Genomic DNA, 72,089 nt, shown 5'->3' with positions numbered 1-72,089 from the left:
GTCTGGGATGGATCGGGGCCCCCCAACCCTGCCAGGCCAAATGGTATCTTAACACAAAAGGCAGACCCTCTTGGCTGGGACATTGTTGTGATGGCAGGAGATGAATCTCAATAGATGAAGAGACTCTTGCATTACAATAGGCAGGAGACTTACATCTGCTTTGGTGCTATTACCAAAGTATGTTTAAGGAACCCTAGGCTCTTATAATTGGAAGCTACTTTAAAGATTATCTAGTCCCATTCAATAATAATGATAGACATTTATTGAGTTTTCATTGTATCCCAGGCACAGTGATAAATTCTTACCTGCTTCATTTCATTTAATCCTTGCAACAACCCTTAGAAGGATTTTATTGTTATCTGCATTTTTATAAATGAGGAAACAGATTCAGAGAGGTTAATTTGCCTAGGTTTACATAGCTAAGAATCAACAGATCCAGGTTTCAAACCCAAGTCTGCTTTTAGAATTGCATTCCTCAATACACTATATAGTGACTCTCCTGTACTGCAAGTGTCCCTTCTAGAGTATTCCTGAAAGATTGTTCTATATTCTGCTGGAATATCTTCAAGGATGGCCAGTTTCCTCTTCTCTTGAGGCAGTTCTTTCCATTCCATTCCGTTATTTGAGAAATTTAGTGGCTAGTGGGGAAGATGTTGAGCTAAAATCTGATTGATTGCAACAACAAAATCATGGACTGTTAGAGTAGGAGGTACTGGAAGATTGTCTCATTCATTCCCTTCATTTTATAGATGAGAAATTTCAACCTAATGAAGGCAAGTGAACAAGATCTCATAGGAGTTTCAGAAATTTTGTCTTCTGAAGCCTGACATAATAACTCTGTTCTGTATTCTTCAGATCAGTACTTTTAATATTTAAGGTAGCTTTTATGATTCTTCTTAATATTACCTTTGTGCCAGACGTCGCCAGTTTTTTCACTCCTTCCTTATATGAATGATTTGCAAGATTTTCATCATTCTGGAAACCCTACTTGGAACCTACTCTCAGTTATTTATTTCCTCTTTTAAAATGGAGCACACAGAATTGGACCTCATACTTCAGAGATTATTTGTCCAGCCCAGAGAACGGTGGAATTATGCCTCCCTTTAATCTAGTCATTAGACTTCTGTTAGTATAGACTAAGATTACTGTAGACTTTTCTTTTCCGCAGCTATGTCATGAACTTGTGGCCAGATCAAAGGAATCATCTTTGAGACAAGAGGCATTTATAATATCATAGTTCTGAACCACTGATTCAAGAATTATTCCCTTCAACTCTGAATCTCTGCATGCTGGTTTAATCAGCAATCTATTTGCTTAGAGACTGATTTACTGGAAAAATGAAATGGCATTTGTAATTGTGTAATAGACATTTTATTTTTATAACTGTATTTGATTGGTTAATTTATAAGCACCAACATTTTCCACATTTGCTGTTCAAATCTTATTTAGATGGACTAGCTTATAGTCAGACCATTGACTTTGAATGGAATTGTGAAGCTAATCCTTGTCTGAAGCCTAGGTGATGAAAGACTTTCTTTCCCAAGCAAAACTAATGATGCCCCTGAGTTAAATGTAAATGGCCTAACTGGAAACCAAGAACACATTGCCTCCTCAGTGCTGTTCTCTTTCTCTGGCTTCAAGGAGAAAGGGAGAGGGTAGCATAGCCTGTGAGAGAAATGGCTGCAGGAGTCAGAGCAGCCCACCCACAGCTAGCCTGAATGATATTGTTAAAGGAAAAAGAAATTGCAGGATGAAAAGAGGATCAGTTTTGATTGGAATTCAGATACTTTACTAGCCCTTAGATGATTCAGGACAGACTTTTAAAGGAGAAATCTTGAAGAATAGGAGGGAAGCACTAAGGATTGAAACTCTTTTTACCACACTTTAGATATGAGAATTATTTTGTTACATTAATGTTTTAAGATGTAAGTGCTTACTCATTGTAATAAATAGAAGGACTGTCATTTGCAAATATTTAAGGTTGCGTCTTTGAAAAGCCTATAGACTACACTCTTTTTATCACACTTTAGATGATACCAGAATTATTTTGTTAGATTAATGTTTTAAGATGTAAATGCTTACTCATTGTAATATATGGAAGGACTATCATTTGCAAATATTTAAGGTTTTTTTGTCTTTGAAAAACCCCTAAACTACACTCTCTGTACCTTGATTTCCTTATCTATAAAATGAGGCTAAGAGTACTTAGAATGCTCCCTAGCTTGCCCACCACCCCATACAGAAAGTCCTCTGTTTCTCCACTTGACTTTTCTAGTGCTTTAAACTACTTTTAGGACCTTTCATGTAAATTGTATAAGTTGTGGTTACATGTTTATGTGTTTTATGTCTCCTACTAAATTATAGTCTTCTTGAGGTCAAGGGCTAATTGAGTTTTGATCTTTTTTGAACTTCATAGTTCCTGGTCTAGTGCTTATGTATTTAATACACTTAAATATTTATTGTAATAATTTTAGTGGCCTTTAAATCATGATTTTGTCTCATCTTTTTCTGATAGTACGGTAGAAATTTATTTAGGTATATGGAGTAGCATGAACAAGAAGTAAGTAGAAAAAAGGAAAGAAGAGAACAAAATTAATGTACTTGATATAAGAGAAGAGCCAAGTTAGGAAGCACACAAGGAATGAAAAATTATGTGGATAGTTTAAAATCTAAGCAGAAAAGTATCAATGACTGAGTTGAGGAGGTAGGAGAATTCTCCCTGCGTCCGCCCCCACTTCCCTTAAGGTTCTTTTGGCTGGTCAGATAAAAAAGGCAGGTTAGCAGGAGAAAATCAAACAAAGTTTAATAGCATGTATACATGGTAGAAATTCAGGAAAGAATAAGTAACTCAGCCATCTGGCCAAGGCTGCCTCTTTAAATATCTTCAGCTATAGACAAGGAGGATGTCTGGGGTAGTGATTTGGGATTTCAGAGGGGAAGAAGACAATTTATATGGAGATGGAAATGCAAATGTTGTTTAAACAGGTTTTGCTGGGCCAAAAAATGGGTTTGTTTGTGTCTTTCTATCACACCTATTATATTTTACTTTACTTTATTTTAAAGATTGGCACCTGAGCTAACATCTGTTGCCAATCCTTTTTTTCTTCTTTTTCTCCCCAAAGCCCCCCAGTACATGGTTGCATATTTTAGTTGTGGGTCTTTCTACTTGTGGCATGTGGGATGCCGCCTCAGCATGGCTTGATGAGCGGTGCCGTGTCAACGCCCAGGATCCGAACCAGTGAAACCCCGGGCCGCCAAAGCTGAGCGCGCAAACCTAACCATTCAGCCACTGGGCAGCCCCCTGGTTTTGTCTTCATTTAGTTTATTTACAGTAGGAAAGTGAAAAGATGTGATGAAGTAGGAGGATATTACCAGAGATACTATGTTGGAGAGCTGGGTGACATGGAAGAGAATGAAATTTTGGAGGAATTAGGTGGAATTATTGTTATTATTAATACTATTATTATTGATAACATATTTTTAGTATTTAATTTATAAACTGTTTTCCAATACAGTATGTCATTTGGACCACATTTCTCTTCACCTCACCTAAACCATCTTCTGGAGATCTGATTGAGTTTTGGCATGTGTGTGGAAGAGCTGTTGTTTAGTCAGGATGGTTAAGCAGCCAGATAAAACAGAGTAGTGATTGTCAAACCTGTCACCTTCTCCCCCTCCCCTACTTCCCCCATCTCCATTTCCCTAATCTCTGGTTGGATGGAAGGGGGTTGACTTCAGTTAATCTGCTTACCAGAGGATGTGACAAACACATTCACCTTTTCTCTTGCTCGCATCTCTGTCACCCACACACAACCTTTACTCTTTTGAGCAACACCTAAATGGAGCAATGTTTCAGAGTTTATGTGTCAAGTATAGTCTTTGAGGTTTGGATTAAAAACTTCAATGCAACCACAAGAAAGTAATGGGGAGCATAATTGGGCAGGTGGAACAAATTTGTTCAATCTGTTTTGGAAGAACAATAACCAGTTTTAAAGTAATAAATCAGCCTCAGGTTCACTGTTCCACAATCAGGGTGAGAACAAGGAAGGAGAGAACGTGTAGGTTTTCTGAAGATATCTGAGAATACAACTGCTGCCTCTAATATGGCTGATTCCAGTGGGGATTGGAGGAACCTTTTTCTAGTCACGTCCAGAAAAATTGAGAAGCTTATCGTTAGCTCTACTGTGATGCAAATGTTGACTTCAAAGAACCCGTCACTTCATTTTGTATATGTTGTGGTAGATAGCAATATTTCAAACTATCATAAAACAAGGAATTTGGGGGATGAGATTAAAGTCTAACATGTACTATATAGAGAGATATGATATAATTTATATTAAGTATTAATCTTTTACTTAAGACAGAGCTGGACAGATATATTTAGTATAAGATTCTTGTTTGAAAAGATTGATTTTTTTTCCCCTCTTTCCATCTAAAGCAGAGACCAAAAGTATCAGAATCTCTGCGTTAGAATGGTCATAAAGGTCATCCAGCTCAAGTCCTCATCTCCTCTATGAACTACCTGTATAATATCTCTACCAAGTGGTCATCATCCTAAGCTTGAAATGTGTCAGTAACAGAGAATTTGTGCTCACTGGAGACAGCCCATGCCATTTGCAGGCCAATCTTGTTATAAAAGTCTTCCGTATTTAATACTGCAGTCAGCTACTCTGTGCCTCCCCTCTACGAAATCATAAGCTCTCTTCCACTTGACAACCATTCAGATGGAAGACAGATTACCTTGTCCCCTTGAATTGTCTCCCCTCTGCTATAGGCTGAACATCTTCTTTAAACTGTTCCTTTGTTACTTTGTTGCACTTTCCACACTGTGTATTATGGTCATAATTTCACATATACTCTTGAGTTGTGAGCTTCTTGAGGGCATGGACCATATCTTTCTTATATTGAATGTGTGTGATTTATAACAAGCGTTTGGATGAGACAAACATGGTATTAAATCTCTTCACTATCTAGGCTACTCTTGTTTGGATGTTCTCTGGTTTTATCTTATGTTAAACAAATATTTACGGAATGCCTTCTGTGTTAGACACTGTGCCAACATTTAGGAATGTAACAGTAAAAGAGACAGACATAGTCCCTAACTTCATGGAACTTAAAATCTACTGTGAGATACAGACAAGGGAATGGGCAGTACAAAGCAAGGTGATAAGGCTGCAATACAGGGAGGACATAGCACATGGTTTCCAAACAAGGTTTTTGAGGTCAGAGAAGGCTTTTGTTTCTTATTCTTAAAATAGGAAAAATATTCTGGATATGCTCTGACCAGCCCTCATGATAACATTCTTCATCTGGACATATGTCTGTTTTTGTAGCTTCAGGTGATATTCGCCTTTTTCATGTTACTACGTTATTGTTCATTCATTCATTCAATAATTTTTTGTTGAATACCTACCATGCATGAGGAGCTGTGCTATGAACTGGGGCTACAATAGTGACTAGAGGTAGATTTACTATGAAACTAACAAAGCTTAAGTTCCGAGGTCCCTTACTTACAGAGGCCCCTTCCAAGGCCCTATAGCTAATTTTGTATTTGTAATTTTATATTCTTTTTCTTAAGTAGGATCTTGCAATTTGTATATACTTCCAGTCCAAAAAAACCTGTATCTACCTCTGACTAGTATTCTTTTTTTTTTTTTTTGAGGAAGATTAGCCCTGAGCTAACTGCTGCCAATCCTCCTCTTTTCGCTGAGGAAGACTGGCCCTGAGCTAACATCCGTGCCCATCTTCCTCTACTTTATATGTGGGATGCCTACCACAGCATTGCGTGCCAAGTGGTGCCATGTCTGCACCTGGGATCTGAACCGGCGAACCCTGGGCCACCGAAGTAGAACGTGCACACTTAACCGCTGTGCCACTGGGCTGGCCCCTGACTAGTTTTCTATGGTATGGATGTACCATAGTTTGTTTAACCATTCACCTGTTGAAGGACAACAAGGCTGATTCCAGTGTTTGGCAATTACAAATAAAGCTGCTATGAACATTCCTGTACAGGTTTTTATATGAACGTAAGTTTTCATTTTTTCTGGGATAATTGGCCAGGAGTACAGTTGTTGGGTGATATGGTAGTTGTATGTTTAGTTTTTAAGAAACTGCCAAACTGTTTTCCAGAGTGGCTGTACCATTTTACATTCCCACCAGCAACATATGAGTGATCTTGTTTATCCATATCCTTGCCAGCATTTGGTGTTGTCATTATTTTTGTTTATTTTAGCTATTTGAATGGATGTGTAGTGACATCTTATTGTGGTTGCAATTTTCATTCCCCTAACAGCTAATGATATTGAACATCTTTTCATCTATTTATTTGTCATCTCTATGTCCTCTTTGATTAAATTTCCCTTCATGTCTTTGTCCATTATCTAATAGGATTATTTGGTTTTTTATTTGCTGTTGAGTTTTGAGAATTTTTATATATTTTAAATATAAGTCCTTTTTCAAATATGTGGTTTGCACATATATTCTCCCAGTCCATAAGCTTGTCTTTTTATCTATTTCTATAGGCTTTCACAGTGGAAAAGTTTTTAATTTTGGCGAGGTTCAATTTATTAATTTTTCCTTTTATGGATCATTCTTTTGGTGTCATGTCTAAGAACTCTTTGCCTAGCCCTAGGTCCCAAAGATTTTTCTCCTATGTTTTTTTCTAAAATTTTTAGAGTTTTGGGGCCAGCCCTGTGGCCGAGTGGTTAAGTTTGCACGCTCCGCTTCAATGGCCCAGGGCTTCATTAGTTCGAATCCTGGGCACAGACATGCTGAGGCGCTCATCAGAACATGCTGAGGTGGCATCCCACATGCCACAACTAGAAGGACCCACAACTAAAAAAAATACTCAACTATGTACTGGGGGGCTTTGGGGGAAAAAGGAAAAATAAAATCTTTAAAAAAACTTTTTAGAGTTTTCTGTTTACATTTAAGCTCATGATCCATTTTGAGTTAACTTTTATATAAAGAGTGAAGATTAGATCTAGGTTACTTCTCTTGCCTTTGGATATTCATTGCTCTAGCACCACTTGTTGAAAAGACTATGCTTCCTCCATTGAACTGATTTTGAACCTTTGTCAAAAATCAATTGAGCATATTTATGTGTTCCTGTTTCTGGGTTCTCTATTCTGTTACATGGATCTATATGTTTACTCTTCTGCCAATGCAATCAAAACAGTAAACATATTTTGTATTTTCCACAGAAGGAAAAATTAATAAATTGAACCTCACCAAAATTAAAAGCTTTTTATCTGTGAAAGCCTATGGAAGTAGATAAAACCAGTTTTTTGTTTCATTGATTTTCCATTTTCAATTTTATTGATTTCTGCTCTTATCTTTATTTCCTTCTTTCTGCTTCCCCTGGGTTTATTTTGCCCTTTTTTCCTAGTTTCTTGAGTTAAGAACTTAGGTTATTGATTTGAGACCTTTTCTTATTTCTAATGACAGCATTTAGTGCTGTAAATTTACCTCTCAGCACTGCTTTAGCTGCATCCCAGATATTTTGCTGTGTTGTATCTTCATTTTCACTCAGTTCTGTGTATTTTTTATTTCCTTTGATATTTCCTCTTTCACTCATGGATTATTTAGAAGTGTGTTTTAAAATTTCCATGTGTTTAGAGATTTCCTGTTTTCTTTCTATTATTAATTTCTAGTTTTAATCCATTATGATCAGATAACATACTGTATGATTTTAATTCGTTCACCTTTTTTGAGGCTTGTCTTATGGGTCAGGATATAGTCTGTTCAATGAGTGCTTGAAAAAAATGCATATTCTGCTATTAAGTGGAGAGTTCTATATATGGAAACTAGATCCTATTGGTTGCATTTTTCTGCATCTTATATATCCTTGTTAATTTTCTCTCTTGTAGTTCTTCTATCAGTTGCTGAGAGCAAAGTGTTTAAGTTCCTTACTATAATCCTGGATTTTTCTATTTTTATGTTTAGTCTATCAGTTTTTGTTTCATGTTTCTTGAAGTTTTGTTGTTTGTTGTACACACATTTAGAATCACTATGTCTTCCTGGTGGATTGATCCTTTATCATTAGGCAATATCCCTGTTTGTCTTTTAGTAATTTTTTTTGCTCTGAAGTCTGCTTTATCTGATATTAATATAGTCACTGTCGCTTTTATTTTTTAAAAAGTAGTGTTTATATGGTATATCTTTTTCAATCATCTTTCAGCTTGCCTAAATTGTTGAATCTGAAATGAATTTCTTGTAAAGAATATATAGTTGGATCATGTGTTTTTATCCACTCTGTAAATCTTTGTCTTTTGATTGGTATATTTAGACCATTTACATTTGAGGTAATATATATATTGATGACACTTAAGCCCACCATTTTATTATTTATTTTATCTGTTTGTTTTCTCTGGTTCTCATTCTTCTGTTTCTCTTTTCTTATCTTCCCATGGGTTACTTGAACATTTTCAGCTTGATTTATTTATATTATCTTTAAGTGTATCTCTTTGTATAATTTTTGTAGTGATTGCTCTGGGTATTACAATATATATATGTGACTTATAACAGTCTATTGGTAACATTTTACCACTTTGAGTGAAATTTGGAAACCTCACTTAGACTTAAGTCTACCTTGCCCACATTTATCATCTTGAGTATCAGATGATGTTACAAATTTTGTTTCAGTCATCAAATAAGATTTATGCAACTTATGAGAAAAAGGATAGTCTATTGTGTTACCTGTATTTTTTTTTAAAGATTTTATTTTTTCCTTTTTCTCCCCAAAGCCCCCCTGGTACATAGTTGTATATTCTTCGTTGTGGGTCCTTCTAGTTGTGGCATGTGGGACGCTGCCTCAGCGTGGTTTGATGAGCAGTGCCATGTCCGCGCCCAGAATTCGAACCAACGAAACACTGGGCCGCCTGCAGCAGAGCGCGCGAACTTAACCACTCAGCCACGGGGCCAGCCCCGTGTTACCTGTATTTTTGAACTTTCCATTGTTCCTTTTTTCTTCCTGATGTTCCAAGCTTCCTTCTTTTCTCATTTCCTTTGTGTTTGAAGAACTTCTTTTGGCCAGTCTTTGAGGGTAGGTCTGCTAGCAATAAATTCTTTTAGTTTTTCTTCATCTGAGAATGTGTTTATTTCCCTTTCACTCCTGAAGGATAGTTTTGCCAGATATAGAATCCATAGTTGACGGTTGTTTTCTTTTAGAACTAGGAAAATATTGTGACACTTTCTACTGGCCTCCATGGTTTCAGAATAGAACTCCTTGGCCTTTTGAATTGGTATTCTCCTGTAAGTATTGTGTCACTTCTTTCTGTCTGCTTTCAAGATATTTTTTTTTTGGTCTTTAGTTTTAAAAATTGTATTTATGATGTGTTTTGGCATGGATTTCTTTTGAGTTTATCATGTTTGGAGTTTACTCAGCTTCCTGGATTTGTGTCTTTTACCAGATTTTGGAAGTTTCAACCATTATTTCCTCAAATATTCTTTCAGCCCCACATCCTTACACCTCTCTTTCTGGGACTCCCATGATATGAGTATTGAATCTTTTGTTATTGTTCCACAGGTACCTGAGGAGCTGTTCATGTTTTTTCAGTCTGTTCTCTCTGTTGTTCAAATTGGGTGAATTCTACTGTTCTGTCCTCAAGTTCACTAATTCTATCCTTTGTCATCTCCATAATACTATTGAGCTCTCCAGCAATCTTTTTTTTCCTATCATTGTCTTTTTTAGTTCTATAATTTCCATTTGGTTATTTTTTTATAATTTCTATTTCTATGCTGAGTTTTTCTCTTTTTTCATTTGACTCAAGAAATTTGTAATTGATTTTTGAAGCATTTTTATGTTGGCTGCTTTAAAATCTTGTCAAATTCCAACTTCTGATTCATCCCAGTGTTGGTCCCAATTGATTGTTTTTCTCCTATAAGTTGTTATTTTCTTGTTTCTTGGGATGATGGGTGATTTTTGACTATATCATGGATGTATACCTATCATGTTGGGAGACTCTGGGTCCTATTTAAATCTTTTATTTTGTCAGACAGCTACATTGTTTAGGTTTAGCATGTGAGTCTTGGCCTACTTTTGTGGGTTGTGGTTCCAATGACAGTTTGATTTTTGTTGACTTTGTGGTATTATTTTGGTTTGCTTGGTTTATCTGGTGCTGCTGGGGTTCTCACTGGTCCCTGCTGGTGATGCCTGATGGGGCAGAAAGGGTTTCCTCAGGCCTGCCACTGGATGTCACTGAGTGAAGGAGGGACACAGTGGGATCCTCCACCAGTATCCCCCAGCCCCAGACTGGCCTAACGTCTCTTGGCAGGGGAGGAAAGTGTTGGGTCTGTGAGGTAAAGAAACTTCCAGGAATCAGGATGTTTCTTGTGACTTGAGTCCCATTTCTGGTTCCACCTTCCCTCCCAGTATCTTTGGGTGGGGTGGAGAGTTTTGGGCCCATAGAGACAAAGAAGCTTCCTAGACCAGGTTGCTGCCTACTGTAGCTGGGTCCCTCTTGTGTGTATTCCTGAAAACCTCAGTATTTCTGGGTACGCAAGGAGAATCTCAGGCCTGGTGGGGAAAGAGAGTACCTCCTCTGGCTATTTATTTCTGGCTAGGCTCTTGTAATATTGTGATTTATGAGAAATTTTGTTATTCAGATGACTAAAATATATTTCTCATATATATTGGTCTTCATCCATGGTTCCTGACTCACAGCTCCCAAAACCCTTGGAATTTCCTGAGTGATAGAGCAATGGGAGCATCTTTTGTTATAGTATTTGGTCTTTTTCTCTTGTTCTCAGTTCCTGAAATCACTTCAGAGCCATAAAGGTGAAATTGATTGTCGTCTTATTCATAACAAGCACCTGTCCATCACAACTGGGCTTATGTTAATGAGGTAACTTGTGGAAATCACCTAAGGATGGGGGTTGGTTGGCAGGGGAACCAACCATAATTAGAGGGTTGTAACTTTCAGTACTACCCCTTGATTGCCGGGGAGGAGAGAAGGGCTGGAGGTTGAATCAGTCACCAATGGCCAATGATTTAATCAATCATGCCTACGTAATGAAGCCTCTATAAAACCCAAAAGGAGAGGGTTCGGAGAACTTCCGTATTTGTTGAACACATGGACATTCAGGGAAAGTAGTACATTCAGAGGATTTGGAAGCTTGGCACCCTTTCCTCATACCTTGTTCTATGCAGCTCTTCCATCTGGCTGTTCCTAAGTTATATCCTTTTATAATAAATCAGTAATCTAGAATGTAAAATATTTCTCTGAGTTCTTTGAGCCACTTGAGCAGATTAATCAAAACCAAGAAGACAGTCATTGTAATCTCCGATCTATAGCCAGTTGGGCAGAAGCACAGGTGACGACCTGGACTTGTGATTGGTGTCTGAGTGGGGTTTGGGGGGACGCCTTGTGAGACTGAACCCTTAACCCATGGGATCTGATGTTATCTCCAGGTAGTTAGTGTCAGAAATGAGTTTAATTCTTGGACATACTGCTGGTGTTGGAGAATTGTTGGTGTGGAAACAACCCCACTCCCCACATGTTGGAATTGGCTCTGCAACCCCTTTAGCTCCCAATTGATCCTCTGTACTGATGATGTTGGGCTCGTCTAAAGTTAGAGGGACTCCTGTTTGATTCTGGAGGGGAATGAGCCTACCTGGGCTGACCTCCCTTGCTAGAGTGAAATGTCTGGAAACACTGTGGCTTTTCTTTGTTGGATTGGGGAATGCAAGACATCCTGTTGTTTTGCTTTTCCTCCAGTTCTGGGGTCCCACAACAGCTCAGCTTCTTACCACTCTTCAGAGTTCTCCTCTGGTTGTCTCTTGTGCCCTTTCCAGTTTTTATAGTTGTGCTTAGTTGGGAGGAACAGGGAAAAACACCATTCAGTCCAGGCCATAAGCTTCCTTTCTCTCTAATAATGTGTTCTATACAGCTTGCTTAGAATCGAGATTAAATTCACCAGCTTGCAAATATGAATTTCTTCTTTTTGAAAATCAAGATTACATTTGCCTCTCTTCAGACAGCTGCCCTTCTCTCATTCATAATTCTGTCTAGACATCAGTTTGGAAATCTTAGCCCAAGGTCTTACCAGTATCCTGGAATGTGATTATTCTAGGACAAGTGCTTCTTAATCTTTTCTTATGTTTGTGTTTTCAGTTTCCTTCTCCTAATGTCTGTTGTCCTCTTTTTTTTATCCCTCTAATTTTACTTGATAGAAGATACATGGAAATAAAGTAGGAATTGGGTTGTTTTTCTTTCTCTTCATCACCTAATATTACATTTCTTGTTATTGCTGATGGTGCTTTGAAATCTCCTTTTGTTATCCTCAGAATGTATCTCTTTCTAAAGCTCAGGTCCTTCTGAACCTTGGTCTTTTTAGTATTTTGCAGGTACATGTCACTCTTTTGTAATTATCATTGGAAGTGATGTTTGCCAGTTTGAGAGTCAGACAGACTTGTGTTTGAATCTCACCTCTACCTCTTTCTAGCTGTGTGATTTGGGATTAGTTATTTAACCTCTGAGCTTCTATTTCCTCATCTATAGCATAGAAACAATCATAATACTAAAGATAGGACCAACTTGTTGTGATGATTAAATGAGATAATATACACTAAGCATGTAGAACAGTTCCTGACACAGAGTAAGTGCTCAGTAAATGCTATTAGAGCCGGCCCTGTGGTGTAGTGTTTAAGTTTGATGTGCTCTGCTTTGGTAGCCCAGGTTCGCAGGTTCCAATCCCAGGTGCAGACCTACACCACTCATCAGCCATGCTGTGGCGGCAACCTACATATATATTGGAGGAAGATTGGCACAGATGTTAGCTCAGGGCTGATCTTTCTCAAGCAAAAAAAGAGGAAGATTGGCAACAGATGTTAGCTCAGGGCTAATCTTCCTCTGCAAAAAAAAAAAATGCTATTACTGTTGTTGTACATTTTTAAAATCTGAGATTATAGAAAACTTTTTACAGCTGCCTCTTTTGATACCTATCTTTTTCTCCTTTGTAATTTTATAGTCAGAATTTCATTTTTGAGAGTCTTCCAGTCAGCTTATGTAAATTAAAGTTCTCACGGAAGGAGATTGCGTATCTTGTAAATTGTGAAATTTCATCTAATTTAATTGCCACTGGCATTTTTATGCCAGTGCTGGTGATAGTCCTCTTACTGAGTAGTAAATGCAAATATTTCACAGCTCTGTCTCCATGCAATTGATGTGTAGGTGTTAAATTAGCCTTTCTGGTTAACCATCCATAAATAGTTCAAAATACATACCTCGTGTGGGTACCCAGCTTGCTTCTACATGCTACAAAAATTCTTGCTTGTTAGACATTTCACATTATCATATGTCCTACCTGTATTTCTTGCTGTATTTAAAATAAGTTCATGATTGTAGTATATCATCATACTTCTCTGGTGAAAAGTGAAGCTTATCAGACACTTGATTTGAACTCTCTGCACAAGAATCATATCTAATTTTATATTTTGTACAGTGCCCAACCCATTGTCATTCAAGTGTTTATCACTAATGACTGTACCTAAAATGACATACCAATTGTATGAAGTTCAGCAAGTTGTCATTATTACGAGTGTGTCCTAACTAACGTGTTTCTTCCAGTGTGTTTTTTGTCTGAGTTAAAGTTAGTAATCTTTTTAATCTTGGTAAATTCTTTAGGTTTCATGTTTGATAGCTATAATTCTGGAAGCTCCCAAAACTATCTTAATTAGAGGCATGTTGGAATGTGTTTGAAATTTTTCTGCTATAGTTCAGTTACTTCTCGGCAGTATTAAGTAATCATAAGGATGTGAGTTTTCTTCAGGGATTCAACCTTTCCTGCTGTCCTCCACCTATTTTTTTAGCTCTCCATTTCTTCCCCTGGGAAGAATAGAAATCCAAATTGTTTTTAGCCTTTTGGAGATGTTTGGAACTAGCGTCTTGCTAACTCTAATCTTTGAGTGTTCTAGATTGTTTCTGAGAGCTAGCACTGACATTATGGCCAAATTTTAACGTAGGTAATTTAGATTCTGGTATCAGAAATCTAATTGAAATGGTACAAGGTGCAGTGTTTTCCTTCTTGGTGTCATGAAATGGTGGTGTGCAGTGGCTAGGTACTATGCTTTCTCAATCATGTTTCATTGGTGAATTAATTCCTAGATGTGATTTGTTTATATGCTTGTAGAGTATTGTTGAGTCTGTTGGGGGAATAAATGATTGATTTGTGGTGGTTGGGGTTGCTTTATGTTCAATTACAGAATTGTAACTTTCCAGCAGAAATATAGATGGAAAGGGCTGAGCTCTTGGGCCTGAACTGTAGATGACCCCTTTCCATCTCCAGGCTTTCATGGCCCACTGCTCTTTCCTTGTCTCTTCTCTTAGCCCAATCCATGACATTGCTTTTCTCAGAGAAACATTTTCTGGCTTCTTCTTTGTGCAGGATCCTCTTGCTTAGACTGCTTCCACATTGTACCATGTGTCTGGAATAATGTCCTGTCCTTTGTCTGCCAAACCCTTTCTCTGCTGTCAGCCTGAGTGAGCTAGAAATCTCATCTCCTTCATTAAACTCTGCTGACCTGGGTGTCACAGAAGTGACAGCTCCCTGAGGCATAGATCATGTAAACACTTCTTCTTGTTAGTTTATGTAGATGTTCAGTGTTTTTATACTGCTGTATTGGTATCTTTGTGGGATACTTATCTGTGTTGTCTGGAATCTTAGATTTTTAAATTCACAAAAGGGAGAAATCCTATCAGACTTACTGGATATTCAGTCTCACAAGTAACTAAGTGTTTAATAGATTGTTCTTTGATGGCAACGTCATTGAGGGCAAAAGTGAACAAATAGCCTCTGAAAAATTAGAACTCTTGTTTCTGTTTGTTGAACTTTCTAATAGATAACTGAGCTTATAGGCTTAGGAAATGAGACTTGAAACATTTCAATTCTTGGCCACACAATATCTATTATGGTGTTTTAGAAGTTTTATTTCTTTTCTCTATAAAGTAGTCAGGTGACTCAAAGACTTGACTTCATTGTTTAATATTACTACTACATTGCTTAGTAAGCATGGTAGTGCTGCCTTTGAATTTATAAGCTGTTGACTGGAGAAGTCTTAATTTCTGTTGTTAAATTCTCCATGAATCTGACTGAAGATGTAGTGGACTTCTACCTCTGGGAATACCATTATCCATTATCCATTAACCACCTGAAGAATTACTTTTAGGACAGAGACAGAGCCCTCCACAATCAGAACTCTGCCTGCATTTCCTCCTTTATGTCCTATCACACCCTATCACTCATCTAGCACCAGCAGTACCAAAGCAATTATAATTTCCCATGCTTACTGCCATACCTTACTCATATAATGTTATCTCCTCCTGAAGTTCTTTTCTTCTCTCTCTCCAACTCCTTATTTATCTGGCATATTCTTGCCTTGCCTCAAAAGTCTTCTCTTCTGTGATCATTTTTGACCCTTGCACCAAAGATAGTTACTTCCATTTCTCCCATATAGCATCTTCTACACACCTCTAGTTTTAAACACTTCAGCATTGTATTTTTACCATTTGTGTTTGTGGTCTTACCCCCGCTGATTCCATTGTGATTTTCTTTTTTTTTCTTTTTTTTAAAGATTGGCACCTGAGCTATCAACTGTTGCCAATCTTCTTCTTTTTTTTTTCTGCTTTATCTCCCCAACACTGCTGCCCCCCCGCCCCGTACATAGTTGTATATCTTAGTTGCAGGTCATTCTAGTTGTGGCATGTGGGACGCCACCTCAATGTGGCCTGACGAGCGGTGCCAAGGATCCGAACTGGTGAAACCCTGGGCTGCCGCAGCAGAGCGTGCCAACTTAACCACCCGGCCACGAGGCGAGCCCCTGTGATTTTCTCAAAGATAAGAACTTTTGCTTTTCCCACAGTTTTGCAGAGTTATTAACACATGCCACGTGCTCAATACATGCTGGAATGAAAGAATGAATGAACCAAGGACAGGCATGCCAATGAAATTAGAAACCATGCCTTTGAGAGACTAACTTATATCGACCAACTATCCTGCAAGAAGAACTAGAAAAGCTGGATAAAATTATAAAATATTTGTTTGAAAGCATCAGAGAGCTACCAAAGCTACTAGGTATCAAAGTCTCAGAGAGAAGAGATGTATTGAGGTGAGTGCAACATTCTGTGCTACATTTCCCTTCAGGGCATTTACCAATGTAAGTGGTATTGGTAGAGAGACTGAGAAGCCAAAGTGAAAGTAGTAACTAAGAGACAGACAAGCTGAGCAGAGGTTTCAGCAGTATCACAGAGCTATAGAGATGAAAATTAGAGTTCAGGACTACCATGATAGTCAGGACTTGAGGGTCCAAGATGCCAGAGGGGAAAAGAAGTACAATGAATACAGTCCAATATTTTATGCTAATTTTTCCAGTGTGTCATTTACTGATTTGTAAGTGGTAGAGGGCAAAGAAGTTGAGAAGTTAAGCAGAAAGTGGCAGATACTAATCTGAGTAGCTAAGCAGAGCTTTCAGCAATTTCACAATGCTGCAGAGACAGAAATTGGAGTTTAGAGCCTGCCAAAGAGGAGGGAACCTGGTAATTACCCTAGGTTTTCAGTTGGGATCCCCAAGGGGCTAAACTCTAGGAGTAAAGATGAACTAGAAAAATACCATTCCTCACAAAGACAGAAGCACAGCTTTGAATCAGCTCAATCTCACGCAAGATTAAGGTGATCTGTCCTTCATCACCTGGCAGAAGCAAAAGTAAATCTTCTCTGAAGGAAGATAATATCATCCAGAGCTCCTCTAACTTTTAATAAACAATGTCTGGCATTTAATCAGAAATCACTAGGCTTATCAGTATGAATTTGCTAGGGCTACCATAACAAAGTAGCACAGACCGGGTGGCTTAAAAAACCGTAATTTATTGTCTCATGGTTTTGGACGCTAGAAGTCAAAAATCAAGGTATTGGCAGGGTTGGTTCCTTCTGAAGCCTGTGAGAGAAGGATCTGTTTCAGGTCTTGCTCCTTGGCTTGTAGATGGTCATCTTTTCCCTCTGTCTCTTCACAGTGTCTTCCCTCTATGTATATCTCTTTGTTCAAATTTCCATCTTTTTATAAGGTATTGGATTAGGACCCACCTAATGACCTCAATTTAACTTGATTACTTCTGTACAGGCCCTATCTCCAAATAAGGTCATAGTCTGAGATAATAGGGATTAGGAATTCAATATATGAATTTTGGGGAATACAGTTCAACCTGTAACAACAGGTTATAGAACTGTGAGAAAAAACAGACAATAGAAAAGCCTTGATATGTGGTTGAGACATTAGAGTTAGGTGACTCAGACTTTAACTGTGATTGATATGTTCATAATGCTTAACAAGATGGAGAATTTCACCAGAGAACTAGATTCTGTATGAAAGAAAGTAAATTCTAGAACTGAACATTATAACAACTAAAATTAAGAACTTGATAGATGAGCTTAACATCAGATTAGATACAGCTCAAGAGAAGATTGGTCAACTGGAAGATAAGTCAGTTGAAAATATTCACATTGAAAATACCAAGACAAGAAAAATATGGAAAATACAAAAAACATGTTAACAATTTATTGGCTTCACTTCAGTGTACTTGTTGGGAAGCCATGAAAACATCAGCTCAGGCTGTATAGCGAAGAATAGATTTACAGACAGACCTGGTTTAGAACCCCAGCTCTGCCTCTTACTCTCTTAGTGACTATATAACTTTGGATTAGTGATTCTCTGAGCCATGGTTTCCTCATCTGTAAAGGGAGGACAATAATACCTACTTTACAGGGTTATTGTGGGAATTAAATGAGATAATACATGTGAAAGAGCTTTGCAAACTACAGAGCCACACACATGACAGCATTTGTTCTTTTTTTTTTTTTGAGGAAGATTAGCCCTGAGCTAATATCTGCTGCCAATCCTCCTCTTTTTGCTGAGGAAGACTGGCCCTGAGCTCACATCCATGCCCATCTTCCTTTACTTTATATATGGGATGCCTACCGCAGCATGGCTTGCCAAGCCATGCCATGTCTGCACCCAGGATCCAAACCGGTGAACCCCAGGCTGCCAAAGCAGAACGTGTGCACTTAACTTCTGTGCCACTGGGCCAGCTCCCTGCATTTGTTCTTTATTGTGTTTAATATATAGTAACTTGGTACAGTTCTACTATTCTGAGCAGAAATCTACAGACATTTGTTTTCTAGAGTCAACATCTGCCTTAAAAACACTTAAGAGTAAAAGCCTATTCCATCTGTTGCTGTGTATACTTGGTGAAAAGAGAAGGGTGTTTGCTGTGCTGTGCATTGTCTTGTCAGGTTTCATTTTACCATCTTTGTCAAAAGTTAAATCTGCTTCTTTAAGATTGCTGAGATTTTCTGTTTCTTTTTTCCTATTCCTAAAACATTTCATAGAAATATCTCTTGTTTTTGCACGTTAAAGAATTTTTATTTGTTTTACCTGTCAACTTGTATTTTTGTTTTATTGCTGTTTCTAATCAACGAATTTAATAAACATTTGTTGATATACTATGTCCAGGCACTGTGCTAAATGTTTGTGATGAAAGATTAGTAATAGAACTAGTGGGAAAGTTAGATACCTAAATACTTTTGATACAGTTAAGATGAGTGCTATAGGGGAGGCATGTGAGCACAGAAGAGAGGTTACCTCTGCCTGTGGTGCCACTGAGAAGGTGACATTTGAGCTAAGTCTCTAATGATTAGTAAAAATATATTGTGGAGAAAGGGCAGATGTGCATTTTAGGTAGGGGAAGCAGTATGTACAAGAGCACAGGGGAATCGAAGGATTTGATGTATTCAGGGATCAAATGTAATTTGGCATGGCTAGAGTGTAGGATGCGAGGCAAGAGAAGGGGACAGATTCACTTGGAAAAGTTGGCAGGTCTTTAACTTGAAAAGAAAGGGAATAGGGATAATAATGAAGGATTTTAAGCAGAGGAGTTGCATAAACTCTATATGTTGGCAGTGGTATGGAGAATAGACTGGAGAGAGGTGAGAGGAAAGATAGAGATGAGTTAGGAAGCTGGTGCAGTATCCCGAGTGAGAAATGATGAAGACTTGAACTAGGGCAGTGGAAGTGGGGATGGAGAGAAGAGCCTAGGTTTTAGAGGTGTGGCAGAAATAGAAGATAGAACACATCCATACCCCTTGGTGTAGAGGTTTCTCTCCATAAATAAATGGATAGTTTGCATCTATTATTTTCTTCCTAGTAAAGTATATGCATAGAGTACCCCCAGTGAGTGAGGGTTTAATGAAGGAGACAGAGCAAATACAGAACATAGATGAACATATACCAAGTAATTAAAATGAGTCCAGCTGGGTGGAATTGATGCGGAGGTGTTTAGGGTTTGGGGGAAGTGAGTAACTGGATCTGAATGAGTTTGGTCAGAGTGGATATTCTTAGGTGACTATTCCCTGGCCTCACTTCTCTCCTTAAATCTCCATCATATATCTCTCTTCTTTCTCAGCTCCATGTTTCTTCCTTCACTGAGAAAAGAGAAAGCCATCAGTTTTGAACCTCCAAAAGTTGCTACTCTCACGCCTACTCATCTACTTGTGTTTGTGCCTATTTTCTCTATCTTCTTTCCTGTTACTATAGATGAACTGTCTGCTTTTGTCTAAAGCCAGCCCCTCCATCTGTGCACTAGAGTCCATCTCCTTTTGCCTGCAAAAGGACATACTGCAGCTATTATACCTTAGTTCTCCTCTTTCTCTCACACCCCACAGCCAATCACTTAGCAATTCTATCACCTCGACATTCCAAATATATCCAAACTATTTCTCACCGTCTCCACTGCTACCACCCTGATATAACCCACTATCATCTCTGAACTAGATTATTTCAATAGCCTCCTAACTGGTCTCTCTGCTTCCACCCTTGCCCCCTATTTTATTCTAATCTCCACACAGCAGCCATAATGGTCTTTTTAAAACATAAGTCAAATCATATCGCTCTTCTGCTCCCATTGGCTTCTTATCTCAACAGTCCTTAGCATGGCCTACACAAAGCTGCCTCTTTGAACACATTTTCTGCCACTCTACCTCTTACTCTTAGTATCAGTCAAACATGCCAAGCATACCTTGGGACCTTTACACTTTCTGACCCCTCTGTCTAGAATGTCTCCCTCCACCCTCCACAGATATGCACTATATGATTTGCTTCCTCAATTCATTTGGGTCTTTCCTCAAATTACAAATATCTTTCCAGATTACCCTTTATAGCACACAACACTCTCCTGCCTACCATCTTTGTTTGACATCTTCTCCTGCTTTATTTTTCTCCATATCATCTATCTACTACTTTATATAGTTTTCTTTTATTTATGTATTTATTGCATGTTCTCCGCTTAAAACGACAGAGTTCTCTGAGGATGGGGTTTTGTTTTGTTCGCTGCTGTATCCATGGTATCTAGATGTATTAGGTGCTTGATAAATATTTCTGAATGAGCAAATGAATTAATCAATCAGTGAATTCATCCTGGAGGAGATGAGTCTTGAGGAGGGTTTTCAAAGCTTGAAGGGATATGACTTGGTGGAAAAGAGGGGTAAGGGCATTCCAGACAGTGGCAGTGTCATTTAGCAAGACAAGGCTGTAAGAATGAGCTCCTGAGGTTTGGGGGACAACAAGCATATTGTCTTACTACTATGAAACGGCTGCTAAGATGTGAATGCAAGTGGTAGCATTATCTTCCTGCTTTTTAAATCCTATCTAGTCTTCAAACCCTCAAACTGTATCTCTCTGAGGCCTCATTTAACATTACAAGTTTCAGTTTCACAGCTAAACTGTTAGTTCTTTGGGGACAAGGGCCTTAGTTCAGTCTTCTGTATCCAATAGATGCTCAAAAAGGGTGTGTGTAATGTTGGAAAGGAAAATTGCCCAGTGTTGTGAGTGCTTTAGTAAATAAAAGGGTCTACATTTTGTGCCTTTTGATCAGTGGACCATAATGAAAAATATTTATGACACTTAGCCTACCCCTTCATTGCTTTAGGTAAGATAGTGCTACTGAATATGTATTAACTCTCAGACATCGATTTTGTGCTGTTATCCTGGGAAATTAGTCATATATGTCAAACTTCATCAAATTGTTCACTTAAAATTGGTGAGTTTTATTATACTTTAATTCCTCTTTAAATGTTTGGTAGAATTTTCCAGTGAAACCATGTCAACCTGTAGTTTTCTTTGTTGGAAGGTTTATAACTATAAATTCAATTTATTTAATAGATATAGAACTGTTCAGGTTATCTATTTCTTCTTGAATGAGTGTTGCTATTTTGTCTCTTTCAAAGAGTTGGTCTCTTTCAACTAAGTCTCAAATTTATGGGCATAGAGTTGTTCATAGTATCCCCTTTCTGTCTTTTTAAAGTCTGCAGGGTGTATTGTGTTAGGTCCACTTTCATTCCTGGTATTGGTAATTTGTGTCATCTTTCCTTTTTTTTCTTGGTTCGTATAGCTAAAGGTTTACCGTTATATTCATTTTCTCAAACAGCCAGCTTTTGATTTCATTGACTTTTCTCAATTAAAAACATCATTGATTTCTGTTCTTATAATTATTTCTTTCATTTTGCTTTCTTTGAGCTTAATTTGTTATGTTTTCTAGTTTTATTAAGTTGGATGCTTAGATTATTGAATTGAGGCCTTTCTTCTTTTCTAATATAGGCATTTAATGCTATAAATTTCCCCTAAGCACTGCTGTAGCTGTTGAATAGGAGTGGTGAGAATGGATATCCTTGTTTTGTTCTTTATCTTTGTTCTTTATCTTTTCCCCAAATATTAAATCTTTCACCATTGTCTTGTTAGCTCTAGATTTTTTTTTGTAGTTTTTTTTTAAGATTTTATTTTTTCTTTTTCTCCCCAAAGTCCCCTGGTAACTAGTTGTATATCCTGGTTGTAGGTCCTGCTGGTTGTGGCATGTGGGATGCTGCCTCAGCATGGCCTGATGATGAGCGGTGCCTTGTCTGCACCCAGGATCCGAACGGCGAAACCCTGGGCCACCGAAGCGGAGTGTGTGAACTTAACCATTCGGCCACAGGGCCAGCCCCAGCTCTAGATTTTTTACAGATGTTCTTTATCAGACTGAAGAAGTTTTCTATTCCTAATTTGCTTAAAGTTTTTATCAAGAATAAATGTTTAATTTTGTCAAATGCTTTTTTTTTCTACCTATTGAGATGATCATTTGCTTTTCTTTCTTTATTCTATTGATATGGTGAATTACATTGATTAATTTTTGAATATTTTATTCAAGATTTTTGCATCTATGTTCATGAGAGGTATTGGTCTATAATTCCTTTCTTGTAATGTTTTTGTTTGGCTTTGGTATCAGGGTAACACTAGCCTCATAAAATTAGTTGGGAAGTTCTCCCTTCTCTTGGAAGTTTCTATGAAATTGGTATTATTTCTTCCTTAAATATTTGGTAGAATTCACCAGTGAAGCCATCTAAGCTTGGCGTTTTTCTTGTTGGAAGGTTTTTAATAACAAATCAATTTTTAAAATAAATGTGCAACTCTTTGGGTTATCTATTTCTTCTTCAGTGAGCTTTAATAGTTTATGTCTTTCCATGAATTGGTCCATTTTGTCTAAGTTGTCAAATTTATGGGCATAGAGTTATTTGTACTATTCCCTTATTATCTTTTTAATGTTTGTGGGGTCATAGTGATGCCTCATTTTTATTTCTAATATTGGTAATTTGTGTCTTCTCTTCTGTTTTCTTGGTCAATCTGGCTATAGCTTTATCAATTTTATTAGTCTTTTCAAAGGACCAGCTTTTGGTTTGATTAAAAACAAAAAAGTAACAGACAATTTCTTTGATCTCTGCTCTTATATATAACTTTTCTTCTTGCTTTGGATTTAATTTTGCTTTCTTTCTATAGTTTTTTAAATTGGGACCTTAGATTACTAATTTAAGTCCTTTCTTCTCTTCTAATACAAGCATTTAATGGTGTGATTTTCCCTGTCCATACAACTCTAACTACATCCCAGAAATTTTGATATGTTAAATTTTCTTTTTCATTAAGCTCAATATTTTAGACTTCTCTTGATAATTCTCCTTTGACTCATGGGTTATTTATATGTGTGTTATTTACAGATATTTTGGGGATTTTTTTGCATATCTTTATGTTATTAATTTCTAGTTTAATTTCATTGTAGTTAGCATACTTTATATGATTTCAATTCCTTAAAAACTTTTTATTATACCTATTAGGATGGCTCTTATCAAAACCCAGAAAATAGTTAAGTATTGATGAGGCTGTGGAAAAATAGGATCTCTTGTGCACTATTGGTGGTATTGTAAAACATTGCCACCACTGTGGAAAACAGTATGGAGTTTCCTCAAAAAACTACAAATAGAACTACCATATGATCCAGCAATCCCACTTCTGCATATATAGCCAAAAGAATTGAAAGCAGAGTCTCGCAGAGATGTTTGCACACCCATGTTCATAGCAGCACTATTCACAATAGTCAAGAAGTAGAAGCAGCCCAAATGTCCATCGACGAATGAATGGATAAACAAAATGTGGTATGTGCATACAATAGGCTATTGTTCAGCCTTAAAAAGTAAGGAAAACCCCATGACTCTTAACATTATATTGGTTTTGTAGCCCCCTTGCTTATATTAAGATGGTGGTAAACTCAAAGTCTCAGAGCTGTAATTACTTGAGAATTTCACTATGCTATATTTGAGAAAACCAGCTGATTTTCTGAGAAGCATTAGCATGCAAAGACGGCTTGGAAGCCGACGAGCTAGATTTGAATCTCAGCACAGAAATTTACCATCTATATGACATTGAAGATATTACTCTCTAAGTTTTGGTTTCCATATTTATGAAATAGTTCCTAATAATCAAGTATTTGTTTTATAGAAGTGTTGAGGGAATTGAGCAAAATGAAGCATATAAAACTATTAGCATATAACCTGGTACACAGTAAGTATTCAATAAAGGTAGCTCTTGTTATAATTGTTGGTAGTGGTGTCAGTGGTATATTGTTGAAATGCAAATGGTGGGAATTTACATTCATTGTTACATTTCGTTTCACTAATTTGTACCCATGGCTCAAATATGTTTTGAATCTGGAGCATGTAATCTAGCTACAAATCCATTTAGTTCAGCCATCATCTTAAAAAAACAAGGCAAAGAAATCCTACTGTCACATGGTACAGCATCAGGTGGACTTTAAGGACATTATGCTAAGTGGAATAAGCCAAATGTAAAAGGACAAATACTGTATGATTCCTCTTATATAAGGTATATAAGGTAGTCAAATTTATAGAAACAGAAAGTAGAATAGTGATTACCAGGGGCTGGAGGGAGGAGGAGAAGGGGCGTTGTGTTTTAATGGGTATAAGGGGTGTAGAGTTGCAAATTTGCAAGATGAAAACGTTCTGGAGATCCATTACACAACAATGTGAATATACTTAACACTGAACTATAGACTTAAAAATGGTTAAGATGGTAAGTTTTGTGTTATGTGTTTTTTACTCCAATTAAAAACATTTTGAGGTTTGTTTTATGGTCCAGAATATGGTCTAACTTGGTGAATACTCCTTGTGCACTTGTAAAGACTATGTATTCTGCTCTTGCTGGGAAGTGTGTTCTATAAATGTCAATTAGGTAAAGTTGGTTAATAGAGTTGTGCAGTTCTATATCTTTACTGATTTTCTGTCTACTTGTTTTATTGATTGCTGAGAAAAGTGTTAAAATCTCCAACTATAATTGTTGATTTCCCTATTTAACCTTTTTAGTTTTATCACTTTTTGCTTCATGTACTCTGAAGCTCTGTTGTTAGCTGCTTACATATTCAGGATTGTTATAACTTCTTGGTGAACTGGTCCTTTTATCACTATGTAATGTTCCTATTTATCTGTGGTAATATTCCTTGTTCTGAAGTCTGCTTTGTCTTATTTTAATATAGCCACTTCAGGTTTATTTGAATTAGAGTTTACACTGTATATAATTTTCCTTCCTTTTATTTTTGGCTCCTATATGTCTTTATATTTAAAGTAGATTTCTTATAGACAGCATGTAGTTTTTTTTTAAAAAAAAAAACTAGTTTGACAATCTCTGTCTTTTATTAGATATGTTTAGACAATTCACATTAAATGTAATTATTGGTATGGCTAGATTTTATTCTACCATTTTATTATTTGTTTTCTGATTGTCCCCTTTATTTTTTGTTCCTTTCTTTCCAATTTCTTGCTTTCTTTTGGAATATTAGAGTGTTTTGAATAGTCCATTTTAATTTATCTATTGGTGTTTTTGCTATATCTCATATTTGTATGTTGGTGCTTGCTCTATGGATGACAATCCATACCTAATGTTACATTGTATACTTTGAGGTAATATTGTACCACTCAAGTAAAATGTAGATGCCTTACAACGATATGGATCCGTTTACCCTGCTCCACTTACCTTTGTCATTGTTATATGTTACATATACATATATGTTACATATGTTATATATTATATCTACATACATTGAAAATTCCACATACCATATTATGTTTTGCTTCTAATAGTCATACAGATGTTAAAGAACTTGAGTATAATTTTTAATATTTACTAGATATTTACTATTTCTTTTGCTCTTCCATCATTCTTGAAGATCTAAGTTACCCTCTGATATCATTTCCCTTCACATAAAATAATTTCCTTTGGAGCAGATCAGTTAGTAATGAATTCTTTTAGTTTTCTTTCATCTGAAAATGTCTTCATTTCACATTTATTTCTGAAGTATTTCACTCTATGTAGAAGTCTTTGTTCACAATTCTATTTTTAGCACTTTAAATATGCTTTTCTATTATCTTCTGACTCCCATGATTTCTTATGAGAAATCCATGGTTCTTTGAATCTTTATTCCCCTATGTGTAATGTGTAACTCAGAAAAACTGATTTCAAAATTTAAAAAAATCTTTTGGTTTTCAGCACTTTGGCTATGATGTGCCTGGGCATAATTTTCTTTGAGTTTATCATGTTTGGGGTTAGCTAATCTTGAAGCTTGTAAACTTGTTTTTCATCAAATTTGAGAAGTTTTCAATCATTATTTCTTCGAATATATTTTCTATACCCATTTCTTTCACCTCTTCTTCTGGGATTCCAATGACATGAATATTAGAACTATGATGTTATTCCACAGGTCTCTGAACATTTGTTAATTTTTTTCCAATATTTTTTCCTCTTTTACTCTTGCCTGATAATTTCTGTTGATCTATCTTTGTTTTTTTTTAAGATTTTACTATTTTCCTTTTTCTCCCCAAAGCCCCCTGATACATAGTTGTATATTCTTAGTTGTGGGTCCTTCTAGTTGTGGCATGTGGGATGCTACCTCAGCATGGCTTGATGAGCGGTGTCATGTCCATGCCCAGGATTTGAACTGGAGAAACCCTGGGCCACCAAAGCAGAGCACGCGAACTTAACCACTCGGCCATGGGGCCGGCCCTTCTGTTGATCTATCTTAAAGTTCACTGACTCTATGTTCTGTCATTGCATTGTACTATTGAGCCCATCCAGTTATTTTTTTAAAAATAAAATTGAGGGAGCTGACCCCGTGGCCAAGTGGTTAGGTTCATGCACTCTGCTTCGGTGGCCCAGGGTTTCACTGGTTTGGATCCTGGGTGTGGACAAGGCACTGCTCATCAGGCCATGCTGAGGTGGCATCCCAAATGCCACAACTAGAAGGACCCACAACTAAAAATACACAACTATGTACTAGGGGTCTTTGGGGAGAAAAAGGAAAAATAAAAAAAATCTTTAAAATGAAAATTGAGATCTTATATTATTCAATTCTAAAATTTGCATTTTTGTTCTTATAGTTTCAGGGTTTTTTTGCTGAAACTATTATCTTTCTATTCATTTAAAGTGTGGTTACCTTTATTGCATGGAGTACAATTTTAATAGCTGTGTATTAGTTTTCTATTGCTGCATAACAAATTGCCACACACTTAGCAGCTTAAAACAACACACATTTATTATCTTCCAGTTTCTGTGGGTCGGGAGTCTGGGCATGGCCTAGCTGTTCAGGGTTTCACAAGGCTGTAATCAATGTGTCACCTGAACTACATTCTCATCTGGAGCTTGGGGTCCTCTTCCAAGCCTACATGGTTGTTGGCAGAATTCCGCAGTTCCCTCCCACATGGCCCTCTCTGTAGGTAGTTCACACCATAGTAGCTTGCACCTTCAAGGCCAGGAAAGAATCTCTGTAGTCTGCTAAGACAGAGTCTTATAAAACATAACATAATCACTGAAGTGATAACACATTTGCCATATAAGGTGACCTAATTAAGAGAGTGATATCCTGTCACCTTTGCCATATTCTGTTGTTTAGAACCAAGTCACAGATGCTGCCTGCACTCAAGGGAAGAGGATTACACAAAGCCATGGCCACCAGGAGGCAAGAAATCATTGTCAGGTCATCTTACGATCTGTTTGCCATAGGCTGCTTTCAAGTCTTTGATAATTCAAACATCTGGGTCATACAGGGTATGGCGTCTGTTGATTGGCTTTTCCTTTGAGAATTGGTCAAATTGTCCTGGTTCTTTTTATGTTGAGTAACTTTGGATTGTATCCTGGGCATTGTGAATGTTATGTTGTGTAAACTATTGGTCACATTATAATCCTCTAGAGAATTGTTTTGTTTTGTTATTTTTTAAGGAAGATTAGCCCTGAGCTAACATCTGCTGCCAATCCTCCTCTTTTTGCTGGGGAAGACTGGCCCTGAGCTAACATCCGTGCCCATCTTCCTCTACTTTATATGTGGGACGCCTACCACAGCATGGCTTGACAAGCAGTGCCATGTCCGCACCCGGGATCCAAACCAGCGAACCCCAGGCCGCGGAAGTGGAATGTGCACACTTAACCGCTGCGCCACCGGGCCGGCCCATAGAGCATTTTTTTAGAAGACACTCGACTATGTTATAGTCAGATCACAAATTCTATCTTGCCTTCTGTGGCTGGGGATTCTAATTTCAGTTCAGTTTTCCAAGGCATTAGTTTGCCGTTTTATTTGTGTTCTGTGTATGCACTACTCAGGTGTTTGTCTGAGGGTTGAGTGGTAGTTTAAATCTTAGTTCATTCCTCAAAGTTTTTGTTATGATCCTTGAGTCTTTCCTACACATGCACAGCTTAGGGATGAGCACAGGACTTGTGTGCGTTCATTCACAGAATTAGGGGATCCTTTTCTTCAGCTCTCTCCTGTACAGAATTTCCTTCCCAAGCCCACTTTGAGGCCATGAGTGCCCCCTTTCCTGGTTGTCTATCCAGAAAGACAGGGTATCCCTTGGATTTTAGCTGTTCACACACCCGTCACTGCCAAACAAGTCCATGACTGGGCAAAGCTGCTAGAGAAAACAGAACAGAACAAAAACCCAACAGAATTGCTCCCCCACACATGCACTCTTTGGCTCATAGTGATCCCTTTTATGGTTACACTGCCATAAAATACAAGGTTTCTATTGGAATTTTCACCAGTCATGCCACTGCTGTGCTGTGCAGCTCTGCAACAGGGAGCCACCCTCAGGGATAATCTGCAAGAGGGAAAAAGTAGAGGACATCCACCTTGATGCAGGCTCCTTCTCTGAGTTTTAACCCCCTTTCACAATCTACCTGCTTTTGATTACTTTTTGATCTTTAGGTACTTGATTTTTATATTTTGTCCATCATTTTTAGTTGTATCAGCCACAGAGATAGGCTGTAGTGGGCTTACTACATCTTGGCCAGAACTGGAACTTGTTCTTTGTAAACCATCTGTCTATTTATAGACAGCAAATAGTTTGCTTGTGCATTTTTATCCAATCTGACAATATATGGCTTTTAATTTGAATGTTTAGCTGATTTTCTTTATTTATTTTATTGATGTAACATTGGTTAATAACATTACGTAGCTTTCAGCTGTATATCATTACAATTTGACTTCTGTATGCACTACATTGTGCCCTCTAGTTCTTTTTCCCTATATTTTTGCCTTCTTTTAGAGTAACTAAAATTTGTAATGATTTCATTTTATCTCCATTGTTGACATTAGCTATACATGTTTATTTGAGTGGTTGCATTAGGTTGCACTTACTAAAATCTAACTTAGAATAATTTTACACTACTTCACATAAATAGTGTAAGAACTATACAAAGATATACTTTTATTTTGCCCCTCATATCCTTTGTGCTATTGTTATGATACCTACATTTTACTTCTACACATGCTATAAAGTCCATAATGCATTGTTATCATTTTTGCTTTAAACAGTCATTTATCATTTTAAGAGGATTTTAAAAATGATAAAAGGTCTTTTATATTTAGCAATTATGGCACTCTTTATTCCGTTATATAAATCAAAGTTTGCTTCTATCATAATTTTTTTCTGCCTGAAGAGCTTCATTTAAATTTTCTTATACTGTAGGTCTTCTGGTGATGAATTCTCTCAGCTTTTGTTTTCCTGAAAAAGTCTTTATTTAGCACTCAAGTTTGAAAAACAGTTTCAGTGGGTAAAGAATTCCAGGTTGACAGAGTTTTCTTTCATCACTTTAGAATGTCACTCCACTGTCTTCTAAATAGCTTAGTTTCTGATGAAATGCCTGTGATCATCCTTACCTTTGTTCCTCTATATAATATGCCTTTGGTTTGGATGCGTTTACCATTTTCTCTGTATCACTTGTTTAAAGGAATTAGATTATGGGTGCCTTAGGTTAGAGTATAACGGTTCTATTTGTGTCTCTCTTGTTTGAGATTTGCTGATGTTGTTGAATTTTCAGGCTTATCATTTTTAATAAGTTGGTGACTTTTTGGACATTATTATTATTATTTGTTTTTAAGATTGGCACCTGAGCTAACAACTGTTGCCAATCTTCTTTTTTTTTCTTTCTGCTTTTTTCTCCCCAAATCCCTCCAGTACATAGTTGTATATTTTAGTTGTGGGTCCTTCTAGTTGTGGAAGGACATTATTTTTTCTGCCTTCATCTCCTTCTGGGAGTCCTATGATTTGTTCATTTATCTTTAGTCATTTTTCTCTCTGTGCTTCATTTAGGATGGTTTCTATTGCTCAGTATTCAAGTTTACTGATCTTTTTCTGCAGTGTCTAATCTGTTAATCCCATCCAGTATTCTTTTCATTTTAGATATCATATTTTTACTCTCTAGATATTTTTTTTATTTCTGTAAGTTCACGAGTGATGTCCTCCATTTCTTTGCTGATTCTAATTTGATTATTCTCTCTGTTTTGCTTTGTCAGTCTAGCTAAAGGTTTCTCAATTATGTAAATCTTTTCAAATAACCAGCATTTGGTTTTATTGATTTTCTCTGTTATTTTTCTACTCACTATTTTATTGATCTCCATTCTAATCTTTTTTTTTTTTTGAGGAAGATTAGCCCTGAGCTAATATCTGCTGCTGATCCTCCTCTTTTTGCTGAGGAAGTCTGGCCCTGAGCTAACATCCGTGCCCATCTTCCTCTACTTATATGTGGGATGCCTACCACAGCATGGCTTGCCAAGCGGTGCCATGTCCACACCCAGGACCCAAACTGCAAACCCCAGGCCGCCCAGAAGCGAAACATGTGCAGTTAACCACTGCACCACCAGGCTGGCCCCTCCATTCTAATCTTTATTATTCCCTTTCTTCTGTTTGCTTTGGGTTTAGCTTGCTCTTCTTTTTCCAGTGTCTTAAGGTAGGTTATTGATTTGTGATCTTTATTTTTTAATGTAGACATTTATAGCTATAAATTTCCCCCTAAGCATTGTTTTAGCTGCATCCCATAAGTTTTGATATGTTGTGTCTTCATTTTTTACATCTCAAAATACTTTGTCATTTCCATTGTGATTTCTTCTTTGACTATGGCTTATTTAGAATTGTGTTAATTTCCACATATTTGTGAGTTTCCCAAATTTATTTCTGTTATTGATTTCTAATTTCATTCCATCATAGAGAACATACTTTGTATGATTTATGCCCTTTAAATTTATTGAGGCTTATTTTATGGCCTGGTGTATGGTCTAACCTGGAGATGTTACAGGTATACTCAAGAAGAATTTATATTCTACTGTTGTTGGGTAGAGTGTTCTATCGATGTCTGTTAGGTCTATTTGGTTTATAGTTTTGTTCAAGTCGTCTATATCCTTGTTGATCTTCTGCCTAGTTGTTCTAATCACTATTAAAAGTGGGGTATTGAGTTATCAGCTATTATTGTTGAATGGCCTGTTTCTCCCTTCAATTCTGTCAGATTTTACTTCATGTATTTTGGGGCTCTGTTGTTGGGTACATACATGGTTTATAATTGTTTTGTATTCTTGCTGGATTGACCCTCTTATCATTATATAATGTCCCTGTTTTTCTCTAGTAAATTTTTTGTTCTAAAGTCTATTTTGTTTGATAGTAGTATAACCATTCCAATTTTCCTATGACTGCTGTTAGCATGATATATCTTTTTCCATTCTTTTAGTTTCAACCAATTTATGTCTTTGAATCTAAAGTATATGTCCTCTTGTCAACATATAGTTGAATCTTGTTATTTAATACAGTCTGACAATCTCTGACTTTTGATTGGATTGTTTAAATCATTCATATTTAATGTTGTTCTTGATGTTTAGTCATGTGATACAAAAGGACATTTTGATCAATGACGGTCCACATATATGACAGTGGTTCCATAAGATTAGTACCCTATAGCATTGGTGTGTAGTAAGCTGTATCACGTAGGTTTATGGAAGCACTGTAGGGGAGCAAGAAATTTTCCTCTACACGTCTGGGTTCTTCTGGCTGGTCTGAGAATTAAATTGACATGAGACAGATTAACAGAAGAAAAACAAAAATTTAATAACATGTATACATGGGAAAAACCCAGGAATACTGAGTAACTCACCAAAATGGCTGAAGCCCTCACTTTAAATACCATCTTCAGCTAAAGACAAAAGAAGATGTTAGAGGTGGGAAGAGTCAGGGACTTCAAAGAGGAGGAAGGCAATTCATAGCTAGGTGAAAAGCAGCAAATATTTGGGAAAAAAGTGTTTGGCCACACAGAAGCAGAAGAACACAGAAGGGAGCCCAATAAACAGGCTTTTCTAGGTTCCTCCCTGTCTACCACCTAGTTCATATTATTCTAGGTGATTAGTCACTTGCTGAGACAGGTTTTTTTATCTGAATTCTTTTAGGCAGTTAAGGGGGAGGTAACAAGAAAAGCTTTCTGATCCTTTGTTTCTTAAGAATAATCTGCCTAACCCAACAATGGCCAGCTTCAACAACTATTAAAAAAAACTTATCAGCCTAAAATAATCCTCATGTTAGAGACACATTTTGGGGTGGCTAATTTTGTTCCCCTTCAGGACTCTCTATGATGTTGGACAATGAAAAAGTTGCCTAATGATGCATTTTTCAGAATGTAGCTCTGTCATTAAGTGATACATGACTGTAGGTGGATTTACATCTGCCGCTTTACTTTTGGTTTTCTGTATGTCTTGTGTCTTTTTTCCCTCTATTTGTCCTTTTTTTCCCTGCTTTTTCTCCCCAAATCCACCTAGTACATAGTTGTACATTTTAATTGTGAGTCCTTCTAGTTGTGGCATGTGGGACGCCGCCTCAGTGTGGTCTAATGAGTGGTTCCGTGTCCACGCCGAGGATCTGAACCAGCGAAACCCTGGGCCACCGAAACGGAGCATGCAAACGTAACCACTTGGACCCGAGGCCAGCCCCTATTTGTCCTTTGATGCTTTCTTTTACACTGAATGAATATTTTCTAGTGTAATGTCTTAATTACTTTTATGATTTTTTTCGCTATATTTTTTTGAGTTACTTTCCTAGTTGATACTCTAGGGCTTAACATATACATCTTTTTCTATTGAATAATAATTGATATCAGATACCTCTTAATTTATCACAATCCAGATCATCTTATTACTAACTTAATTTATGTGAGATATAGACACTTTACGCATATATAGCTCTATTCCCTCTTCTCCTTTTTGTTCTATTATTGTTATACATACTACAACTGTGTATGTTACACATGCAACAATACATTTTATATGTATTACCTTATATAATTTATATTTCTTAAAGAAGCTGAGAGAAAGTGTATATTTATAGAATTTATTGTATTAACCTTCCTATCACTGTTCTGGTTCTCTTCATTTTTTCCTGTAGATTCAAGTCACTATCTGGTGTCATTTCCTTACTTCAATATGGCTTGTTCTCATCCACCTCCCTGGTGCTATTATTGTCAAATTTATTATATTTCTATATGTTATATGTCTAACAATTCAATAATATACATATTGTTTCATACAATTAAATTAGTTAAAAGAAAGGAGAAAAATATACATTTTATTATCTTTTATAATTATGTAATTACCTTACCAGTGCTCTGTGTTTTTGTTGTGGAATCAGATTACCACCAGGGGTCACTTTCTTTCAGCCTGAATAACTTCTTTTAGTATTTATTGTAAGGCAGATTTGCTAGCAACAAATTCTCTCAGTCTTTGTCTGGGAATGTCTTTATTTCACCTTCATTTTTGAAAGATAGTTTTTCTGGATAGAAGATTCTTGATTGACTGATTGAAAATATTATCCTAGTGCCTTTCAACCTCCATTATCTTTGACGGGACTTCAGCTGTTAAACTTATTAGCTTCCCTTGTATGTGATGAGTTGGTTTTCTCTTGCTGCCTTCAAGATTTTAACTTTTTCTTTGTCTTTGAACATTTTTTGCTATATTTGCCTGGGTGTGGATGTCTTTACCTTTATCTTATTCAGAGTTCATTGAACTTCTTTATGTGTAGGTCAATGTTTTTCACCAAATTTGGGAAATTTCCTGCCATTTTTTCTACTATTTTTTCTGCCCTTTTCTCTCTCCTTACCTTCTGTTACTCTGTTACATATATGTTGGTGTATTAAGTGGAGTCCTGCATTGCTCTGAGGTAGTTTTTATTTTTCTTTATTCTTTCTGTTCTTTGGATTGCATAATCTACCAATCTTTCTTGAAGTTCACTGATTCTTTTTTCTGCTTGTCAAATCTATTATTGAGCCCCCTATTGAATTTTTCACTTCAATTATTGTACTTTTTAACTCTAGAATTTCCATTTGATTCTTTTTAAAAAATAATTTCTCTCTATTTAGATTCTGTATTTGATGGGGCATTGTAATGATACCTTCTTTTACTTTTTCAACCATGGTTTCCTTTACATTTTTAAAACATATTTATACTATCTGCTTTGAAGACTTTATTTGCTAAGTCCAATATCTGAGCCCTCACAAAGACAGTTTATATTGCCTACTTTTTTTCCCTGTGTATAAGTCACACTTTCCTGTTTCTTTGCATGTCTTATAATTTTTTTGTTGAAAACTAGACATTTTAGATGATATATTGTAGCAATATGAATACTGATTACAGCCACCTCCACCCTTACAGGGCTTAGTGTTGTTGTTTGTTATTTATTTCTTTAGTTACTTGACTGTACTAGTTCATTGAAGTCATTTCTCTCAATGTGAAGTCTCTGATGTCTCCTCAGAGGGCACAGGGTATGGTATGTACATAGTCACCTTGAGATGGCAGTGGTTTTAGCAGGGCCCTATTTAACCGTCTATTTCTCTGATCTCTCTGTTAAGTTGTTTGTCTCTATTGGTGTCATAGTCAGCTATTACCGCCATAGGTTGCCATTTGGTTATTTTATTGTTTTTGACAACGCCCCGGGTCATAAATTGCTCCATCTGAACCAGTTAAATTCAGGCCTCTTTGCTGGGGTAGTTTTGAGACTAGTATTTGAGATTTATTCTGACTCAAGGAGAGCTCTTCCTAGCTGTATTTTTCCTGGTTCTCTCTATTAAGCTCCTAGCTGATCTATGGTTTTGCTATCATGAAGTAACTAGCCCCTTCTTGTTTTTTTTTATTGAGTTCATAATAGTTTGCATCAATGTGAGATTTCAGTTGTACATTATTTCTTGACTGTCACCACATAAGTGGTCCCCTTCACTCCCTGTGCCCACTCCCCACCCCCTTCCCTTGGTAACCACTGAACTGTATTCTTTGTCCATGTACATGTTTATATTCCACATATGAGTGAAATCATCTGGTGTTTGTCTTTCTCAGACTGGCTTATTTCGCTTAGCATAATTCCCTCTAGGCCCTTCCATGTTATTGCAAATGGGATGAATTTGTCTTTTTTATGGCTGAGTAGTATTCCATTGTATATATATACACCACATCTTCTTTATCCAATCATCAGTCGATGAGCACTTGGATTGTTTCCATGTCTTGGCTATTGTGAATAGTGCTGCAATGAACATAGGGGTACATATGTTACTTTTGATTGTTGATTTGAAGTTGTTTGGGTAGATACCCAGTTGTGGGATAGCTGGGACATATTATAGTTCTATTTTTAGTTTTGTGAGGACTCTCCATACTGTTTTCCATAGTGGCTGCACCAGTTTGCATTCCCACCAGCAGTTTATGAGGGTTCGCTTTTCTCCATACCCTCTCCAACATTTATTATTTTTAGTCTTAGTGATTATAGCCATTTTAACAGGCATAAGGTGGTATCTTAGTGTAGTTTTGGCATTTCCCTGATGATTAGTGATGTTGAACATCTTTTCATGTGTTTATTGGCCATCTGTATATCATCTCTGGAAAAATGTCTGTCGATATCCTATGCCCATTTTTTTATCAGGCTGTTTGCTTTTTCATAGTTCAGTTGTGTGTGTTCCTTATATATTATGGAGATTAACCCCTTGTCAGATATATGATTTGCAAATATTTTCTCCCACTTGGTGGGTTGTCTTTTGGTTTTGATCCTAGTTTCTTTTGCTTTGCAGAAGCTCTTTAGTGTGATGAACTCCCACTTGTTTATTATTTCCTTTGTTTCCCTTGTCTGAGAGGACATGGTATTCAAAAAGATCCTTTTAAGTTCAATGTCAAAGAGTGTACTCATTATATTATCTTCCAAGAGTTTTATGGTTTCAGGACTTATCTTCAAGTCTTTGATTCATTTTGAGTTTATTTTTGTGTATGGCATGAGATAATGGTCTACCTTCGTTCTTTTGCATGTGGCTATCCAGTTTCCCCACACCCTTTATTGAAGAGACTGTCTTTTCTCCATTGTATGATCTTGGCACTTTGGTCAAAGATTAGCTGTCTGTATATGTGCAGTTTTATTTCTGGGGTTTCAGTTCTGTTCCAATGATCTGTGTGTCTGTTTTTGTATGAGCACCCTACTGTTTTGATCACTATGGCTTTGTAGTACTTTTTGAAGTCAGGGCTTGTGATACCTCCAGCCTTGTTCTTTTTTCTCAGGATTGCCTTATCAATTTGGGGATCTTTGTTTGCCCTGTATGAATTTTAGGCTTCTTTGTTCTATTTCTGTGAAGAATGTACTTGGGATTCTGATTGGGATTGCATTGGATCTGTAGATTGTTTTGGGTTGTATGGAAATGTTAACTATGTTTATTCTTCCAATCCATGTGCATGGAAATTCTTTTCATCTCTTTATGTCATTATCAATTTCTTTAGTAATGTCTTACATTTTTCATTGTATAACTCCTTCACCTCCTTGGTTAAATTTATTCCTAGGTACTTTATTCTTTTAGTTGCAATTGTAAATGGAATTGTATTCTTAAGTTGTCTTTCTGTAAGTTTATACTCTAGTATAGAAAAGCAACTGATTTTTGTTTTTAAGTTGATTTTGTACCCTGCAACTTTACTGTAGTTGTTAATTATTTCTATTAGTTTTCCAATGGATTCTTTGGTGTTTTTTATATATTAGGATCATGTTGTTTGCAAACAGTGAGAATTTCACTTCTTCAGTGCCTGTTTGGATTCCCTTTTTTCCTTTCTGTTGCCTAATTGCTCTGGCCCAAACCTCCAGTACCATGTTGAATAAGAGTGTTGATAGTGGGCATCCTTGTCTTGTTCCTGTTCTTAGGGGGAGGGCGTTCAGTTTTTCCACATTGAGTATCATGTTGGCAGTGGGTTTTTCGTATATGGCCTTTATTATTTTGAGGTAATTTCCTTCTATCTCCATTTTGATAAGAGTTTTTATCATAAATTGCTGTCGGATCTTGTCAGATACTTTCTCTGCATCTATTGAGAGGATCATGTGGTTTTTATTCCTCATCCTCTTAAGGTGGTGTATCATGTTGATTGATTTGCAGATGTTGAACCATCCCTGTGTCCCTGGTATAAATCCCACTTGATCATGATGTATGATCCTTTTGATGTATTGCTGAATTCGGGTTGCCAAAATTTTGTTGAGGATTTTTGCATCTATGTTCATCAGCAATATTGGCCCATGGTTTTCCTTTTTTGTGTTGTCCTTGCCAGGCTTTGATATCAGAATGATGTTGGCCTCTTAGAATGTGTTAGGATGTGTTCCATCTTCCCTAATTTTTTGGAATAGCTTGAAAAGGATAGGTATTAAATCCTCTCTGAAAGTTTGGTAGAATTCCCTAGGGAACCCATCTGGCCCTGGGGTTTTATTCTTTGGGATGCTTTTGATTACTCTTTCAATCTCTTATCTTGTGATTGTTCTCTTCAGGTTATCTGTTTCTTCTTGAGTCAGCTTTGGGTGGTGGTAAGAGTGTAAGAATTTATCCATTTCTTCTAGGTTATCCATTTTGTTGGCATATAATTTTTCGTAGTATTCTCTTATAATCCATTGTATTTCTGCAGAGTCTGTTGTTATTTCTCCTCTTTCATTTCTGATTTTGTTTATTTGAGCTTTCTCTCTTTTTTTCTTTGTAAGTCTGGTTAGGGGTTTGTCAATTTTATTTATCTTCTCAATGAACCAGCTCTTTGTTTCATTGATCTTTCTATTGTCTTTTTTGTTTCAATAGCATTTATTTCTGCTCTGATTTTTATTATTTCTCTCCTGCTGACTTTGGGCTTCGTTTGTTCTTGTTTTTCTAATTCAGTTAGGTGTAATTTCAGCTTGTTTATTTGGGAATTTTCTTGTTTCTTAATGTGTGCATGTATTGCGATGAATTTCCCTCTTAGTACTGCTTTTGCTGCATCCCATATGAGTTGTTATACCATGTTATTATTTTTGTTTGTCCCCAGATATTTTTTGATTTTTCCTTTAATTTCTTCAATGATCCATTGCTTGTACAATAGCATGTTGTTTAGTCTCCACATCTTTGTCCATTTCTCAGCTTTTTTCTTCTCTTTTAATCTTTTTAATTTATTTTATTTTTTATTTTATTTTTTAATTAATTTATTTATTTTCAGATGTACATCATATGTCGAATTCTGTGTAGATTACATCATGTTTACCACCCAAAAACTAATTATAGTGCATCCCCTCACATGTGAGCCTAATCACCCCTTTTGCCCTCCCTCCTCTTCCCCCCTTCCCCTATGGTAACCACCAATCCAATCTCCGTTGCTATGTGTTTTTTTGTCATTGTTTTTATCTTCTACATATGACTGAGATCATATGGTATTTGACTTTCTCCCTCTGACTTACTTCACTCAGCATAATACCCTCAAGGTCCATCCATGTTGTCACAAATGGCTGGATTTCCTCATTTCTTATGGCTGAGTAGTAGTCCATCGTGTATAAATACCACATCTTCTTTATCCATTTGTCCCTTGATGGGTACCTATGTTGCTTCCATGTCTTGGCTATTGTGTGTAATGCTGCGATGAACATAGGGGCGCAAGTATCTTTATGCCTTTGTGTTTTCTAGCTTTTTTCTTGCAATTAATTTCTAGCTTTATAGTATTGTGATCAGAAAAGATACTTATTATTATTTCAATTTTCTTAAATTTTTTGAGGCTTGCCTTGTTTCCCAACATATCCTGGAGAATGTTCTGTGTGCACTTAAAAGAGTGTGTATTCTGCTGCTTTTTGATGGAGTGTTTTATATACATCTTATTAAGTCCAACTGGTTTAGCTTTTCATTTAATTCCACTCTTTCCTTGTTGATTTTCTGTCTCGGTGATCTGTCCATTGATGTGAGTGGAGCATTGAGGTCCCTTACTATTATTGTGTTATTTTTAATATCTTCTTTTAGGTTTGTTAATAGTCGCTTTATGAATTTTGGTGCTCCTGTGTTGGGTGCATACATATTTGTAAGTGTTACTTCTTCTTGATGGACTGTCCCTTTGATCATTATATATTGCCCCTCTTTATCTCTCTTTACCTGCCTTATCTTGAAGTCTACTTTGATATAGGAATTGCAACACCTGCTTTCTTTTGTTTGTCATTATTTTGGAATATTGTCTTCCATCCCTTCACTCTGAGCCTGTGTTTGTCACTGGAGCTGAGATGTGTTGCCTGGATGCAGCATATTGTTGAGTCTTTCTTTTTAATCCATCTTGCCAGTCTTTGTCTTTTCAGTGGAGAATTCAGTCCATTTATTTTTAGGGTGATTATTGATGTATGAGGGCTTAATGCTGTCATTTTATCACTCATTTTCTAATTCTCCTGCATTTCCTTTGTTTCTCATCCTGTGTGTTTTCGTCTACCTATTGAATTATGTAGTTTTTTATGATGTGTTTCTTTGTTTTCTCCTTATTTATTATTTGTGTTTGTGTTCTTCTTTTTTGTTTAGTGGTTACCCTGAGGTTTGTATTCAGAATCTCGTGTATAAGGTAGTCCATTTTCTGATGGCCTCTTATTTCCTTAGTCTAAACCAATTCAGTTCCTTTCCTCCTCCCTTCCTATGTTATTTTTATCATATCTTATTCCATCTTGTGTTGTGAATTTGTGGTTAAAATGAGAGGAGTATCTTTGTTTTCCTTGTCTTTAGCTTAATGCCATACTTGAGTATTTGCTATCCTATTGTGATTCTGTCTACCTATTTATCTCCTTACTCTGTGTTTTGAGACCCCTTTGTCCCCTTTTTCTTTTCAGGTATGAGGGCCTTCTTGAGGATTTCTTGTGGGGGGATCTCGTGGCTATGAAGTCCCTTAGCTTTTGTTTGTCTGGGAAAGTTTTTATTTCTCCCTCATATCTGAAAGATATTTTTGCTGGAAAGAGTACTGGCTGAAATTTCTTGTCTTTTAAAGATTTGAATATGTCATTCCATTCTCTCCTAGCTCGTAAGGTTTCTGCAGAGAAGTCCACTGAAAGCCTAATATGGGTTCCTCTGTAGGTTATTTTCTTCTGCCTTGCTGTCCTTAGTATTCTTTCTTTGGCATTCATTTTTGCCAGTTTTACTACTATATGACTTGCAGTAGGTCTTTTTACATTGACATATCTAGGATATCTGGAATCCTCTTCCGCACAGATTTCCCTTTCTTTCCCTGGGGTTGGGCAGTTCTCTGCTATTATTTCTTTGAACACACTTACTGCTTCATTCTCCTTCTCTTCTCCTTCTTGAATACGTATAATTCTTATGTTGTATTTCCTCATTGAGTTGTATATTTCTCGGAGACTTTCTTCATTTCCTTTTTAGTCTTAGTTCTCTCTCCTCCTCTGTCTGGAGCATTTCAACATGTCTATCTTCGATTATGCTGATATGCTCCTCTATGATGTCCACTCGAGCATTCAGGGAATCTGTATTTTATTTTATCTCTTCCATTGTGTCTTTCATCTCTAATATTTCTGAGTGATTCTTCCTTATAGGTTGAATCTCTTTTATGAAGTAGCTCCTGAACTCGTTGAATTGTTTCTCTACATTCTCTTTTACCTTGTTAACTTTTTTGATGATGGCTACTTTGAATTCATTGTTATTTAGATTACATATTTCTGTGTTCTCAGGACTGAATTCTGGGTACTTGTCGTTTTCTCTCTGGTCTGGAGATTTGATACAGTGTTTGATGTTGCTAGAGCAAGTGGGTCAGATCTTATGCATCCTGATATTATTTGTTTGCAGTTACTGCCTATTGCCACTGGGTGGGGGTCAAGAGCCATGTAATATGAGCTCTCCGTCTTCAGCTGAGATCCCAGGCAGTCAAGTGGGTGTGGGGCGGGTTGGAGAAGGAGCGCTTTCTCCTGGTGCTCTCCAGGCTTTCTTGCTCTGCTCTGGCTGTCTGGTCTCCTGGGGTGTTGGCTGGATGAAGTCACCCCCCAGGAAAGCTTTTGCCTTGGTAGAGGGCTTCTCTCTAGGCTGCAAGGGCCCTAGGGAGTCTTGACGTTCCTGCAAATGAATGTCCCCTCGCCTCTTCCTTCCCTCACAGAGCCTCCTGTGGTTGCAGATCACAGTCTTTAGGTGAGGGAGCGAAGTTCTCTTACCCTCTTCCAGCTCCTCCAAGGGGGGATCCAGCCTCTCTGTCCTCTGTTGTATGGCTGCATGTCTCTCTGACATTTTTGTGTTGTGTTAGGATGTTCTCTTTTGGAGTATGGATGCCCCTTATCATTATATGTTGGAGGGGAGACAGTCCTGGGAAAGTGCACCCCACCATGATGCTGACGTCACTCTTCGTAACTAGCACCTTCTTAAATGCTCCCCACCAAAATCTCCATTGTTTTCCACAGTCCTCTGAGTCTTGAATTTCCTCATGTTCTGTTTCAAATAAAGTCAGTTTCCTTGGGGAGAGTTATGGAGTCCTCTATTCTTATGGTCTTCCCATGTCCCTGTGAAAAACATCTACACTCCTTCTCCAGAGCTGGAGGTTGAGACAGTCACCTGCTTCTCTGTCAGTTATATCCCTGCTTTATTCATGGTGTGCTATGTAGAAGTAGTAGCTTGTCAACTTCTTGGCTTTCCTCTTTCAATGTGGAACATTACCTTATAAGTGTGCTGAGGTCAGTGCACTTGAGGCCCAGTATTCTTGGTCTGCCATGCCTGGAGTAGACCTTCTGCCCTACGAGTTGTAGCTGGGTGGAGGAAGGGATCCAAGACCTTTCAGCCATACTCACTCAGATTAGAACTTCTGAAACAAAGGTTTGGCAGATGATTAATGTGGGCATCCTGGGTGGGTGCCACATGACACTGTAATTCTTCGTTGTCAGCTGGGGTGAGAGAGAGCCCTGTATTGTTGGCTGCACCTGCCAGAGTAGAGTTTCTGTCACATGAGCTGGGGAGGTGGGAGGTAGGGTCACAGGATGGATCATGTCTTAAATATCACAGACTCACATCACTCCTACTAAAACTTAGTAAATTTGCTTGAAAAAATGTTTTTTCCTTTCCTGTGTACCCCTAGGACAATTTCCAGAGAGTTTTACTAGTTTATTTAGTAGTTGTTAGTTTTGTATAATTTTCAACAATTATGGTCCTTTAGCTGGGTTGAGAATCTGTCAAGCTCCTTATGCCGCTATCCTAGAAGTCATTGCTTTATTTCTTTCTTATGGTTTTATCCTGAGCTTTGAGTAGCTCCTTCTCATTCATGTGTAGATTTGGTAATCAGCCAAAGATGCAAGTGAACATCTTTGTAGATCTTTGGGGCTCACATACCCTGTGCAGCTCCCTTGTCTCCTGTACTCTTCTCCACAATTTCAAACTACATTGGCCCCTCTGAATAGCAGTCTCTGTCTCTTCAACTCAATGAGACCACTGGGCTCTGTTTTAATTCCCTCTCCTTGCACTGTGGGCTGGAAACTGCCTCTACATAGTAAACTGGGGCAATAATTGCACTTACTATTTTTCCTTTTTTGGGAAGAATCACAGTCCTGTGCTGCTTGTTGTCCAGTATCTTTTAAAAGGTCGTTTTATATGTTTTTTTCAGGTGTTCTCTTTGTTTAAGGAAGGAAGGTAAATCTCATCCCTGTTACTCCATCTTGGCTGGAAGTGGAGTTCCTGGTCCAGTGGTATCTTGCTACTTCCTTTTTTCATAGTGATTAAGAGCTGAAATTCTAGGTTTGAATTCTGGCTTTCCAGTAGTTAAGACAAGTCACCTCACTTTTCTGTGTCTCATCATCCTTTTCTACAAAGTGGAGACAATAAGATTACCTTTTCTAGTATTGTTGTGAGGATTAAATGAGTTAGTGCTTGCTAAGTGTGTATAACAGGATATGGCCCACAGGAAGTTGAAATAAGTTTTACCTATTGCTGTCAGTCAGAAGTTTTACTTTCACCACCACCATTACTACTATTACTACTACTGTCTTCATTTTCCCTCTATCATTGGGGAAATTGCTTAAGATATCACTTGTGGTATGAATATAGAAGAGGACTAGACCATAATATCTAGTAGTTACTGCTAAATATTAGACATTATATATAAGTTGAATTTTTGTATGTATGAACTTTGATTTATTTGTATTAATGTACAAACTTGAAATGGTAGACTCTTAGTGCTAGAAGAAATCACCTGTGTTATTTCACTTACTTTGTGCATGAGCAAAGTTAGGCCTGTAGAGCTGATTCCCTGGGCTAAGATCAAATAACAAGTCAGTCTTTGACTTCTATTAAGTACTCTTGGTGTCATACCATGGTATTGAGTTTTCTGTACCCAGTGCCCTCCTCCACCACCATCCAAGTGAAAATGGTGCTAGTAAATCTCTAAAATTGTGTGATTTAAAAAAATTGAGATTATAACCAAAAATAGTATTAAATGCCCACATGATGTCTTAGGGTAATTAAGCCTAAGCAGGTGGACGTGTTCAATACCTAGGCATTAGCAGAACATCCATGGCCTGTTCCTATTTTATAAAGATCTGGAAATGGTTAAGGTGGCTAATTTTGGAAATGTGTTGCATTTCCAACTGGTCTGAATCAACGAACTTAAACTTCATGCTACATGAGATGGAGACATTTTATGAGACAGCAAATTTAGAAACTGTTCTATAATGTTCCCAGAATCTTCTTTTGTTGTTATAAGAGAAGTTTAATTACTTATCTGGGCACAAGTAATGGGTATCAGTAATATCTGATGAAGAAAGCAAATGGATGCCTCCTGTTGACTTGGATACCCTGCTTTGAGCCCTCAAGAATTCCCTGTATGAACGATGTACTCTGTCAGGAGAACAAGGTATTGGTGCTTTACTGTAATACTCTATGGTATATCAAGGTGATGTTATAATAAAATTGACAACCTGTTATTGAACATCTGTGGGTCAGGCATGGTGCTGTGCTCTTTATATGCATTATCTCATTTAGTCCTTACAGAAACATTTTGAAATAAGTATTATATTCCACTTTTACAGAGGAGGAAACTGAGACTCAAAATGATCAAGAGTACATAGCAAACCAGGGGTAGATACGGAATTCTGACCCAGGGTTTCTAACTTTGAAGCCCTGTGCCTTTCAAAAGGCTTATTATTGGAATTATTATTGTGATCTTTGGTCACAGCACTGCTATCTAATACATGGCTCTACTGTAGGAACTGTTAAAGGCAATGTTATAAAGATCCTCCAGTGTATCTTTGTACCCATAAGATTAAGAGGGGAAACAAGTAATTACAGTTTGCATGTTAGATAAGACTTTGGTGAAAGAATGCAAGAAGCTAGAGAATTACTATGGACTGGACTCCTGAATGGTATCCACCCATTGGTTTTACCAGCCAGCAGGTGATCTTCAAGAAAAGAGGATGTTAGAATCTAAGCAAAAACACATTGTGGTTTAGAGTAATAAGGGTTATGGGAGGGTAGTGCTTCTAGGTGCTTTTTATATTTCTCATCTGATCCTCATAATGGTACTTTAAAGGAGGTGATATAATCCCCATTTTCAGATAAAGAACTTGAAACTTAATAACTTGCCTAAGGGTATAAGCTGGTATATTCTTGTTGTAGAATTTGGCAGTCACCCCCCCCCCCAGGTCTTCCTACTCTCGAGCCCATGTTTTTTTTCCTCTTTCTCACTTTGCCTAAAGTGGCATCCACATGGAACCAACCCTGCAAGCAGCTCCTCTTTCTCTCTGCTTTGGACTTCTGGATTATTTTTCACTGATTAGAAAGATGTATTTCTCCATCACAATTTTTTTTCACTGGAGAGCTATGTGGAATTCTTTGGATCACACTTAAATCATCTGGAGTCTGTGAAGGGCAGGAATGAGGATCTTTGAGCAGTTTTCACGTACTAATTAACATGTCCAGTTTCTATGCTTTACTTGGAATACTATCAACTTGTGATAATGCTCATCTCATACTGATCACAAGTTTTAATGGGTAGCTGTATGTTTTCAATTAATAAAATCTGAAGAATGATTAATTAATAAATGCCATTTGTCTAGGAGATTAAATTTTTCAGATATCCGGTCCTTTGGGGGAAAATAGAATATAAGAACCTTTGGTGGAAAGGTTGGAAGCCACTGCACTAATAGATCAGAGCATCAGTTCTTGTAGTTAATACTATTTGAGATTGGTGATCTTGCAAGCTAATGAGTCTGCCTCCTGTCTTCCATTAACTAACCTTTAATCAGAGCTATCACAAAGGAAAAAACAAATACATGGCTTTGAGCTCCAAAATCATTTTGCTTTGGCTCTCCTGAGCTCCAGAGCATTGAAGTATTCTTTTCTTTGCTCATTAAGAAATAGGAGACCCCACGAATAAAATACTAAAAGCCTCACCAATGGAGTTGACTTATCTCATCAGTGTTTCAAAATATTGAGTGCCCCAGAAACATTCAGTCATAAAAGCTAAATTATGAATACTAGGATCCTCTAACCCTCCCTCCCTCTCCCCTGCCTTCCCTCTCCCCCTCTTATTCTCTCTTGTTTGCTCTCATTCTTTTGCTCTCATTCTGTCTTTTTTGTTTTCTCTCATTTTCTTTGTCTCTCTTGTTCTCTGTCTCCCCCTCATTCTCTCTCTTTCTCTTTCTCTTGTTCTCTCTCTCTTCCATTGTTTGCATTGTAGCTTCTTCTCTTTTACGTAAACACTAAGCAAGAAGTCATGTTGCTCCAAGTTGCCATGAAAATGTTTCCTGTAGGCCCTTTAAGGAACCTGGCCTGCTCCATTAGTGAAGTCACACCCAGCTCTTCTAAGGTTGGTAAATTAGGGTAAGTTTCTACGTAGAGATTACAGCTCAGAACCCTGAAGTTTAGTTACCCCTCCCAGCCTGAACTTCTGTTCTCCTACATGTAGTTTTCTTCTATTGTGTCTTCTTGGAGACTTGGGTATAATTTTATTAAGGGAAAGGGTGGATTTCTTCAGACTTCTGTTATGATTTGATTTCTTTTTTTTTAAGCCCACAGAACATCTTTTGTAACCTCCAGTATGTTCTCTTTCAGAGCAGAAAAGAGGGTACAAATTGGAGTCTTGGGCATATAAAACCTAGCTTGGAGTGGAAGCAAAAGTATTTTGAAGTGAGAGGAGAGAAATGTTGACTCCTGCAAGCGGATGCAATTAGGAAGAGGTGAAGGTTTCCTCTTGCCAAAAGGAGTACCTCTCCCCCTTCTTAGAACCAGAAGAAAGAAGTTGAAGAGAAGCAGCAGCCTCTAGATGGTGGGAAGAGAGGTGGACCATATTTTCCTGGTCTCTAGGAATGGAATGAAGGGAAATACTTGGTACTGCTGTGGCCCTAGGTGGGAAGGGATTTGATGTCCAGTAGAGCAGTAGAGAGGGGAAACATCAGGAAGGCCCAAGCTTCAATAAGAAGTCTAACACCAGCAGAGGCTTCCTCCATGCACTGCAATGGGCAGCTGTTTCCTCACTCCCAAAAATATTTTCTGAGGATCTAGGCACTGGAGATACAGTTATGAATATGCATAGTCCCTACCCTCCTAGAGCTTACAGTCCTACTGTACCAAATTTCAAAGGCCACAAATTTCAAAAATAGCTAAGAAAATGTCAGATAGTGGTAAGTATGAAGAAAGAAATGAACAGGGTAGCAAGATAAAAATAATAATGATGGATAGAGGGCCGCTTTGAGAAGATAACATTGAAACTGAGCCTTATAGATGAGATGGATCTATCCACAGAATGAGCCAGGAGAGAAAGCATGTTCCAGGTAAAGGAAAAGGTGAGTTCAAAAGCCCTGAAATTAGGAAGAGTTTGGTCATTGTTAGGAACTAAGGAAAAGCATGAGTGGTGTGAGATGTCAGCAGAAGACAGATCTTTCAGAGTGGGGTTTTTGGGCCATGGTAAGGAATTTGTATTTTATTCTGAGTGCGGTGGAGGGCCACTGGAGGATTTTAAGGAGGAATGCAATTGATCAAATTGTACTCTAACAAGAGTACTGTCCACAGAGTGAATAGGGATTGTAGGAGGTCAAGAGTGGAAGGAAGGAGACTAATTAGGAGGCAACTGCTTTTGTCCAAGGGAGAGATAATGGGGTCTTGGCTTAGGATGGTAACAATGGAGAATGAGAGAAGTGAAAGGATTTGGGTTATAATTTGAAGATAGAGTCAACAGGGCTTGCTGATAGATTGGATGTGGAGGTAGAGGAAAGGAAAGAATTAAGATTATCTTCTCTTTCTAGTTTTAGTAACTGGTTAGGATTAGCAGGTGAGACAGTGATTTGGAAAAGGAGAAGCCCGATTGAGACTGGCAGAGTGCTGGAATTGACAGACTAACAAGAGTCAATTCAACAGCTACCATGCTGGTAAGGAGGGCAAGTGCAGGTGGAGGGAAGTAGCCTTTTGCAGGAGACTGAAGGTGGGAAGTTGCTTAGCTCATTCCTGTGGGGAGGGGAGTGGTTAGCAGATACAGAAGAGATCCTGCCTGGCCAGGAGAGAATGGGAAAACCTAGAGTTCCAGGATTTGAGGGGAGTGGTTTGATGTTTCTTGTTATCTTCATGGTGATCCAGATAACTTGATTTTAGCCCTCAGGCTAATCGGATGGAGAGAACACCTGTTAAAACTATAATAGAAAAATATTTGAAAGTGAAAACTACACTCTTCTGTTTATAAAAGAGTTGATTAGGTAAAGGGACACAAAATAGGATGATTTGCAAAGTTCTGTTCTTGCTCATCACCAGGAATGTGTAAAGTTTTGTTGCTAAGGACTCCTAAAAAGGCCTGTCATGTGATATGTTATAAGTATACATCATGTAATCAAAGTTAGAGTCAGTGATGCTGATTACCTTTAAAGAATTGTAGCTTTATTATTATTACGTTTTTTTAAGAAAAGGAAAGCAGGGCATCTTTAGTGTAATCAGTAAACCAACAACCATCAACCTTTGTGAAAACAGCATAGTACAGTGGCTACAAGCATAGACTCTTTTTTCTTTAAAGATTGGCACCTGAGCTAACAACTCTTGCCAATCTTTTTTTTTTTTTTTTTTGCTTTTTCTCCCCAAATCCCCCAGTACATAGATGTATATTTTAGTTGTGGGTCCTTCTAGTTGTGGCATGTGGGACACCACCTCAGCATGGCCCGATGAGCAGTGCCATGTCCACACCCAGGATCCGAACTGGTGAAACCCTGGGCCACCGAAGCGGAGCGCGTGAACTTAACCACTCGCGGTGGGCCGACCTCAAGCATGGACTCTTGAGCTACCGGGGTTCTAATCTCTGCTCTACCACTTACTTGCATTGTGGTCTTCGGGTTAACTAAACCTTCTCTAAGCCTAAGTTTTTATCATCTATAAAATGAGGATAATAGAACCTCCCTCATAAGATTGTGTTGATGATTAAATGTGTTGATGTTTATAAAGTGCTTAAAACAGTATCCGTATTAGTGTTTGTTAAATATGATAAAATAAATAAGCTCTTGGATAGGAGGCTAATCAAAGAATGTAAGACTGACGCAGAATACTGGGTCATCGTGTAGAGTAGGCAGGACAGAGAAAGCAATTAGCCGGGAGCTGAGACAGGTTTAGAGTGGTTCTGAAGTAGGACCAGGTACAAGGACCAGGACAAGTACAAATAATATAGATAACTCCATGTTGACATAGGTCTAATAGGATATTAGTCCCTGAAAACCACTGCTTTTCCAAAGCTAAATATGACTTCCCAATGTGTTTTTTTAGAAACTATTCCTCTCACTAGAGTTTCTTTTTTCTTTTTCTTTCTTTTTTTGGGGGGAGAGGGAGCTATCATTTCTATGAGAAGAAAGGACGAAGTAAAAAAGCCTTTCTCTTATGATTTTATCTTTCTCTTGAAGAAGTGACTCTAAACTCTTTATTGCATACAAATTGTGTATTTTTTTCCCACTAACCAGGACGTTTTCTCCTCCCTCCCATTTTGTCCCAAGTATTCCCATCCAAAAGACTTATAGTTACATTCGTTATATATTAGAAGAACTGCCAAGTGGTGCTTCGTGAGCATCAAATGGCAAAAGTCAGCATCTGTGGATGGATCCGTTCAGTAATTATAAGTGGCACATTTATCTTATTCCGTCTGTGGAGTGCAGCAGAACTGAAGCCCTTTTTAGAGTTATAGGGCTGCATAGGTTTGGAGAGGTTTCATTCATCTTCCTCCCTCTAGGCTCATCTCTACCTAAACCTTTCCAGAAAGATGAATATCTTATTTTTAAAAGGCCCTTGGGAATGAAATTTTGTAACCTCCGTCTAAGTCATTTCCGTGTTTAGGATTTTCACTGTCGGGACATTTTTTCCCTTATATTTAAGTAAAATCCCATTACAAAGACAAAGATATTTCCATCCCCTCTTGGAGGCTCTATGGTAATGATGCTTTGTTGTACCGACTACAATGGACTACATCACTACAAATAAACATATACAAGCAAATGTTTTTTCCTGGCCCTGATTCACTAAAAACTAGTTTATGATACAGATATCTGATTTTGTGTCTGTTTGTTGGAGGAAGAAGAGGATAAAACTAAGGAAGAAGTGTGAGAGGTTTGCTTTTATAACCTTTCCTTGTTACTGCTAGGTTGTAATCACTTGCTAATTTACCATTAACAGCATAAGGTGAGCTCTCTTATTTTCTGGTCTTATAGATTGAAAATGTGATTTCTAGCAAGACACTAGTTTAAAAAAGAAAATTCTACTCCATCCAAAGAAACAGGAGGTCGGTTGAGGGAGATCAATTAGTGATGGACTCTTACCTGTTTTTAACATGAGCCCCTTTTCTCTTTCCCAGTGTTTGTTAGTCTCTCGGTCCTTTTGATTTTCTCATTTTTCTGAATGTAGCCCACGAGAAAGTCCTGGTAGATACTGCTAGACTAAGAAAAAACTAGTTCAGCTATGTCTCTTTAGTAATTGAAGGATGTGCTGCATGTAATTTAGTAATTGAAAGGAGTGACCAACATTGGTTGGTCAAGTGTGATAGCTCACAGTTAACATTTGTTTAGCCAACTTAATTCCAAGGTTTAGCATTAGTTGAAATCTCTCTGTTTTAAATAGTATTGATTGTATGATCCTGAGTATTCAATGTTAAATCATCTTAACCCAATGTATCTCTTTTAGGAGGTAAAACATTGTCATCTGGTATACATTAGTGTAGTCCACACCTCTTTCTTTATAACTGAAAAAGATATTCTAACTTCATCCCAGCAGATACTATGTTAATTGCTTAACAGCAACATGTTTATAAGGGAGAAAATCTTGCACATTTAATTCTGCCTGAAGAGGTACTGCAAAGCATTGTGAACAGAAAGCTGAACTTTCATAATAAAGCCATTGTAGATATTGTGTCAAGATGTCACTTTAGTCCAAATTTTATCCATCCTTATTTCACCTGTCACATCATATTTTATTTTCTATTAGCAACACACCTCTGAAATGCTCACTGAGAGGCAGTGGTGATAGAATCTACCTTTCCTGACACATTTGCACTGCCAGGTATTGATGGAAGAATAAGTTTAATGTCCTTTGTGCAAAGATCTCCATATGGGCTCAGTCTCTCTATGGAATATACTCTTTATGTGGTTATAGATGTGAACGTAGCAGCATCTTTTGGCTATGGAATCAACATTCTCAAGCAATTTCTGCATTTTCGTTGTATATCGCTCAGAAGTAGGGTTTATACTGAAATGTACTTTGGATGCTAAAATAATTCATGTTTGCTTCCCTCCAATTTTACTACTACCACATGCTCTTCTTTGGAAACTTCCTTTAAGACTACTTGCAAATGTCAGGTATGACATTTAGAATGTGTCCATCTTTGTCTGAATACACAAAGAGCAAGGATTAGGCATTGTGATTCATCCAGATAATTGAGCACAAGCCAAAAGTTCCAGTGGGCTAGAGGGTAAAACTAGTTAATGCCCATGAATTGGATGAAATAGGGATCTTGGATGAAATGCTCTGATGACATGAACTGGATTTTCCTAGAGAAAGAAGATTCATTGTCAAGGTATTATGTGTATGTCTTTAGAAAGAGCTAGTTTGACAATTACAGTTTATGGATTATCCTAGTGTGCTTGTTTCTCCCTCTTCCATGCCTACATTTGGGCTTTCTCCTTGTTGCTTAGATCTGGGAACAGCATTTACATTCAACAAATATTTTTTAAGCAAATGCTTCAGTACAAACTTCAAGAGACAAGTTTGTAAAGAAAAAAGAGAGAGACGACATTTTTTTCTTTCCATACTGATGCTTATGAGACCAATTGCTAAAGTTGGGGATTTTGCATTATATCTGACTCCTGGTTCCACACAAGAATTTTTATGTACTGTCTGACCTGTTTATCCTCTAATGTATTTTGATTTTTAAACTTTACTTCAAGTCATTAAATATTTGCGTTAATTGAAGAATGAGATTTATTACTCAGTAACTCTGTGTATCTTAATGTTTCTTTCCCCTCTGTTAGTTCCAGGGAAATCAATGACTTTATTTGTTTTTAACCAGCATTGTTCCCCTGATACAGCATTGTAACTAATGATAGCTGGAATATACTCAAGTCCAAGTGGACCAGTGTCATTTTTCTGTACAGCAGGAGTGAATAAGATTATCTGTAGATTAGCCAGAAGGAAAATGCCTTTGCGTTTTACCTCCGTAGCAGCCTCTTGGAAGGTATTTGATATTGTTATCTGTAAGAAATAGAATAAAGCAGGATAAAGCATGTACATTCAGTTGTGTAGCTGACAGCACTCTTGAAAGCAGAAAATGCTAATTTTTTACTTTCAAAAAACTCTGGAAGAGAGCCCCAAATAATTCAGGGGAAGGAAAACGATGCCCAAGTGAAGTCACATGATGCAGTGGATAATTCCAGTGAAACCCAGGAAGAACCGCATTAGTGATAGTCTGTAAGTATACACAGTGCTTTACAATAGGGTGATTGCACTAAACAAAGGCGAAAATCCTTTCTCTGAGGAGCTTACAATCTAAAGATACAAGTTGGTGCCGTGCAATATGGAATGAGAACAATAAGTGAGCCCCATGGTGGGTGGTCTTCATAGTTGGAATGCTTCAGAAACAAGTGCCTTCTTGGAATGGTGGAGGTTTGAGAGGGGGTGGCCCAGGCATGCAAAGCAGTGGAAGGCTGTTCTTTTGGGGCTGGGGGTAGGGAGAAGGAAGGAAGGTTGGATCTTGTGCCTGGAAAGAGGCTCAACATAAGAATGGGTAAAGAGATCAGACTGACATTGGCATGGTAGAGCTTTGTGATTTAGAGAACAAGGTAAAATGCCAGCAGAGGAGGATTTAGAGAGAAGGGAAAACAACATACCATACGACTCCATTACAGCAAATACCACATCTTTAAAGACCCAGATCTGGAGAATGCTGTTGGCAACAGTTTCTTGCCAGTGTTAATAGCTTCTTCCACAGAGAAAAGAATAGTCCGGATTGGTTCCAGTGAGATACTGTATGTGAAAGGGCTTTGTAAGCAGCAGAGCAGTACAAATGTAAGTCATTGTTGTATTCTGCTTAGCTTTGACTTCATTAAATTTGTGTTTGGTAAAATATTGTAAGACCAAAGTTAGCAGTAGGACTTCCTATTTTCAGAGATGTTGTTGGGAACAGATTTGTTATTATAAATACTTTATTCGTTTCCATGTTATCTCATTACAAATTCTCATAGTAAATGTTCCCCAAAGGGTACTCTCTACTTTCCTTAAAATTGATCTACTACTGATCTTCATGTCAGTGAGGATCCTCATTCTTATCCTCATTCCTGCCCCCTCTCTTGCTACCTAGCTTCTTTTCCACCTCTGTTCATACAGTCATCTATTTTCTTTAGTCTCACAATATCATTTTATATTCTGCCTCATTCTAACAAGGATTTGAGTTGGTTTACTGAGAAATTAGTAACAGGATTTAACAAGTTGGGAGAGAAATGAGTATGAAGGGAAAATGAAAGTAAGAAACTAAAATGAGGCTAGGGTAAGGTTTACACCAAGCGAGTATTGGGGACTTTACAGTTGTGCCCTAAGTTTGGCTCTGAGTGTCTTAGCCCATCAGAGAGGGAAATATTAGTTACAGGATTTGCAGGTGTCCGTAAGATAAAAATGAGTCAATTTCTCAGAAGAAGCACAGATTTTCTTGAGACCTGTGAGAGAGTCTCCCACGGGGTTTTTATAATGCCATTTTGGTGAGTTTGGATTTTATCCTGAGGGCACTGGGAAGCCAGTGAAAGCATTTCATCCAGGGGGTGACATACAGAAAGCTGTGTTTAGAGCAGGTATAGGAAAGCTTGAATGAGTGGGGAGAGAGACTAGAAATAGGAGAACCATTTAGAGATGAGCTCTAAGGGTCTGGACAAGGATGTATCGGAGGGAATGGAAAGGAAAGGAAAGCTATAAGAGGGGTTAGGAAGATGGACAGGGTCACTGCTTAGATATGAATGGAAAGGGAGGAATCAAGGATGCCGGTGGGATGCCTAGATAGGTTCTACATCTACCTAGAGTAATAGTGCCATGATTCCTTGCAAATATAAGAGGAGGGGAGATATGTTAAACTAGGACAGAATGTTATGAAAAAGGTAAGATAACCACTATGGATTCTTATAGTCATATTTTGGAGCAAGCACAACAAAGAAAATGGAAAACTACCATTTATTTAGCACTTTATATTTTATGAAGTGCTTTTACATGCAGTATCTTATTTTGTCATCACGATAATTCTGTGAGGGAAGTAGTAAGTATCTGTATTTTACAGATGAGAAATCTGAGACTTCGTAATTAACTGATGCATCTAAAGCTGTATAACTGGTAAGTGCCTTGTTTTTTCCCCTACTGTTTCACACTGCCTCAAGAAGGCCTTCTGCTTGGGGCTTTTGGTGTAATATTACCAGATGACAAAATCAGGACAAGGTTAGAGTTTTGCCATTATCATGAAGCTCATTTTTTTGCTTTACTTTACTATAATTGTTCCACTGAGGACATTTGATATGAATAGGACTGTTTGCCCCTACACTAAATGTCCCAGACTGCTAAGCTTTTAAAATTTCATATCTGCTTTTTATAGTTCTTTAATCTCTTCCACTGCTGTCAGCTGTTACTATTTGATGTATTTGGCAGCTCCCCTACTCCTAATCAGTTGTGCCCCTGGAAGCCAGAAAAATATACTTGTTACCTTTAGATACAATTTTAAGAGTGTCTATGCATTGAATGAAGACATAGGGAATCCTCTTATGAGAACCTAGCCCTAATGTTATATTTTTATGAGTAAAGAACATGTCTTAAGGCTTGATCATTCTTAGAATGTATATTTTTGCGGATCTTACAGGTTATTGGCTGATTCTGGATAGTTGAATGTGCTAGATAAGTTACCTAGAAACGTGAAGGGTCGGTATACATATTTAATATGTAACCCTTGACCTTTACTTTTTAAAAACAGATGCTATTGTTGGCAACAGAGAAATATAATAATGCTTTACATCCAGGAGGTTTTGTATTTTTGGTGAATAGCAGTTTGGTTGCCAAAAGTTTGAAACGACTGCCCAATCCCCTTTGTTCCAGAATGACTTGGGACTGCTTCTCTCAGTCCCCAAGCCCCTTTGCAGGAAAAGTTGCAAACATTCCCTTTTGTCTCCAGTAAGTCTTCCCTCCTGAAACAGTCACAGAAACTTCCAACTAGCCCTCCCCTGGTTCACTTGTCTCTCCCATTTTCCCTGTGAGGCAGGCTTTTAATAAAGATTTATTGACTAGCCACAGGGGCATTGTTCCTGTAGGAAGCACTGCACTCTTCAGTGTGAAATCTGTGTCTCTAGTTGGCTGAATAAAGCATTTTGTGACACTTGGTACAGTGTGTGCATAATTCAGATGTGTGGACTGTGGACAGAACGGGCTTCATGAGCACCCAGTCTACCTCTGAACAGAAATGGTGTTTTTTCCAAGTTAATTTTTAAGATAATGGACAATCAGTGACAATCAGTATGTTCATTAAGTAACCTGAACTTGGTGGAAATAATAGAGAAGGAAGAGGAAAGGTGATTTCCCTTTATACTCTGCTGAAGGATGAAATTAATAAAAGTTGACGTCATTAGAACTCAGCAAGGTCAATAACTAAAACTCTTGGCCTTTCAAATGTTGGTAGGTAAGATTGTATTCTTTATAGTTCTGGGAAGGGAAAGTGTTTGTTTCTTTTCACAGGTAGTTTGGGACAAAGGAGCTACTTTTATTGTTAGCTGGAAATACCCTCATATCACCTTGCGCCCATAAAAATGGGAATGATTTTAGATTAGCTGTGGTCTATGGAAAATACAGCTGTGATACTAGTACCTTATGGCTCTGAATTGGGCCTTGGTAGAAAGTTTCTGGTTAGATGCTCTTTGGAACCCATGACTGAAGATAAAATTTACGAAGATGATTGGTAGGATCCAATTCCTGATGCCCTTACATGAATGCATTTAAGGCATGAAAATATTTCCTAGAAATAAACAGGGCTTCTAGGCATTGATGAAAGCAAGGGAGATTTCCTAGAAGCCGTTGGGCTTTAATAGTTGTCCTGCTTTGTGTGTGACCATGTCAGTATATCCATTTTAGACTGACTTTTCAGAAGAAGAGAAATTTGCTTTCCATTTTTTTGCTTTTGTGTCTCAGAATCTATTATAGGAACATACATTTGGTGGGCATTCAAATGTCTCTGATGAGATGTTTACTGGTGAACGAAAAATGTTTTCTGAAGGGAGCAAGTGGTATGTTCTCTAAAGATAATCAGATTTATCAGCTTGAAAATATGACAGTGCAACTGAAGTATCTAGATTGAATAGAAGCCTATGAATTATGCCTACAGAATGCCGCAACTGCTCCCTTATGCGACCTCAACTTTGGCAGTATAAAGAAGGTAAATTATTAAATGTTTCGGTGGCCTCACTTACTGAATAGAAACAATCAGTAGCTTGATGTGTTATGTTTGGGCTTAGCACTAGAGAGGCTTTGCTTGTTGTAGTGCTGGTGAGCACTGAGGCCAGACTCTGATATTTGAGGGACATTATGCAAAATTCCCCAGAGCAGCTTGATTTGAAGTTCTCTATCTGATGCATCAGTTAGCTTTAGTGCCCTCTGGCTTAAAAGTATGTTATGGTGGTCAAGTATCAGGCATAAGATTTAAAACAAACCAATGAGATCTGAGGCTTTAAGCTTTATCTGTCAACTGCATTGAACTTTCCTTTAGAAAACCAGACTAACATTGACCCACCAGAGTCTATGGGGAGACTCTGCTATAATAAATCTTGATTAGATATCAGTAGATATAATAGGGACAAGTGATGAGCTAGCCAGAAAGGGAGAGGTGGGCAGAAGGGACAATTTTTGAGAAGGGGATAACGAGATTAGACCAAAAGAGTTTATATCCCTCCTTGCCCTTCCTCTCTGTCACTACCTTGGCCCAGTACTGAACCTTGCTCATAGATCTCTTCTTATCCTTCCTTATTTTAGCTTTCTCTCACCACTACCGTTCCTTACTCTTGAGACCGTCTGTCCTAATGGAAATTTCCTGTTATGGTATTACATAATAGAAAGACACCAAGGAAAACTATTAGTTTTTCTTTGTTTTTCTTGTATTTTTAAAAAATACTTCCTACTTTTCCCCCCTTACCTTTCTTTATTGATGCTACCCAAATAAAACCTTTATCAGGTAATCTCTACTCCCATATTTTTAAACGGACTCTATTATAAATGATGAGCTGAGATCATTTTGTTTTTCCAAGGAACAACATTCTCTGGATGGTATCTCAGTCACTCTGACATCTTTTCATCTAGGGTGGCATCCCAGGATATTTATAATCTTATCAATGGTTAGCATGAAATTCTCAAGCCAAAATTAATTTGAAGTCACTTTAACTTAAATTGATTTGGGTAAGATCCCCAAGTCAAATTGTTATAGGCATGGCACCTTCTAGCAGTTAGAAATTGGTGCTTTGGAACAATGGTTTTTAAACTATTTCATTTCTGAAGGAAACAGAATTCTATTAACACTCCACCCTAAGGAGAGGAACAATCATTTATCGCTGAACAGCCAAAATTCTGATCTCCTCTAACCCCCACCCCAAAAGTTTTTAAAGGCTGTGAGAGAATGTAACAATAGTGACATAGGTAAGAAGGGAACTGGATTACCCATTCATTCATTCAACAAATACATATTGACAGCCTGCTATATGTCAGCATTGTTCTATCTACCTTGTTATCCAAAAGATAATGTTTCCTAGTTTGAAAATGCCCATTCTCTAGTGATGAGTAACCTATGGTTGTATTAAAGTAACCCTCAAATTCCGTTTCTCTTTGACAGCCAATGATTCGGTGCTATGTAGTTTGGATGCCTGTAAAGTATAATGCTTTTGTTCTGCCACTCTAGGATGTCTCTCTAGCCTGCAGAATCTTACCCATCATTCATAACCATCATTCATGTTTGTTGAATTGTGCTTCTAATTGTTTCCAAATGTCTTGATTTTATTTTTCCTTTCTTTTTTTAACATTTTAAGTTAAAACAATTATTTATTATTATTAATAGAATTTAATATAAATTATAAAAATTAATGAAACAGTGTATTTTAAATTAATATAAAATTCAATATAAAATATTTTAAGATAAGCTTTTATTGTTAAAAATTCTCAGGAAGTTGCAAAAATAGTACAGAGAGGTCTGGTGTACCCTTCATCCAGTTATGTAAGTTACATCTTACATAACTAGAGTGTGATATCAAAACCAGGAAACTGACATTGGTACAATGTGTCTATAGTTCTATGTCATTTCTTCACATATGAAGTTTGTATAACCAATCAAGATACAAAACTCTTCCATCACCACAAAGATCTCCCTCTTGCTACCTGTCCCTTTAGAGTCAAACCTACCCCCTCCCATCCTTTACCATTTGTAACCCCTGGCAACCACTAATCTGTTTTCTATCTCTAAAACTTTGTCATTTCTATAATATTATATAAAAGAAATCATAGAGTATGTAACCTTTTGAGGTTGACTTTTTTTCATCGAGCATAATGCTCTAGAGATACTTGCAAGTTGTTGCCTGTATCAATAGTTTGTTCCTTTTTATTGTTGAGTAGTATTCTCTGGTATGGATGTACTGCAGTTTGCTTAATCTTTTGCCCATTTTATTGTTCTATTTCAAAATTCACTGACTTTTTCTCCCTTCTGCTGTTGAGCCCATCCATTGAGTTTTTAATTTAGCTATTGTATTTTTCAGTTCTAATATTTCCATTTGGTTCTTCTTTATATCTTCTTTTTCTTTGCTGAGATTTTCTATTTTATTTGTTTCAATTGTGTTCATAATTTCTCCTTAAAGAATTTTGTGATAGCTAATTTGAAATCCTAGTCAGATAATTCTAAACTCTTATCATCGTAGTATTGGTATCTGTTGATTGTCTTTTCTCTTTCAAGTTGAGGTTTTCCCTGTTGTTATTATGGTGAGCGATTCTTAATTGAATCTTGGACATTTTGGGTATTATGCTGTAAATTCTACATCTTATTTAAATATGTCTTAGCAGGCCTCCTCTGACATTATGCTTGTAGGGGAAGGGGGCCATTGCCTAGTTCCTGCCAAGTGGGTAAGGATGTTTAGGATCCCCACTCAACCTTCCTTGACACTCTAGGCAGGGAGATATGCCTCGTTATTGCTAGGCAGAGGTGGGAGTTCAAGTTCCTCATCACGCCTCCAATGATACCACCCTGGCAGGGAGGGAGAGAAGTGCCTTCTTACCATTAGATAGGGGTAGAAATCCAGGCTTCCCAAATGGTTCCTGCTGACATCAAAGATGGGGAAACCTTATTACTGCCAGGCAAGGATGAAGGTCCCAGCTCCCCACTCAGTCTTCTCTGACCTTGTCCCCAGTGGGAGGTAGTAGGGGTACTTCCTCACAGGTGGGCTAGAGTGGAAGTCTAGGTTCCCCACTTAGCCTTTGCTGAAGATGGTGTGGGTGGGGCCACAGTTTTATCTGTGGTGTTTGGATGGAGTAGGGAGGTGATTGTCTAAAAGTTTTGTGTCTTGGTAGTCTGCCATTTCCTGGTCTTTTGGCTAGAAAGCTGGCTTTTCTTGGGGCTTGATGTTAACACTTAGAAATCCTTAAATGTGGTAACATAATTGCGATAACATTGTGATTGTGTTAATTATCCCATATTTTTTCTTAGAATTTTTAAACACTTTTATTGAGGTAATTGACATAACAATAAAACACATACACCTAGCACCACAATCAAGATAATGAGCATATCTATTACCCCCCCCCCCCCATTTCCTGGTGCCCTTTTGTATCCCTTCTATCCCCTCTCCACTCACCTCTTCCACTCCCAGGCACTACTAATCTACTTCCTGTCCTTAGAGATGAGTTTGCAGATTCTAGAATTTTCTATAAATGGACTCGTACAGTATGAACTCTTTATCTGTCTTCTTCCACTCAGCATAATTGTTTTCATATTCATTCATGTTGTGTATGTAAATAGTTTATTCCTCTTTTACTGTAGAGTAGTATTACATTGCATAGATATATGACAATTTGTTTTTCCTTTCAACTACTGATAGATATTTGATTTGTTTTCACTTTTTAGCTATTACAAATAAAGGTGCTATGAATATTTGTGTACAAGTGTTTCTCTATACATATGCTTTTATTTCTTTTAGATAAATGGACAGTGGAATGTCTGGGACACATAGTAGGAGTATATTTACCGTTTACAAAAGGGCCAAACTACCTACAACTAGCATATGTAACTATGTACTGTTGGGCTTTGGGGAGAAGAAGAAGAAGAAGAAGAAGAAGAAGAAGAAGAAAAAAAAAAAAGGATTGGCAACAGATGTTAGTTCAGGTGCCAATCTTAAAAAAATAAATACATAAATAAATAAAGAAGGGCCAAACTTCCAAATTTTGCACTAGCAATCTATGAGAATTCTATTTGTTCTATATCCTTGTCAAGACTTGATATATGGAAGTTGTTTGTTTGTTTGTTTGAGGAAGATTAGCCATGAGCTAATTGCTGCCAATCCTCCTCTTTTTGCTGAGGAAGACTGGCCTTGAGCTCACATCTGTGCCCATCTTCCTCTACTTTATATGTGGGATGCCTACCACAGCATGGCTTGCCAAGCAGTACCACGTCTGCACCTGGGATCTGAACTGGTGAACCCCAGGCCGCCGAAGCAGAACGTGTGCACTTAACCGCTGGGCCACCGGGCTGGCCCCCAGAAGTGTCTTTAATTGTAGCCATTCTAGTTGGTGTATAGTATTATCTCATAGTGGTTTTAATTTGCATTTCCCTGATGGCTAATGATATTAAACATCTTTTCATGTGCTTATTTGCCACCTAAATATATTCATTGGTGAAGTGTCTAAGTATTTTTCTTACTTTTTTTTATTAAGTTCTTTGTCCTCTTATTATTGAGTTGTAAGAGTTCTTTCTATATTCTAGATATGGGGGTTTTCTCAGATACAAGTTTTGCAAATTTTTCTCCCAGTCTTTGGCTTGCCTTTACATTTTCACCATGGTGTCTTCTGGAGGGCAAACATATTTCATGTTGATGAAGTGCAATTTAATGATTTTTTCCCTTTTATAATTTGTGGATTTATGTCACATTTAAGAAATCTTTGACAAATTCAAGGACGCTGAGATTTTTCTCCTATGTTTTTGTCTAGAAGTTTTATAGTTTTAGCTCTTACATTTAGGTCTATGGTTCATATTGACTTAATTTTGTATACAGTGTGTGGTAAGAGTCAAGCATATTTATTTTTTTGCATATGGATATCCATTTGTTTCTGCATCATTTTTTGAATAAACAGTTCTTTCCCAATGTATTACCTTGGCACCTTCATTGAAAATCAATTGACAGTATAAGAGCAGGTCTATTTCTGTACTCTGTTATGTTTCATTGATTGTTTTCTCTATCTTTACACAATAATATACTGTCTTAATTACTGTAACTTCATTTTAAGTCCCAAACAAAGTAGTGTAAGTCCTCCAGCATTGTCCTTCTTCAAAATTGTTTTGACTATTCTGGATGTTTCACATTTTATTATAAATTTTAAAATCACATTGTTAATTTCTACAAATATTTCTTCTTAAGTGTATTTAATTTGTTTTTCTTTTACTACTTACTTAATGTAGGAAGCTGAGGTCATTGATTTGAGAACTTTTTTGTTCTTTTCTGATATGGGCATTTAGTGCTATAAATTTCCCCCAAAGTATTGATCCTGTATATTGTATATTCATCATCATTCAGATCAAAATCTTTTTCTAATTTTCCTTTTGATTTCTTCCTTGACCCATTGATTAGTTAGAAGTACATTATTTAATTTCCAAATACTTGATGGTTTTGAAGATATATTTCTGTCTTTGATTTCTATTTTAATTCCCTTGTGTGACTTGAATCCTTTTAAATTTATTGAAACTTATTTTATGGTCCAGAATATGGTCTATCTTGGTAAATGTTCTATGTGCAGGTGAAAAAAATGTATGCTCTTCAAATGCTTAGAGGAGTGTTCTATAAATATCAATTAGTTCACCTTGGTTGATAGTGTTTGTGAAGTTTTCTGTTCCCTTACTGATTTTCTGTCTACTTATTCTATTAATTATTGAGGGAAGAGTAATGAAATCTCTGAGTATAATTGTGTATTTGTCTATTTCTCCTTGCAGTTCTATCAGTTTTTTGTTTATGTATTGTGAAGTTCTATCATTAGGTGCATAAATATTTACAATTGTTGTCTTCTTTATGAATTGACCCCTTTATCATTATGAAATGACCTTTTTTGTCCCTGGTTATATTTGTTGCTTTAAAATGTACTCTGTATGATTAACATAAATATTCCAGCTTTCTTTTGAGTAGTGTTAGCGTGGTATTTCTTTTTTATCCTTTTACTTTTAACCTATTTGTTTCTTTATATGTAAAGAATATTTCTTGTAGGCAGCATATGGTTGAGTCCCACTTTTCCTTTCCAATCTGACAGTCTCTGCCCTTTAGTTGAGGTGTTTAGACCATGTACATTTAATGTGATCAGTGATATGATTAGGTTTAAGTCTGTCATCTTGTCATTTGTTTTATATTTCTCCCATCTATTCTTTGTCCTCTTTGCCCTCTTTTTCTGCTTCCTTTTGGATTAAATGAGTATTGTTATAATTCTATTGCATGGCCTTTGTTGGGTTATTAGCTATAATTATGTTTTATTACTTTAGTGGTTGCTTTAGGCTTTATAGTATACATAATAAGAAAAAACTTATGTATTTAGCCATGTAATTATCATTTCTGGTGCTCTTTATTCCTTTATATAAATCTATATATTTGTGTACTGTTATTTTAGTTTTCCCTGAAGAATGTGCTGTAACAATTCTTGTACTGTGGGTATGCTGATGATAAATTCATTCGGCTTTTGTACCTCCAACGATGTCTTCATTTCATCTTCTTTTTAAAATTAAAATAACATTTTTATTTTGAGATAATAGCAGGTTGGTGTGAAGTGTATAAATAATACAGAGAGATTCTGTGTACCCTTTACCTGTTTTCCTCCAATGGTAACATCTTGCAAAACTATAATACAATATAACAACCAGGATATTGATTTTGATATAGTAAAGATACAGAAAAAATCCATTACCATGAGGATCCCTCTTGTTGTCCTTTTGTTAACTACACCCACCTCCCTCCCCTATACCTAACTCATGGCAGCTACTAATCCATTTTCTATCTGTATAATTTTCTTATTTCTAGAATTTTATATTTAAAAAATCATAAAGTATGTATCCTTTTAAGATTGGCTTTTTTTCATCCAGCACAGTTCCAAGTTATTGTGTATACCAATAATTTGTTCCTTTTATTGCTACAGTTTAACCATTCACATGTTGAAGGACATCTGGTCTGTTTCCAGTTTTTGGCTGTAATGAATTAAGCTGGTATAACATTTGTATACAGGTTTTTGCAAGAACATGAGTTTCCATATCTCTGGGATTATAAGTGCAATTGCTAGGTTGTCTGGCAGTTGCATTTTTAGTTTTATAAGAAACTGCCAAATTATTATCCAGGCTAGCTGTATCATTTTCCATTCCCACCAGCAATGTATGAATGATCCAGTTTTTTCACATCCTTGCCAGTATTTGGTGTAATCACTAATTTTTATTTTAGCCATTTGGATAGGTGTGTAGTGATATCTCGTTGTGATTTGAAGTTGCATTTTACTAATGTCTAACGAGGTGGAACATCTTTTGATGTGCTCATTTGCTATTTGTATATCCTCTTTGGTGAAATGTCTTTCTCTTCATGTCTTCTTCTCATTTTCTAATTGGATTTTTTTTTTTTTTTAAAGATTGGCACCTGGGCTAACAACTGTTGCCAATCTTTTTTTTTTTTTGTTTTTTTTCCCCTCCCCCCCCCCCCAGTACATAGTTGTATATCTTAGTTGCAGGTCCTTCTGGTTGTGGGATGTGGGACGCCTCCTCAACGTGGCCTGACGAGCAGTACCATGTCCGCACCCAGGATCCAAACCCTGGGCCACCGCAGCGGAGCACGCAAACTTAACCACTCGGCCACGGAGCTGGCCCCTGGATTATTTTTTTTAACATTGCATTTTGAGAACTCTTTATATATTCAACATACTAGTCCTTTGTTTGATATGTGCTTTGCAAATATTTTCTCCCAGTCTGTAGCTTATCTTTTCATTCTCTTATGAGGGTCTTTTGAAGAGCAAAAGATTTAATTTGGATGAAGTCCAATTTACCACTCTTTTTAATGGATCATACTTTTGGTGTCAACTCTAAGAATTCTTTCCCTAGTACTAGATTCAGAAAACATGCTCCTATTTTTTTGTCTAAAAGTTTTGGAGCTTTACATGTTACACTTAAGTTTGTAATCCATGTTGGCCTAATTTTGTATAAGAGTGAGTTTTAGTTCAAGATTGTTATTAAAAAAAAATCTATGGGTATTCAGTTGCTCCAGAATCATTCGTTGAAAAGACTGTACTTGCTCCATTGAATTGCTGTTGCTTCTTCATCAAAAATCAGTTGCACCATAAAAAGTAATGAAGTATTTATACATGATCTAACTTACATGAACCTTGAAAACATGCTAAGTGAAAGAAGTTAGATGCAAAAGGCCACATATTGTATTACTCAATTTATATGAAATGTCCAGAATAGGAAAATCCATAAAGACAGAAAGTATATTAGTGGTTGCAGTGGCTAATGTGAGAAGAGAGTGGGAAGTGACTATATTAGGGCATGAGATTTCTTTCTGGAGTGATAAAAATGTTCCAAAATTAGATAGTGGTGATGGATCCACATCAGTGGATCCAATATACTAAATACCACTGAATTCTACACCTAAAAGGGTGAATTTTATGGTATGTGAATTGTATCTCAATAAAGCTATTATAAAAAATAAATCAATTAGGCGTATTTTTTGTGAGTGCATTTATGAGTTCTCTATTCTCTTCTATTGATCTGTGCATGTATCGCTCTGCCAATGCCACGCAGTATGATATAGTTGTAGGCATTTTGTAGATGCTCTTTATCAAGTTGAGGAACTTCCTATTCCTAATTGCTGGGAGTTTTTTCATGAACGGGTGTTGGATTTTGTCAGATGCTTTTTATGTGTCAGTTGATATGATCATATGATATACTTATTTATCCTGTTGATATGGTGGATTACCATAGTAATCATATAATCAGTCACATTAATTGATTTTCAAATGTCAAACCAGCCTTGCATACCTGGAATAAGACCTACTTGGTCATGGTGTATGATTCATTTTATACAATGGCAGCTTTGATTTGCTAATATATTTTTTATTGAGGTAAAATTCACATAACATAAAATTCACTATTTTAACCATTTGAAAGTGTAAAATTCAGTGGCTTTTAGTATATTCACAATGTTGTACAACCATCACTACCATTTAATTCTAGAATATTTTCACCACTCCTAAAATAAATCCTGTAGCCATTAAAGTCACACCCCATTTCCCCCTCCCCCCAGCCCCTGACAATTACTAATCTACTTTCTATCTCTATAGATTTGGACATTTCATATAAATAGAATCATACAATGTATGGTCCTTTGTGACTAGCTTCTTTCACTTAGCATAATGTTTTCAAGGTTTATCTATGTTGTAGCATGTATCAGAATTTCATTTCTTTTTAAGACTAAATACTATTTCACTGTGTCAAAACACCACATTTTGTATACCCATTCATCTGTTGATGGACATTTGGGCTGTTTCCACCTTTTGGCCTTTGTAAATAACACTGCTGTGAACATTGGTGTACAGTGTCTATTTGAGTCCCTGCCTCAAATTCTTTTGGTTATATATCTAGGAGTGAAATTGATGAATCATATAGTAATTCTATCTTTAACTTTTTGAAGAACTGCCAGACTATTTTCCACGGTGGCTGCACCATGTTATATTCCCACCATCAGTGCACAGGGTTCCAATTTCACCACATCTTTGCCAACACTTGTTTTCTTTTTTTTGTAATAGCCATCCTAAGGGGTGCGAAGTGGTATCTCATTGTATTTTGATTTGCATTCCCTAGTGATTAGTAATGTTGAGCATCTTCGTGTGATTATTGGCTATTTTGTATATCATCTTTGGAGAAATATCTATTCGAGTCCTTTGCCTATTTTTTTTTTTAAAGATTTTATTTTTTTCCTTTTTCTCCCCAAAGCCCCCCCAGTACATAGTTGTATATTCTTCGTTGTGGGTCCTTCTAGTTGTGGCATGTGGGACGCTGCCTCAGCGTGGTTTGATGAGCAGTGCCATGTCCGCGCCCAGGATTCGAACCAACGAAACACTGGGCCGCCTGCAGCAGAGCGTGCGAACTTAACCACTCAGCCACGGGGCCAGCCCCTCCTTTGCCTATTTTTTAATTGAATTCTTTGTTTTTTTGTGTGTTAAGTTATAACTCAATTCCTGTAGGAATTCTTTATATATTTTGAATATTAATCCCTTATGAGAGATATGGTTTACAAATATTTTCTCCCATTCTGTGGGCTGTCTTTTCACTCTCTTGATAGTGTCCTTGGATGTTTTGTGGGTGCTGGATATTTTTGAATTCCATTAAATATTCTTTAGCTCTGTTCTGGGATGCAGTTGTCTCGAGGAAACAGTTTGATCCTTTCAGTTTGGTGCTTTTAAGATTAGATAGGTACAGAGCAGAGCTCAGTCTAGTACTGAATATTCTCCACTCCTTAAGCAACACCCTATTAGTTACTCTACTCAATGCCTCATGACTTATGAGTTTTTCCATTCTAGCTGGTACAAGCAGGCATTATTCCTGGGCCCTATGTGATCATTGGATGCTGTTCCCTTCTAATCCTTTTGGATGTTTTCCCCCGGCCTTGGGTAGTTTCCTCACATTCATGCACTGGCACTGGTCAGTACTCTGTTGAATACTCAAGCGGGAACCTTTACAGATCTCCAAGATTTTCTTTCTGTGATACTCTCTCTTCTCTGGTACTCCATCCTGTGAATAAGAACAGGATACCTTGGTCTTCTCAGACTCTCAGCTCTGTCTCCTCAACTCAGGGTCTGGCAACCTCCACCTGTGTTCTTCCTGCACTGCAGTCTGGAAACTCTCACAGCACTAAACTGGGGCAATCATTGGGCTGAGTTCATTTGTTTCCAGTTTCTTAGGGATCATTTTCCTTTGTTGTCTGATGTCCAGGGTCTTGAAAACTTTTGTTTTATATATTTTGTCTTAAAAAAAAAAAACTTCACTGCTTTGTTCTGGTTGTTTCAGGCTGTTTCTCCATCTTGACTAGAAGTGAAGCTGTCATATTATTTTAAATTATAAATTTCAACTGGTAGCTTAGAGAAATCTCTAACTCCAGAGACTTCCCTGAACTCGCACAGCCTCAAGTTCTTTAGACATATGATATTTGAAAGGTTATATATATAAATGTAATACGAAGATCAACCTAATCATCTTAGTTGTTCTCTTTGTTCATTTTTCAACCCTGCCTGCTCAACTAACTGGAAACCTTTGTTCCTCTGCAAGGCACCCCTCAAATTATTATTCTATGTTGAACAGAGGCATTAAGGAATGTGTTGTAGAATGGCATGACTGCTTCTGTTGTCCCCAACCTCCCATGTTTAGAATAAGCTCTATGCATCCTAGTTCTCCCAGTAAAATATTATGACTCCATTATCCATGAACCTAAACCTTTAAAAAACATCATTTATATTTATATTCTGAACCATCTTTTGAGATTCTCTTAAATTTACTGCCCACTATGAAAAGTATTCCTTCTGTTTTTGTTAGTGTTTCCTAAACTCAAATCCTTGGAATTTCAAACAGAACTCCATTCTTCCAGTATTTTTGACAGTCATGTTTGAGTTCACTTCCCTTATGTTGTTCATGTTATGGTATGACTATGATAATATCCCATTTGAGTCATCATCTTTTAGTACTAAAGAGACCTCACTCATCTTTTTAATCTATTGTTATCATATAGCAACCTTCCCTTCTGTACCCATGCTAACCCCTTCAATCACTTCTCTATTTCTGTCCTATCTTAAGGTATAGCCCCCATAGCTATATATAATATTCCATATTGTATCTAAAATATTTATATCATAGTGTGACAGAGAAGAATAATATCCTTTTTTTCGCCTTTCTTGAAAATTCTTAGTATTTTTTAAAAACTTTTTGAAGTTTTAAAGACATCACATAGACTTGATGTCTTCTAGAAATATTCCCATGTTTCATTTTGGCTTATACAATTAATGCAGAGCATATGATATGGTAAGTTATTTATATCATTACTCACCAAATTCCTCCCGTTATCTACCTAAAAACTCACCTAATTGGTATAATTTATTTTATAAGCTCAATTTTTGATCATTTGTTATAAAGTCAACAAATTAGAATAAAATGGTTTTAATAAACACCAAAATTTTAAATGAGGAGGGTATAGATGATAGTTACATCTTGTATCTCTCTCAGCATTTATTATATTTATTTTGCTTTTGATGCATAGTATGGAGAAAGTCCTAATTTATACAGGTAAGTAACTCCAAATGCCAAAAAATTTTAATAGCTCATCTTGCAATCATAGATTATTATTTAATTAACTGATCCTGAAGCCTAAAAGAAGAGTAGTAGGAAACTTTTATTTTGAAGTTGAATCATTAACTATCTAAGTGTTCATATTCCTTAACATAAATATAAGAAAAACATCTAAAGTTTATGAATAAGTATATAAATAATAATACAGTGTATTAACATCTTCACTTGTTATTTTACAACTGATTTTTATAACATGACAAAGGCATATGTTGAACAGATGTGCACAGGCTCAATTTGATGCCAGGCAAGTTTAGGCAATATGCCATAGTACTATACTTGCTTTAAAATTTTGTATGAGCAGAAATGCATAGCCCTGCATAAGAGGAAAGCTGTGACCTTCCTCCTAATCATAGACCTATCCAGAAGAATTTAAATAAATGCATAGAAATGGCAGGGAAAGGTTTATTCAGAGGTTTGAACAGACACTAGTTGACTTGCTAAAACAAGTTAATGAGTAGGTGGTCTTCATCATTATATAGTTGGTACATAACATAATCAGGTGTTTGTGTTGATAGTTTATAACTTTTATTATAGCTTTTAAAATAGCTAAAAATATTTTTTAGATGGTTTTTAAAGTAAGTGTTGGCAGAACCCCTGAGGCACCTCTGTATCCTAGAGTTCTAGAGAATACAGTTTTCAAACCATTCAAAATCTAAATATTTATTATTATACTTTGGCTAACTTATTTTTCTTATTTTTTTCTCCTCAAAAAATTCAAATGCCTTTTTTTTTTAGTCAGGGATTATTTTCCTTTACAAAAACTATTAGCCTTTTCTCCAATAGCTTATGACAATGATTTCTTTTGATTCTGTTTCATGTTTTTAGATGGGTTTTGTAAACTTGCTCGGTATGGAGGTTAAACTTGCTAATTTGTGCTAATGAATGTTGGGGATGGGTGGGCAGGTATTTTGTTGACAGTTCCTCGGCCCTTTGGTATGATGGCCATAAATCATGGCAAGTTGTACCTTTATAAATAATAATTTTGATTACTCACTTATCTTTCTTTAAAAATCTTGGGCAAATGAGATCCCAATTAATGTAATTATATATAGTTTGTCATTTTGGGGTTAGGAGTTATCATCAGTAAATTTAGTACATCTAACCTGTGTTTCATAAGCCAATTTGAGAATAAAAGACTATTCTGGTATCTTCTAGGTTAGTACTGACTCGTTGAATTTGTTTAATCTCTCTGATAGACCTTTTTCATCTCTGACTGTGTCATTTTCACTATGATCTTCAAGTGGTCTTGTCACTTTCTTGTATGTCATGTGATGTGACCAGAGCCATGAACTGAGCTAGACTACATTTATTTTACTTGTGATGCTATATGAGTTTTATGGAGAGCGAGAAGTTTTGTGAAATTGCCCCCAAATTAAGCATAAGCCATTTCCATACAACATAGTTTTATGACATTGAAGATAAGTTAGCATTTCAAAAGAAATTTTGCTAAAAATGCATGTGAATGTTGAATGTGCAGCATACGAAAACAAGCTTATACAATTTTTTTTTTTAGAGAATGAATATTATTACATGGGCCTCCAGTACATAAGCATTCTTGCACATTGATTCCTCTCATGTAATTTTTGACACTGCTGTTGTTTGGTGACAAAGTCTAAATTCCTATTCTTGTCGAATCTATATAATGACTGTATTTAGTTGAATTTCCGAGATTTATCTTTTAATTTAAATCTTTTGTATAATTTTGAATGTGTGAGTTTTTCCAAGTGGTATTTGCTTTTGATTGTAGCAGTGTAATACAAAAGTCAAAGTTAATGCGCTGGGATTTTAGAAATGTGGACAAGTACAGGCTCCCTCAAATATAGTTGAGACTTTCATTAAGCATTTGAAATCAAGCTGCTGTGCCAAAGTGAGAATCTTTATAGCTACAGATAAATCAAAGGAAGTATGGTTTTGCTCTTGGTCCCTAATATTATGGATTGAGGAAAAAATAACTGGAGGCAGGAGGTAAGCCAGATTCCTAAACAGTGATAAAAAGGGATCTGAAACTCATACCACTAAAGATTTAAGAGTCTGAATGCCAGGAAGTACTTGTTAATGTCTCCTTCATGACCTGTTTTGACAGTTGTGGCTTTTGAGTGGCCCTTCATTTTCCTTTCTTGAAGAGCTTGCAAAGTAAACCTTTTAAAACTTCTTGTGGTAAACCATGATTACACCCTATGGTTTTGACAATTGAAGGGTTCATTGGGATTTTTATGCTGGCTGTTAAGTACAATAATTATTAGTTCAAACAAAGTATAAGAGGTCTGGCTATCTATCTCCTTTTACTTTTGAGTTGCAGTGAAGGCAACCTCCTGTTTGAGCTTCAATCTTGCTATTCTAAGTTTTCTTAGTGATGAAATTGAGCAAACCAGTGAGCAGCTCACAAACTTTTAGAATGGTGCAGTGAAAAATGCTTCCTACAATTTTATGGCCCAAACTTCTACCTCAGGGGTCAGCAAAAATTTTCTGTAAAGGACCAGATAGTTAATATTTTAGGCTTTGTGAGCCATAAAGTCTCTGTCGCAACTACTCAACTCTCTTCTAGTGCATAAGTAGCCATAGATGGTATGTAAATAAATGAGCATAGCCGTGTTCCAGTAAAACTGTATTTACAAAAACAGGCGGCATTTCCCCAAAGAGTATATACAAATGGCCAAAAAGCACATGAAAAGATATTCAACGTGGTTAAGCATAAGGAAATCAAAATCAGAATCACTTTGTACCCCACTAGGATGGCTATAATTCAAGAAAAATGGAAAATAGTAAATGTTGGTAAGTATTTAGAGAAATTGGAGCCCTTGTATATTGATGATTGGAATGTAAAATGGTGCAGCCACTATGGAAAACAGTTTAGTTGTTCCTCAAAAAGTTAAACATAGGATTATCACATGACCCAGCAATTCGAGTCCTAGGTATATACCCAGAAGAACTGAAAACTGATATTTAAATACTTATACACAAATGTTCATAGAATTACTATACACAATAGCCAAAATGTGGAAACAACTCATATGTCCATCAATGGATGAATGGATAATTAAATAGTGGTATATCCTTACAAAGGAATATTATTTGGCCGTAGAAAGAAATGAACCTTGAAAACATTATGGCAAGTGAAAGAAGCCAGACACAAAAGGTTATATATTATATGATTCCATTTATATACAATATCCAGAAGAGAAAACTTCATAAAGGCAGAAAGAAAATTAGTGGTTGCTAGGACCTGTGGGGTGGCAGGAATGGGGAATAACTGCTTAATGGGTATGGGGTATCCTTTGGGGTGATAAAAATGTTTTGGAACTAGATAGAAATTGTGGTTGCATAACATTGTGAATATACTAAACGTTACTGAATTGTACACTTTAAAATAGCTAATTTTATGTTATATGAATTTCACTTCAATAAAAAATAAAAAACAAGCAGCAACCCTGATTGGCCATAGTTTGCTGACCCCTGCTCCACCTAATACATGAATACCTTCCATTTTCTATCTCAGTGAATTCTCCTCTTCTCTGATGTCATTTTGGTGTGAAGTAATAGAAAAGACTTTTATGGCCATAGTGCAACTTGACTACCAAGAACTGACAAAGCACGTAACACTAAGATTTTCTCTGAGGACTTTGTCAGCCATTTTAGTATTCGTGATTTAAAGACAGAAACAAAACTTGTGGCTACTGGCCTTAGTCAAAAATGTTCATTAAGATACCTATATATGTATATGTATACGTGTGAGTGTGTGTATAAATGTATTGCTCAAAAATTCTGTACCTGACCCTTAGCCCCTATAACATTTATAATGGAAGACATGAACATTAATAGAGCATATACAGTTGAAATCCTGTATATGTATATAAATGCCATATGTATATAATATAAATAATATCTCTAAGAGTTCTTACACCTTTATCCTATAGAGCAAGGAGTTGGCAAACTATGGCTCCGAGGCCATCTTCAACCCACTGCCTATTTTTGTCAAGAAATGTTTTTTAATAGCAGCGTTATTGAGATACTATTTATATACTATAGAGTTCACCCATT

Source organism: Equus quagga, chromosome 10 (genome assembly GCF_021613505.1).
Source record: "Equus quagga isolate Etosha38 chromosome 10, UCLA_HA_Equagga_1.0, whole genome shotgun sequence".
In the NCBI taxonomy this organism is placed as follows: domain Eukaryota; kingdom Metazoa; phylum Chordata; class Mammalia; order Perissodactyla; family Equidae; genus Equus; species Equus quagga.
The sequence above is the reverse complement of the archived record's forward strand: the minus strand, read 5'-3'. Positions refer to the sequence as shown.